The sequence below is a fragment of the Pan paniscus genome, chromosome 2, assembly GCF_029289425.2.
Source record: "Pan paniscus chromosome 2, NHGRI_mPanPan1-v2.0_pri, whole genome shotgun sequence".
In the NCBI taxonomy this organism is placed as follows: domain Eukaryota; kingdom Metazoa; phylum Chordata; class Mammalia; order Primates; family Hominidae; genus Pan; species Pan paniscus.
Genome location: NC_085926.1, coordinates 159,246,972 through 159,319,060, shown reverse-complemented (window position 1 = coordinate 159,319,060; position 72,089 = coordinate 159,246,972). Strand labels below are relative to the sequence as shown.

General features: G+C 38.0%; 1 protein-coding gene and 2 pseudogenes across 3 annotated transcripts; all 3 read left to right on the top strand.

Moving 5' to 3' along the window:
* The first annotated feature begins 18,293 nt into the window (after window positions 1-18,293).
* On the top strand, window positions 18,294-45,175 carry SPTSSB (serine palmitoyltransferase small subunit B). Of its 3 annotated transcripts, XM_034957682.3 has the most exons (4): window positions 18,294-18,902; window positions 30,131-30,223; window positions 39,725-39,764; window positions 43,618-45,175. In XM_034957682.3, exon 4 carries the CDS (start codon window positions 43,650-43,652, stop codon window positions 43,878-43,880), a length of 231 nt encoding a protein of 76 aa, XP_034813573.1. In that variant the 5' UTR covers window positions 18,294-18,902; window positions 30,131-30,223; window positions 39,725-39,764; window positions 43,618-43,649; the 3' UTR covers window positions 43,881-45,175. The 3 variants fall into 3 exon arrangements, with proteins under 3 accessions (XP_034813573.1, XP_008954300.1, XP_014199906.1); XM_008956052.4 differs by lacking the exon at window positions 39,725-39,764; XM_014344420.4 differs by lacking the exons at window positions 18,294-18,902; window positions 30,131-30,223 and adding an exon at window positions 40,470-40,526 and having other exon boundaries at window positions 39,733-39,764.
* Window positions 45,176-58,707: 13,532 nt separating this feature from the next.
* LOC100973623 (26S proteasome regulatory subunit 4-like) lies at window positions 58,708-64,508 on the top strand (annotated as a pseudogene).
* LOC100991036 (elongation factor 1-gamma-like) lies at window positions 63,424-64,729 on the top strand (annotated as a pseudogene).
* Window positions 64,730-72,089: the final 7,360 nt, after the last annotated feature.

Below are 72,089 nucleotides of genomic sequence, written 5' to 3'. Positions count from 1 at the left end.
CCTTAAGTCCAACCTTGATTGAACACAGAAAGGACAGGTTGTGTCAGGAACTTCCTTGCCAAGACTTGAGAGGGAAGCAGAAACAGACTCAGAGAAGTTAAGTTAACCAACCTCACACAACTAATGGGTAGTAGAGCTGGGATTTAAGAGAGGCTTATCTTATTCTATGTCCATCCTTTCCCCTTTGCCACTATGAAAGACAAAGCATCTCTTGTAGAATACTTTCAGACATTCTATAACCTAACCCAAGGTCATCCAGACCCTCTGCTTGTTCAACTTTTGAGCTAGCCTCAGAAGTCCAATCACTCCACATGAGAAACTAAGACTTAGGCAAGGGTTAGCCAGATTAGGGCTACATTCCTAAATTTTGATATTCTAGGTCTTTCTCCATCAAAGATAAGACAGGTCAGATCAAATCCTGGTGTCAGACAGGGCAGAACTCCTGATCAGGGCCCTAAGCAACCTGGACTCAGAAAATGGGAAGTAAAGGAAGCAGAGGATCTGGAACCAGAAAACCAGGTTCTCCTCTCAAGTTCCTCATTTACCAGCAGTGGGACCTTGAGTTGTCTCAATTCTCTGAGTCCCAGCTTCCTAATCTAGAGAATGAGATAGTAGAATCTTCTGACCATTCAACAGCATTACAATAATGATCAAAAGAAGTAATAGAAATGTTCCAGATGTCTCTCAATAAAAAAATGGATAAACAAACTGTGGTATATCCATACAATGGAATATTAGTCACCGACAACAATAAACAAATTACTGATACATACAACAATACAGCCAAATCTCAAAAGCATTATGGTAAGGAAAAAAGTACAGACAAAAGGCTGCGAGATTTCACTTACGTGAAGTTCTATAGCAAGAAAAGCTAACCAAAGGTAATAGTAATCAGAATAGTGGTTGCATGGGAGCAGAGAAAGAATTGACTGAGAAGAGACTTGAGGACACTTACTGGAGTGATGGAAATATTCTATATGTTAATAGAAATGTATGCATCTGTCAGGACAGAGGGAATGCACAATTTAGGTCTACACATTTCACCATATGTAAATTGTACCTCCATAAAAAAGATAATACAAATTTAAAACTTTCATAAGTAGAAGAGCTCTGTACAAACATTAAATGCCAGAGTTGCTCACTGAAATACTATTAGTCCTTTTTACATCACTGCTTGGTCAGACAACCTTATATGAGTGACTTGCAGTGACTCAAAAAAATGCACTTAATTGAAGTTGCTTTCTTTTATGATCCAAAGTTTATGGTTAGATCTGACTTAGGGATTCTGAGAAAAGCAAGGAACATACAAATAAAGCAATACTAAGTTTAGAAATAATGACTCATATTCTAATAGCAAAGTGGCATATGGGCCATTCTACAGCATATACTCACTTCCTCTAAATCAGACTCCCTAGATTTCCATAAAAAAGAGAAGTTGCTATTTAAAATTTAGTTCAAGAAAAGCAAGTTGCAACAAAAAGTATAATAGCCATTTGTATTGAGTATACCAGTCTCTTCCAAATGTTCTTGTTTCTGCTCACAACAGCCCTGCAATGCAGCATTATCTCCATTTCAAACATAAGAAAACCAAGACTCAGGAACAGCTAAGTTACCTGCCATATGACACATATCAAATTATCAAACCTGTATCTGTCTGTCTTCATAGCTTTATTCTATTCTGACAGATTTTTTATATAGTACACAATAAATATATGTTTTCCAGTCTTGATTATTGTTTTAATTAGTTATCTTCACAGTTGTAGGTAATTTTATCTCATTATACAACAGTCACTCATAGTAATAACCAACATTTATTGAGTCCTGATCAAGAGTCAGACACTTAACGTGCAATAACTCGCTACATGCTTAAAATAGTTAAGAAGTACTCATTATCGCTAGCCCGATTTTACAAATGAAGAAACTGACAAAGAGATGTAAAGGAATTTTCCCAAGGTCTTGCATGTGGCTTAGCAGAGCCAAGATCTGTGCCCAGGGAACCTGGATTCAAGACATGTGACCATGAAAACCATTCCACTTTGTTTTCTCAATGCCAGTGAATGGGTCGCTTACTTCAGATAAACCCAAACTGCAAAGCATTATACAATAAAACTAAAATTGTATTTCATATAAGAGTAAAAACATTTTCAAATTTCCTAGGAAAGGTCTGCAACCAGAGGCTATTCCTAGATTGTAAAAGAATGCAGTTTTCTTACTTCTAACTCATAAGGGATCACCAGTATACCTAGAGTAGATGCAAAGACAAGCAAAATGTAGAAATTTTTATTAACAAGTATCCTAAAAATGTCACAAGGTCAGGACATAATTCCATGATGATGGATCATCTCTAAAATGTCATTCATCTAGTCCAGTGGTGTATCCCAACACCCCCAAAGACTGTGTCAGAGTCCCAGAGTAATGGCTACTGTGCAATAATGGGAGTAGAAGGAAGAGCAGAGTGGGGGAAAGAGACTGTGAGTTTGGGAAAAGAAAAATCCCAGGTGTTGCTGAAACTCCACATCCTCTTCTTACCTCCTAGATAATTACTGATTTTAGGCTCATCTTTCTAGCACAGGGGTCTTAAACTTCAGCATGCATCAGAACTACCTGGAACAGGAGGAGTTCCATTGGGTTCCCAGGTGAGGTTAGTGCTGCTAGCCTGGAGCCCACATGTTGGGAACCACTCCTCCATAATATTAATCCTTACCAAGCCTCTGCTTAAATATCTCCAATCACAAGGGACACTGAAGTGAAATTAACACTATCCACTTAACAAAACAGGAAATTACCATTTCATTCACTGACGATGAAGAAGTGCTGCCAAATGTTAAGTAAACACACACACACACAAGCATGCGCACACTTTTTAATAATACATTCTAAACATGTTTACTTTTGAAATAAAAACAACAAAAGTGCTACAAGTATAAAAAAGTTAAAGGCAGACTCTTTCCATATAATTACCAGAAAGGCCAATTCAAAACCATACATGTACAATGTTTATGCCTCATCAGAAGAAAACGCCTGCAGACCCAGAAGCTAATGTACAGGTTCTCCACAAATGTTGACAGCCTGAGTCTCCGTTGAGCTCATTTAGCTTAACAAGTCTCTAGCTACAGTTCACAGTCAGAAGCAAAGAACAATAAAAGCTCCATAATGTTTTTCCATTAGTCTCCAGGCTTTCTTTGCACAAAATGATAAAGGATGAACAAGGGTCAATAGTGTGGTAGACATAACTCATGCCTGCCTGCTCATTAGAGTTCACTACAGTTACCAAGGCAGGCAGCACTTTTTAGGGGGTTTCTGTTTTTCTGAGGTTGTTTTAAGAGAGATTTTTTTCCTCCCTTGGTTTGTTACCAACTCCTTGATATGAAAGAGTCCTTTAAAACCTCTTGGCTTAACTTCCTGTCAGCATATTTTGCAAGAATCTTTCCTACAAAGTTCTTAGGAGATGTAAATATGGCAATCTTCCAGATAGAGATGAAGACAAACTTTCAAGACTTCTTTCTGTCAGAGTAACATTACCTGGCTCCCTGGCCTATTCCTCGTGTGACATGACCATTGTTTCAAATAAACCCTTTAAAATGAAGGGATCTAATGAAGGGAGCCAAGACTGCTCAACTAATTAATTTACCACCACAAAAATAAAAGCTCCATGAAGGGAGGAAGTCAGCCTGTGTTTGCCACCACTGTATGCCATAGCAAGCACAGCTGGACATAAGTGCTCAATAAATGCGCCTGGATAAATTAGTCAATGAGTGAGACTCAATTTGTAGCTATAATACCACTTTTGTAACTTTTCAGAATTACTCTAAATAATTTCTATTGCTGAGCATCCCATGAGGCTGCAAAGACACAAGTTTTGGCTTCAGATCATAAGCAACTGTGTGTTGTACCTAACATACATGACAGTGATACCAAGGGAACATTTCAAAATAGCAGGAGAAATTAAAAGTATGTTAAGCCATAGATGCAAATATGATACATTACTTATTGGTGTTGTGAAATTCTTTGAATTTTTACTTTTAGTTGAACCCTAACAAAGCTCTCTCTATATACAAACATGAAATTTACTCAGAAAGCAAATTGGAATTTTAGCTAACTCATTTAATCTTGGATTGTAATTTTACTACTTAAAATCTTTCAGTACCAACTTCACTGTTAAAGAAGAAAACTAATAACCACTGAGCACCTGTTACGTGCAAAGCAATTGAAAAGGCTCCTTTGCAAGCATCAATCTTATTCATCACATTTAACAGGTGCTATATCCAGGTAATCTAGATATCTAGTGAAATCAAGAGTAAGCCAATCTGGTAATTTGTGTAATAAATTTAAATTAAATAATGTAACAGCTATAAAGTTAAGAGTAAATCTCTAACACCTAACACAAGCCTTCATACGTGTGTTAAATGACTAAAATTGGAGAAAATAAACATTGACTTTAGTAGATAGGAGTGGGAAGGGTATTTCCGCGTCTAGTCAGGAATACTGTCTGATATAACTGAAGAATGACAATTCAAAGGACACTGAGTATTTCCTCATGGACAAAAGTCAACCAAAAGGACTGCAAGTGACTTTTTAGTAGGTTACAGGGAGGTTAAGGATGGTCATGCCACTCTTTGCAGAAGGTCAGGAAGTCTAAACCCTCCCCCAAAGCACAAAGAGGGCTCAAAGAAGAGTGTAATGTTTACCAGAATGGTTGAAAAGCAGAGCAGCACGTGAGCTCATCTGCCACTAAACACTCAGGCCCATCTCTTATTCTCTAGCCTGTCTCTCTCCCTCGCTAAGCAACTTCTTATTCTTCTTTTTATTCTGAAGGAGAAAGATCTGTTTTCATCTCTTCTGGTCTTTTGATGTCCCATATTCTTCTTTCTCCTTCCTTTTCCTTCCTCTTTCTCCCTCCTAGTGACCATAATGAAGAATTCAAGTCCTCACTTTCATATAGTTCTTGATTAAAAAATTTAATAGTTCTTTCTCAAGAATTCCTCAGCTTTTGTATATGCTTCAGTCTGATTTAAAACTTCCAAATGTTATAATAAATAAAATTGTCTTGAAATCTGCTATGTCCAGTAAATCTTTCTCTAGGCCTTCCTGAAAGATCACGGTAAGATAGACTCATGAAAAGCATGCTTTTCACACACCTGTGGAAGGAGCACACACTGCAAGAGGATTGTATCCAGGAATGCATGGCCACTTGTGAAGCCAATCACTGAATTTAAGAAAGACACTATAAAAGAAAAATCTCTAGAAAATTTGGTGCAAATAAAATATACTTCCATTGAGCTGTAACATGACTCTTTCCTCAGGCTGATATATTGTTTCAGCATAGAGAACAAAAACGTAAGGAAGAAAAAGCATTTTTAAATTTAAAAAAATTGTCTTAATATAGAACATTTTTCGAAAGTAAACAGAAATTTCATCGTGAGTGCTCATTTTGTTTCAGCTATTGATCCATCTGTTAATTGCTTCTTCTGTTGTTATTATTGATTTCAAAATCAGGAGGGCTTACCATTTCTTCGTTTGTTCATCCCTCAAATGCCTGTGGGGAAACAGAAAACCAAATATCACATGTTTTCATTTATAAGTGGGAGCTAAATCTTGGGTTCACATGGACATAAAGATGGGAACAACAGACACTGGAGACTCCAAAAGGAGAGAGGAAGGGGGACAAGGGCTGACAAACTACATATTGGGTACCATGTTCACTATGTGGGTGAACATGATACCCAGTAGAAGCCCAAATCTGAACACCATACAATATACCCTTATAGCAAATCTGAACATGTACCCCCTGAATCTAAAAAAAAGAAGAAATTAAAATAAATAAATAAAATGAGAATTCATTTTTTAAAATGCCTGTGGGGGATAGGGGCTGATGGGGGAGAAGGAAAGGAGGTATCTTCTTGTCTCTGCAGATTCTAAACTGAAAGACAGTCAAATGCCTCAAAAGAAAAGATTTAAATGTTGATGTACTGCTGACTGAAACTACTTGCCCTGCTTATAACCATCAAAGAACAGAAGCTGTGCTCCAAGGTTCCTTCCAGCTTCAGGGTCACTATCAGATCCTGCTATGGCTCCAAATTCACAATTTTGTTAATTGATTCTCAAAATTAAGTCCTTTATTGCTAAATCCCATAAGAACAACTCTGGCTCTGTTCTCCTGAAACTTTAAATAGTCTTAGTCCTCAGAAGGACTTAAATTCATGTTGTCATTCTTACAGCCTACAAAGACCTCTTGAAGATACTTCTCAGCATGCCCTCCACTAAATTGTATTGCATCCACACAGCCACCACAGAAAAATAGCTTTCACCTTGAAAATTAAAAGCCACACCTTGGAATTGATCACATATTATTTGCTAATGGTTTGAGGAAAATGCCTACATAACTTATTCTTCAAAATTGCATCTCAATTTTCTTAACAACAACAGTGATCTAATTCCTTTCAAGAAGCTATGTGCCTACTTGAAGCTAAGATTAAAAATTAAACCCTTCCAATTTTTATCTAATTTTCTCCTGAATTAAATTTGGATACTTACTATGGAAATGCAGCTTCATGACAAAAGCCTTGCTTTCTACTATCTGCCACCTCTCAGAAACTTTTAAAAAGACATGTGAAATCACTCTATTTCCTCCAAATAAACTGAATTATCAATGTTAATGGGAGACAGGGATAAGGTGAAATAAAGCTCAAGTAATTAAACTATTTTATTGTAAATATTCATATTACCTCCGAGCTAATTTTTACTAGAGGTGCTGGCAAATTCAAAACAAAATAAAAATTAGTTTCAGATTACTTCTTACTCACTAGCTAGGTGACTTCCTAACCAATCAACTTACTCATTCTCACATCAAATTCAGAATTCAAGCTTGTGTCTCAGCAAAATTACAAATTTAATGGACCTCTAGAATGCTTTAAATATAGTGGAACCACAAATGTTACATCCACATATGCCAAGAGTTTATTTTAAGGCCTTCATCACTTAATGATGAAGTCATTGGTTTGACTCTCAGACAACTGATAGGATAATAAATATGTAGTTAACATTAGTTCAACTCACACCTCATCTGAAAGATCTTTTGTTTCACTCCCATTTTAGAAGTCCTCTGCCCCTCTACCTATATTTCCCACAGGTTTTAACCTGGCTCCCATAAGGAACACTTCTGGGAGTATTCAGTTATTTCTTTTTTAACCATTTGTAATTGAAAATTTTATGGGTCTTGAGTCCAGGCAGCCATCATCATTCACCCAGTTCAGATCTAAAAGGTTTCAGTCAACCACAGCAGCTCCTGTGGGCACAATGTCTGAAACCCTTGATAATAAGCATCTCTCTTCTTGCACCTCCTGTTTTCATCATCAAGAAATTCTCAATAGGCCTCATTTCCCCCTGTGAATGAGAGTTGCATAATCAATAACATCTAGCCAGTATAGCACCCTCCTCTTTGTCCATTTGGTTGCCTCACTTTGACAATGCCATTCTGGTTTATAAGTGTTCTCAGTAAATGCTAGTTATCCATACCCTGCACTCCTTTCAATCATGGTAATTTAACACCAGTTTCATCCCCTCAGGAGTTTCTCTATTAAGCACCCTGCCAGATGTTTAACTGGATGCTCAATCTAAATCCTGCAGCACAGACCACATCCCAGGAAATGTTAACTCATTAAAGAGATCCCTACCTTTGAAGCACAAGTGGAAAAGGGAGTTTAGAAAATTTGCGACATCTTTAGCTTCATCTTTGGGAGTCTGACCTTAACTTTCACTAAGTTAAGATTCTGGAATATTCATGTCAATGCCATTGATATGTGGCATGGAGATAATTCTTAAGTCTCCTCTTCAAACACTTAGCTAATTTAGAAGTTCAAGAAAAAAGTACATTTCCTAACTGAAAGCCTTTTTTAGCCCTAAAAAAGGTGGATGATATGACAATATACATTTGTATATGATCCAATAAAAATCACTTAGTTCCACCCCCCTTTTTTCCCTTTATCTTTCTCATGTCTTTCTTGACTTAAAGGCTTTTAGAATTAATGTATCACTGGGGGAAATGCTGAGTTGTGCTCTAATTTTATATTTGACATTGACTGCATATCTTTGGCCATGTCAGTTAACCATCTTGGCTTTAATATATTATCCATAATTTACCATTCTTATTAAATGGCGTTAATATATGTTGTTTTCTTAATGGAATGCTGTAATAAAAAGGAGATGATACTGTCAACTTTCTATGGACATGAAAGATATTTTTTGAACTCACCTCGATAAGTACAAAGATTGCCAGCCACAATTCAAGACACTAACCCAGACACTAAGCTTGGTAGGAGGGATGCAGGGTTGACCAAGACATCGTTCCTGGACATCACTAAGCTTCATTTACATTTGGAGTTTTAAAAAACTTTTAACAAAAGAAATTCAAGACTTGTACACTGAAAACTACAAAATACTACTGAAAAAGATAATAAAGAAGATCTAAGTAAATGGAAAGCCCTCCCATGTTCATGGATCAGAACACCTAATATAGTTAAGGTGGCATAATCCTCAAATTAACCTATAAATTAAATCTGTATTACAGGATAGTAATACCTATCAAAATTCCTGCTACCTTTTTCACAGAAATTGACAAGATGATCTTAAAATTTATAAGAAAATGCAAAAAATAAATAATATCCAAAACAAGATTTAAAAAGAAGAACAAAATGGAGGATCAACACTTCCAAATTTCAAAACTTATTAGAATAAAGCTATAGTAATCAAAACAGCGTGGTACTGGAATAAGGCTAGATAGATAGATCAATGGAATAGAATTGAGTACCCAGAAATAATTCCCTACATTTATGGTCAATTGATTTTGGTAAGGGTACTAAGACAATTCAATGGAGAAAGAACACTGTTTTCAACAAACAGTGTTGGAACAATTTGATATCCACATGAAAAAGAATGAATTTGGATACCTACCTGACACCATGCACAAGACAACTGAAAATGGATCACACATCTAAATGTAAGAGCTAAAACTCTAAAATTCCTAGAAGGAAACTAGAGGAAAATCTCTATAATTTGGGGTTAGGTAATAGTGTCTTACATAAACACCAAATTCATAAGAGACCAAAGGAAAAAAAGAGATAAGTTAGACTTCACCAAAATTAACAACTTGTGTGTTTCAAAGGACACCATCAAGAAAGTGAAAAGACAGACCATAAGATGGGAGAAACTCTTTGCAAATCATATATCTGACAGGGGACTTGTACCCAGAATATATTTAAAAAACTCTTACAACTGTACATAAAAAGACAAATATCCCAGTTTAAAAATGGGTAAATAATCTGAATAGACATTTCTCCAAAGATGTGCAAATGACCTATAAACACATGGAAAGATGCTAAATATAATTATTAATTAGAAAAGCATAAATGAAAACCACAATGAGATACCACTTCACACCCATCAGAATGTCTAAAATCACAAACAATAACAAGCATTGGTCAGGATGTGAAGAAGTTGGAACCTCATACATTGTGCGTAGGAATGTAAAATGGTGCAAACACCTTGAAAAATAACTTGGCAGTACCTCAAAGTTAAACACAGAGTTATCATATGACCCGGCCATTCCACTATCATATCTCATATACCTAAGAGAAATGAAAACATATGTCCACACAAAATGTTCTTAGCCACATTACTCATAATCACCCCAAAGGGAAGACAACCCAAATGTCCATCAACTGATGAAATGGATAAACAAAATGTAGGACAGCCACACAATAGAATACTATTCAGCAAATAAAAAGGAATGAAGTACTAATACATATTACAACATGAATGACCAGAGTAGGGAATGGATCCACTCACCTCCCAACTCCAAGCATGAAGGTAGAAACTTTTCCATTTCTTATTCTTCATTCTGTAAATATTTTTTGAGCACCCACTATGTGCCAGTTGCCCTCCTCAACAGTGAGCAGAAAATATTATGCTAAGTAAAATAAAACAGTCACAAAAGGTGACATATTGTATGATTCCATTTATATAATATGTCCAGAATAGACAAATATGTAGAGACAGCAAGTAGATTAATGGCTGCCTAGGATTGGCAGTGGGGGTGGAAGAATGAGAAGTGACTGCTAACAAGTATGGGGCTTCTTTTTCAGGTCATGAAAATGTTGTAGACTTAGATAGTGATGATGGTTGCACAACCCTGTGAATGTACTTAAAACCACTGAGATGCTTCTCTAACCTCCCCGAATCCCCCCACCAAGTCATCAAATAAATTTAAAGTACAGATCACTAGATGAGATGAAGACTGGGACAGAACTATCCATGAAAGACCATGGTTTTACTTCCAGTTGTCACTCTGTTTCCATGGGCTTCTTTTCCTGTTGTTTAATCTTGACATCTGAATTGTCTTGTTGCCTTATTTTCTTACTTCTTACTTTCATTCTGGATTTGCTCTTTTCATCCCTAATAGCAGCCCTGACCTGAAAGTTTAATTTGACAGGAATTAAAATAATACCTTCACAACGAATGCCAAATTCTCCACAGCAAAATGTCACTACGCTAGAGTTGCTATGAATTTTCATAATACATAAGAGAGAAAGATGTTTTGCTGGAGGTGAGTGACAACTCACCCAGTGGAAATATAAAAGGATGGGGCGGCTTCTTCTCCATCTCATTATACAGCTATTCATCATACCTGAAGAGTCTTACTCCAAGTGATTCAAGATAAGAAAACTAGTTAGGGAAGATGGTTGCTAAATCAAAAGCCTTCAATGAAGCAATAAATCTCTCAGCAAGGACAGGCAAAGTAAGCTTGTTCTGAGCAGAGACACGGTCACATGTCAAAACGCAAAGTAAAATGGTTGGATCATCAAAATTGCGGCCACTTTCAACTCAATCTGTAGTTCAAATATAGAGAGTTCTGTCATTATCATTAATATCTCTCTTTCTCATAAATTGGGATTTTTTTCTTTTTAAACTAATCTCTACTTTCAAAACCTTAAGATTCTTTTTTATCAACCACTGTTTTAGTAAAAGTCTTTTAACGAGATGGGGGAAATGCAGTGTTCTGCCTCTGAATATGTGATGTTGAAGTAAATGTATTTTCTGTTGGTCTGGAACATTAGGGTAAATAAATGGATTTCACTGAAAAATAGTTCATAGAAAACACAATTGCAGGCTGGGCCCAGTGGCTCATGCCTGTAATCCCAGTACTTTGGGAGACAAGGCAGGTGGATCACGTGAGGTCAGGAGTTAGAGACAAGCCTGGCCAACATGATGAAACCCTGTCTCTACTAAAAATACAAAAATTAGGCGGGTGTGGTGGTGCAATCCTGTAATCCCAGCTACTTGGGAGGCTGAGGCACGAGAATCACTTGAACCCAGGAGACAGAGGTTGCAGTGAGCTGAGATTGTGCCACTGACTCCAGCCTGGGAGACAGAGCAAGACTCCATCTCAAAAATACACACACACACACACACACAAATTGAGTAAGTCATAGCCACTTGTCACAAAAGGGGAGGTAGGAAAGACAAAAGGGAGAGAGAAGGGGAGAAAGGGAGTGACAGAGGGAAGGGGAGAGGGAAGGAAGAAGATGCTGATTGTATTCCTGAAAAACTACTTTAAAACTATTATTATATAAATAAAACATATTTAAAAGTAAAATAGAAGCATTAAGCATTTTCTAGGGGCCAGATACTGCCCTAACTGCTTTACCTGTGTTATTATCTCAAACTCTCAAAACAATAGTAGTGAACGCTTACAGGGCATTTGCTCAATGCCAGCTACTCTTCTAAATGGCTTAGATATACTAACTAAAATAATTCAATACTGTTTTTATCCTTCATGGCAGATAAGGAAATTGAGGCTGAGGAGAGTTTAAGTAAGTTGCCCTCATTCATGCAGTTAAGTGATAAAGCTAGGATTTAAATCTGGTAGGTCTGGCTCCAACATCTATTCTTTTAACTAGCACAGCACAACCATCTTCTCTGAGAAAAATATCAGGAGAAGTGATATATGAGTAGTCATGGAGAAATAATTTAAAGTGAGTTAACAGAGTAAAGGGTAGAAAAAACAGCAAAAACAACAACAACAAAAAAGTCTTTGGTATCCAACTCGTAAAGTTGTGTCACTTTAGAAGGGTTCCAACCTCTCTGATTCTTGGTCTACAAAATGAGATACAAAGCTCCTACCCTCCAAACTTGCTGTAAGATTATTTGTGAAAATTTTGTGATAGTAGTTTAATAACTGATAGTCATTATCATCATTATTGTCTGTATCATTATTATTCATCTTCTTTTGAGCTTGACAGAGTTCAAACACTGAAGTCACTACCACTTTTCTGTTTTCTTTTTTTTTTTTTTTTTTTTTTTTTTTGAGATGGAGTTGCGCTCTTATTGCCCTGCCTGGAGTGCAATGGTGCGATCTCAGCTCACCGCAACCTCCGTCTCCCGGGTTCAAGCAATTCTTCTGCCTCAGCCTTCTGAGTAGCTGGGATTACAGGCATGCACCACCACACCTGGCTAATTTTGTATTTTTAGTAGAGACAAGATTTCTCCATCTTGGTCAGGCTGGTCTTGAACTCCCAACCTCAGGTGATCCGCCCACCTCGGCCTCCCAAAGTGCTGGGATTACAGGCGTAAGCCACTGCACCCTGTCTGTTTTGTTTCCTTTAATCTAAAGGACTAATTAATGAAGAAAATAAAATTCTATTTTGGTACAGGAAAACTAAAGCAAAAGAATTGATAGTAATGGGGGATATCACATGCATCTTTGTAACAATATAGCAGTGAAGGGAAAAATATTTTCCATTTTACAGAGAAAAAATTGCCTACTTATTCTGAGGGGAAAAAAAAGGATAACTGTAAGATTATTAATGGGGCTTTCCTTATACCAGCCAGAAGGAAAGTGAGATTCATTCCTTTATTGATAAATGTATTCCAGTAATTTATTCAAGATCTTAGGTTTAACCATGATATGGTCCAGTTATGTAGGTACCTGGAACAACCTCTAACTCCAGGTAACCAATTCATTTACTGATGCATCACTGAGCATAAGAGTGCAACATAATGCCCAGCAATAGATGAATGGACAAGCAAAATGTCGTATACATATAATGGAATATTGCCTTAAAAAGGAAGGAAATTCTGACATAGGCTGTAACAATGATCCCTAACCTTTTTGGCACAAGGAACCTGTTTCATGGAAGACAATGTTTCCACAGACAGGGAGGGGGGGAGGGGAGGAATGGTTTCAGGATGAAACTGTTCTACCTCGGACCATCAGGCATTAGTTAGAGTCTCATAAGGAGTATGCGTTCTAGATCCCTCACATGCACAGTTCACAATAGGGTTTGCACTCCGATGATAATCGAATGCTGATGATGATCTGATGATGGGAGGCAGAGCTCCAGTGATAATGCTGGCCCACCATTCACCTCCTGCTGTGCATCCCAGTTCCTAACAGGCCACAGATAGGTACTGGTCCAGGGCCAGGGATTGGGGACCCCTGTGCTACAACATGCATAAACTTTGAGAACAGTTTTCTAGTGAAATACCCAGCCACACAAATACTGTATGAGTACACTTATATGAAACAGTTAGAGTAGTTAAAATCATAGAGATAGAAAGTAGAATAGGTGGTTGCCAGGGGCTGCATGGAGGGAGGAATGGGGAGTTGTTGTTTAATGGGTACAGAATTTCAGTTTTATAAGATGAAAAGAATTATGGAGAGAGGTGGTGGTAATGGTTGCAGAATGTTATGAATGTATTTAATACCACTGCAATGGACATTTAAAAATGGTTAAGAAGTTAGCTAGTATACCAGAGGGGCATAGCTACTTGCTGTTAGAACATGTAAACTCCATTAACATATGACAATTCCCTCAAATACCCTTCAAATTCTACTGAATGTTAGGAAGAGTTCTACTCTGGGGGAGTAGTAGTATCTTTAGGGCATAAAAAATAAATAAATAGTGTTAATATAACAAGGTTTAAAAGAAATAAGCAAGGGTTAATCTGCACCTTAAGAAAGCAAACCAAAAAAAAGTAAATAAAATTTGCCTCAAATTTCTGTTTATACTTTCAAATATCCTCATGGATTACTCATTTTATTTCTTTTTTCCCCTCTGAAAATGAGATCAATAAAAGAGGATAAGAGTTGCTAAGCCAGGATATTACCTAATACAATTAAGTGGAGCCTCACTCTTTTCTCTTAACTCTGTTGACTTTCCATTGTCTTCTTTGTCTTGCCCAAATAGATATAGCTACACCAAAATGGATGTTGTATGTAATAATAATGTAATATAGAAATAATGTTTTTAAAAGACTGCTTTAGAATAAATGATGCAGAAAATCTTTTGTTAAACTGGTCTTATTGCTACTCCTCAGCTCTATAGTGGCAGATGGGGACAGGCTTTTTAAGGGAAAAACTTGTGCCTATTCTGATAAATCTCTTATTTTTGTTAGTGATTAATGGGGACATCAACATTAAGTCCCTTAATGGAATGCTGTTTTTCCAATTTTTAGAATAAACTACTGATTGTCATTACTGATCATTAATAATATGGTCTTTATTCTAACATTAAATTTTACAAGTGTTTCAAGATTAGGGTCTTTCCCCAGTGAAAGACTTCAGTCTAAGCGTATGCATACTTGTTAAACAAGAATCAGTGAGTTGGGGAATGTCGCTCATGCATAGTTTCATAGGAACTCAAAAAAAATGTGGTAAGTAAAAATAAAGGTGGGAGCAGTCAGGAAGGAAGGAAAGAAAGAAGAAGCAGGCCTCATTTTTGCCATTTACACCTTGTAAAAAAGGGGCTAAGTTATTTTTAGATTTAAGAGGATCTTTCCAAAGCAACCCAAGGGTACTCAGTAATGATACTTGGATTTCTCTGATTGCTGGTAAGTCATGGAGTAGGCGCATGGTTTACTGAAAGGAAGGGAAGAAGGGGTAACATCCCAGTGACAAAATGGAAGGAATGTGAATAGCCAGAAGAGAAGTTACTAAAAGATGGCAATAAAGAAAGGCAGAATGGGGTTCGGGGTTCTGCAGGAACCATATGATGAGTACTTTGTAAATGACATTTCATTTAATTTTCAAAAGAACCCTATGAAGTCAATATTATTCCTACTTTATAATTGGGAAAACCAAGTATACTGATACAGCTAATTGTCTCAGACTACAGAACTGATTAGTAGAAAGAGCTAGGACTTGAATCCAGAGCTGTTTTTCTTCAAAGTCCATATTCTTTTCACCATGGTCAGGTTTGGAAGCTTTAGAAAAACTCACATTTTATCCTTGAATTTTCATCTGCTAAAAGTAAGATTACTCTCAGCAAATGCATGAAAGATTGGGTAGCTGACTATGGGTCATTTTAAGTGGATTCTCCCATCAACTCCTTTCTTCTTCCTGATATTGTAGACTCCAGAGACATCCCAAAAAAACCTAAACACAGTTTTACAAAGTGGACCCATTCCTTTCCCAATAATATGTTTCCAAACATCTCAGGTTACCTAGGGGAATACACACTAGTGATGATTACTTTTGAAAGTTTTCTACTCCAGCAGTGTGTTTTTTAGTTATGCGATAGAAACTTTAGGATACTGATGATGAAAGGCCTGGTTCAAAATGATCAGTTGATACAATTATCATTACTTTATGTTCTTACACTATTATATTCTTAACAATTCTGCCTGGTTCTTCAAATTTCATTCACCTCTGCACAAGCTGTAGTGCTAACTAATTATTATCTCACAAGTTCCAGTAATCAGAACAAAAGAAGATGCCATCTCATGCGCAAAAAAAATCAATTGAGGTGCTTTTTAAATTTTTTAATATCTTCCTTATCTGTGGTTGTATGCCACCTTTCTTTCCTAATGTTATCTGTATCTTCTCTGCTTCTTGATCTTTTCTAGATTTATTTCTTGATCTTTCCAGAGAATATTTTTTTCTTTTCTTGATCAAGTCTCCTTTTTCATTTTTGTTTTTGTTTTTTACTTTCCTACTTTATTATTTTCTGCTGTTATCTTTATTAGTTAACATAATTCTTTCACAATTTTTTCTAAGTCTCCTTGTACATTGTTTTGCAATAAAGACACTTAGTGTGTAATTTCATAGATTGTTGGGCTTTTCTGTATTCTCTCAATTTTGTTATGTAGGGTTTTTGTTTTTCTTCTGTTCCTAAAGAGTTTGTAATTTTCCCATTTGTGCTTTTTAATACAGATTCAAAGCATCTTTAAATTTCCAATAGTATATCAATCAGGGTAAATGTTTGTTGTTAATTTTATCCTTATTGTATTTTGATGGATGATGTGGTCTGTATGACTTCTGCCTTTTAAAATGTGTTGACCTAAGCCTGGGCATCAAAATGAGACCCCTTCTCTAAGGAATTTAAAAAATAGCTGGGTGTACTGGCACGTGCCTGTAGTCTCACCTACACAGGAGGCTGAGGCGGGAGGATCACTTGAGCCCAGGAGGCTGAGACTGCAGTGAGCTGTGACTGTGCCTCTCCGCTCCAACCTGGGCGACAGAGTGAGACCCTGTCTCCAAAATAAAAATAAAAGTGTTGACCTATAGTTTGTGATCTAGTTAAGTTTCGAGAATGTTCTATAGTTGTATGGAAAACATGTTAATATGTATTCTCCGTTTGGAGGTGCTAAGATATTCATAAAGATGTTCCTGTGTGTGGTTATAATACGTGCATGTTATTTAAGATTATTTTTAATGGCCTGAATACATCTGCCAGCAGTGCCAGTTTCCCCCAACCTCCAGTTGGAGTAGTTGCAAGGTCTCATATCCATTTCACAAACCTTTGCCAAGAAGGTCTATTTCTATATTTCCACAAATGTGCAATCACAGTATGGAGGGTGGAGTGTCACAACTAAGTGGGGGAAATAGATAATGAAAAATAAGATTTACCAGTGTAAATAGAATTGGCCTCACCAAAATGGGCTTGGTAGCCCCCGCCAAGTCGTTTCTTAGGGTTTCTATTTCCTGATCTACATGCCCTGAGTGGTCATATCTACCCTGCCAATATTGCAAGGTGTGTCGGGAGAAGCCAAAAGATAAGGAATGTGACCAACATAAAGTGATAAAGAAATAAATAACACTAGCAGTGGTTGCTGCTATTTAGACACGGGAGCAGAAGGAAATGATAACTACGTAAAATGGCTAACACGGGCCCAAGCAGGTGCTCTGTTTCTATTGGTTCCCTTCCCTGCCCCCATCTACCTTTAGCTTCCTCTGGGGACATTCTCCCTCCTGCATGGAGACACCACCGCCCAATAACGTGAGCCTCCCTCTTCGTAATAGCCCTGGCAGTGTGGAACCCGCTGAAAGCGCGTTGTGAGGATGAGCAGAGACCTGCCAGCAGCTAAAATTCGCGCTTTAACACAATCAGCCCTGGCCGAGCATGTGCAGTGTCTCCTCCTTCGGCAGTGGGGGCTGATGGGCAGATACTGCCCAAATGCTCATTCATCAAAAGAGGCTTTCGCTCCCGGACTCCCCTGGGCCTCGAGCAGAAAGCGTCTCGGCCACGGAGATACAGAACCGGGAGCCTTCAAGGTCCTCCGCCACTCTCAGCAAGCCCTGCTCTCGATGGAGAGGAGATCGCTGGGTGATGGATGTGGGCTTCCAGGGAAGGTGCTCGCGCTGGTCCCGAGCCCTCCGGGGAAGATATTCGAGCGCGGAGCGTAAGCGCAGGGCACGCCAGCCCCGGGAGCCGCGGGAGCAGGCGCCGCGCGTCTCTGCACCATCGGGCCGCCTCCCAGCCTTCTTTCCCCAGTTTGCCCTCCTGCCGCAGTCCGGGCCGAGATTAATTCTCTGCACTTGTGAGTGGGCACACACAAGTTCTCTGGGCACGATCCTTTCATCTGTTTCCCTGGGGGAGTCCACCTTTTTAACGATTAACCTCCCAGCTACCGCGGGCAAGGTGGCAGGATGCGAGTGGGGCGGGGAGGGGCGTTTCACACGTTCAGAGGCACCAAAATTAGCTGCCAGTGCTAAAAGGCTTTGCTTTCTTCGGTTTTTGACAAATAAATGGGGTGGGATGCTTGCTTGGCCGCCCGCTGCCCCAGCCCGAGCCCTGGGCTCACTTAGCAGCCTGATGCCGAGTTTCAGACGCAGTCCTGCTGTGCTTACACCCGGGCTTCTTCGCCCCCTTGCCAAAGTCTGCAGCCCGATGGATGCTGGGCGCGGGCTTTCCCTGAGCGCTTTAACGCAGCTTAGGCTAAAGCCCCAGAGCTCCCACCTTCTACCTCCTGTTTATCCGCCCGCCCCTCTACCACCGCCAAAGGACGTGCCCCTTCAGTAGAGTCGGGGATCCCAGCCCCAGAGCGGGGGAGGGCGCCTCCCTATCCCCTCCTCCCCGTCCCCGCCTCGGCTCGGGGTTTTACTGCAGCAGCCGGAGGTGACAGCGACGCCTCAGCCGCCTCTGTTGCTCTCGGAGCCCCGGCTTCCCCTGCACCGGGAAAGCGCCCCCTCTCGAGAGGCTGGTCCCTGGAGAAGTGCGAACGAGCTGCAGAAAACCAGATTTTAAAATGTAGAAGTCGTTGGGCTGCATTCCTCCGAGGACCAGTCTGATCGCCCAGGACTAAGAGTGGCAGCGTATGAGAAGTTGGGACCATAGAGCAAGGGGGGGAGGGGAGTGTTGCAGCAGGCATTCTCTTCTGGAAGGAGTCGCTGGGAGCAGTGCGGTTGGACACAAGTTTGCGTAGGAGTGTTTTCCTTTTGTCAATAATTAATCACCGGAATTAGCCAGGTAGAATTTGAGTTTTAGCAAGAGTCCTGAGGGCGGGGCCGAACACCTAACTCCGGGAGGCTCCCAGGCGCCCGGCGCAGTGGGAAGCTCGCAGCAGCTGGGGAGGAGCCAAAGCCTCGGCGCTCACCTAAGCCGCAGGGAGATACACCCAACTGGGAGGTAAGCATCTTCCAAAATACCTACTTGAACTGTTAAGTAGCTTTAGTAGGATAGAATTCCTGTCTCTATAGGAGGAAAAAATTAATACTGAGCTTTAATGCAATTTATCAGTTTATTATTTAACTGCATTACAATTTTCAGAATTGATGGATTTTTCCATTTACCTTTCACTATGTGGGAAACTAAGATGTTTCACTCAGTAGAAGCCAAACTTTAACACTGAAACTTTCCAAACTAAAAGAAGAAAAAATTTCTTTGCTATTTTCACTATTTACCTTTGTGTAGTCCATTAACGACTCAGGAAAATATCATTGGGTTGTGCTTGGTTTCCTTCTTAAATATTCATCTTTACCTAGTTCCGTGCTCCTATACAATCCCTCTCTGCCCATAAGCTACTTAAACTACTGTACTTTAGGCAATAGTACACACAAGTCACCTGCCAAAAAGTGAAGAATTTCCAACAAGGAATACATTTTAACATTCTCTTGTAAGTATTAAGCAGTATGTATTTTCTCAAAGATACTTAAGTCATCCTTTATAAGTAACCAAACTTCTTCACCAAAAGACAGCCAGCTAGAGTTAGCTAAATAGTTAACTTTGCCATGGGGATGGAGAAGGTGGGGAAATGTTTAGAGTAGCATTTTAAATATGAGTTGGACTCCAGATTTGTTTCAACTAAAGTGACATTCAACTGGTTGGCAATTCACATATGAGCCCAGTCCACAATCACATAAGGAGTTTGAAGAATTGTTAAATGTAAGAACTAGCCCCAAAGTCCAAATAACTGCATCAGGGGAGTTGGGAAAGTTGTTTTTCAAAAAGACTTTGTGGTGCAGTACTTATTTTGAATTAGACAAAAATTAAGAAAGACATGGTCATTTTTGCTAGTGAAATTCTAAAATGTATACATAAAAGTGTTGAATTTTTAATAACTTGATTTCCACATCTGAATTATTCCTATGCTGTTTAAAACAGGTAATTTCGGTGACTTTCTCAATGGCTGTGAAGGCTTTGTACATAGATAACTAGACCAAAACCAACAAGCTGTAGTATGAAATGTACTGTCACTCTCATTATCCAGATATTTATTTACAACTATTTAATGACGATAAATTAAAAATTATTTGTCAAAACAAAGCATGGTCATTCTAGAATTCGACTAGATTTGAAGTTGAAAGTCGATTTGAAGTTGAAAATCAACCAGTCCTCAACTCTCATTGGTTTTCTTAATTCACTGTAAATTTGCAAATACTTTTATAAAAACTGCCCTTTATAATTGTACAGCAATTCCATCTCTACTATGCTAATTATAAAGAGAGTTTTACCACTATCTTACCACCAAGTATAAAAGAAACAAAATATTCATAAAAAATGATCCAAATGGGACTCACTTCCAGAATGGTGATGTGAAGAGCTTTTCAAATCCACTCCCTAAAAACAACAATAACTGGTGAAAATTATAGATAAATAACCATTTAAAGTTCCTGGAAATTGTCCTAAGGACATACAGCATGAAGACAATTTATTCATTTATTCAAGACAATCTCTTATATTTCAGTAAGAACTGCAAACAATTGTGACGCTTGAACCACAATATATTTCCCCACCCTCTCCAGTTGAGTGTGATGATGTCCCACTAAGGATGGGTGCAGCCAGTAACGCAGGGCACCCTCTCAACCTAGATCCTCGTCTACAGTATACCCTGAGAGAAGCAGGCCACCAGCATTACTCATCATCCCCAGCTTTGTGTTTCAGAGCTCTATTCTAGATGAGAGCAACTGAGAGTTCTGAGGCTCTCTTCCTCCAACCATCCTCCACTCTTAAGACAGAAAATGAAGAACTCAACAACAAAAACACAACCCATTTAAAAATGGACAAAAAAATTTGAATAGACATTTCTCCAAAGAGCAGGTAGAAACAGCCAATTTACACATGAGAAGGTGTTTACTAGCCATTAGTGGTTGGGGAAATGAAAATCAAATCAAAACCACAATACAATCCCACTTCACACCAACCGGAATGGCTATCACAAAAAAAAAAAAAAGGAAAGAAAGAGAGAGAGAGAAAGAAAGAGAAAGAAAGAAGGAAAGAAAGAAAGAAAGAAAGAAAGAAAGAAAGAAAGAAAGAAAGAAAGAAAGAAAGAAGGAAGGAAAGAAAAGAAAGAAAGAAGAAAAAGAAAGAGAAAGAAAGAAAGAAAGAGATAATAGCAAGTGTTAGAGAAGATGTAGAGAAAATTGAACTGTCATATATTGCTGGTATTGCTGGTGGGGATGGAAAATGGTGCAATCGCTATAGAAGAGAGTTTGATTGTTCCTCAAAAAGTTGAGAATAGAGTTACCACATAATCAAGCAATTCCACTCCTAGGCATATATTCAAGAGAATTGAAAACTTATGTCCGTTCAAGAACTGTACACAAATGTTCATAGTGGCATTACTCGTAACACCCAAAGAAGCTGATTGAAACAACCCAAGTTGTTTATTGAATGATGAATGGATAAATAAAATGTAGTATGGAATGAAATGATAAAATATTATTCAGCAATGAAAATCATGTGGCTGATACATACTACAACATGGATGAACATTGAAGAGATTACGTTAAGTGAAAGAAGACCACATATTATATGATTTATTTACATAACATATCCACAATAGGCAAATCTATAGAGAAAGTAGATTAGTTGTTTCCTGAGGCTGGAGTAGAAGGTAAGATTAGGGAGAAAACGGGAGTGACTAAAGGCTACAGTGTGTCTTCTTGGGGTGATGCAAATGGTCTAAAATTGACTGTCATGATGGTTGCAATACTGTAAATATACTAAAAACCACTGAATTGTGTACTTTAAGTAGGTAAATTGTATGGTGAGTTTTATCTCAATAAAGCTGGTTTAAAAAAATTTTCCAGAGTATTAAAAGAACAAATGGGTTTAAAACTTAGAGTTGCTGAATCCGCATGTGCCATTTGACCAATAGTTTATGTGAGGCTTTTCCCCAATGACCACATTAAAATATATGAAATATTTAAGAATTTCACAGGTGTCACACAGCTATGTGATTCACATATGTTTACATGCCTGCCCAAACTTTTCTCCACTTAGAATTAAGTCAGATGTCATTAGTATAGTCCTACAAAGAATTTGCTTGCAATGCTATATCTTTTTGGACTCATCAACTCATTATATTAATCCAGGACCTGTGAGGCCACTTGTTCCTCCTACTTCTAGATATGTCTAGTCCTTTATCAGTGATTCAGGCCAGCGGTTGAGTTTGTTCAGGCCCACATTGGGTGAGAGAGGAAGGTACCTGGATCTCAGCCAAAAGTGTACTTGCCTTCTACTCAGATTAACCCAGTTTTGCCTACACTAGACTGGCCCTAAAAGCCAGAGAGTCTTGGGAAGAGGAAAAGCTGGAGCAGCCACTGAAGTCTTCACAGCATACTAACATGTCATTGTCAGAAAGCATCTGCTGTGATTACGACAACCTCAAATGCAGGAGACTCTCCCAAATAATTAATATGTTCCTCTATTCATCTTTTATGTTTTGAGTTCCCACAAGCTGCCTGATCCTGTACTAAGAACCATGAAATCAAATGATAATGCTTCGTCCAGAAATGGAAATATAAAACTAGTGAGCCTCAGAGTGTCATGGGGGTGGCAAGCAGCCTCAGCCTTGCTGCCAGACAGTTATTAGTTCACTGAAACAAACCATACCCTTAGCTTTAGGGATTTAAGTCTACCGGCTTCAGGAAACCTCAGAATTTTCCATTCTCACCAGCACAGGCTTATTCTTTCATGTGTACGTTTTTGAGGAGCATATCATGCTGATTTGTGTGGGTTTTGACCATCAAAGCTTTTGTAGAAGTCCACTGTAATATTTTCTCTAATTAAAAGATTTATATAAAATAATTTTTAATGTCCAGCAATTTATTTATTTTATTTTTATTGATTTATTTATTTTGAGACAGAGTTTCACTCTTTTTGCCCAGGCTGGAGTGCAATGGCATGATCTCAGCTCACTGTGACCTCCGCCTCCCAGGTTCAAGTGATTGTCCTGCCTCAGCCTCCCCAGTAGCTGGGATTACAGGCGTCTGCCACCACGCCCAGCTAAATTTTCTTGTATTTTAGTAGAGATGGGGTTTCACTATGTTGGCCAGGCTGGTCTCAAACTCCTGACATCAGGTAATCCACCCACCTTGGCCTCCTAAAGTGCTGGGATTATAGGCGTGAACCACTGCACCTGGCCCAGCCATTTGTTTATAAAATCAATATATGTAGGAAAAAACTTGATTATAGTTACTTTTAAAATATTGCTTTCATCAGGATTAATGATTCATTTATTCAACAGATTAAAAAAAGATAAATGAATTATTGCACACCTACCCTGTACCAGGTCACTTCTAGGCCCTGGATAAGTAATAAACAAAACAGACAAAAATTCCCAAGATGTCAAACATTAATAATAATAAGTAAATTACATAATGAAGATAAGGGCTCTGAAGAAACATAAAACAGAGAAAAGAATGAGCTACAATTTTAAATAGTGAGATCAGACTAGGAATTAAGATCATGCAATTAGAAAAATGTAAAATCACATACAAACCTGGCCAGTGTAACTCACCAAAAGGACTACCAGCTCCCAGTTAATTTCTCTCTTCCCCTGGGAAGCTTTGGTTTCCCCTTGCCATTAGCTTCAACCACCAAGATTATTTTGCTGCCTATATTTGCTGTTGTTTCATCAGAAAAAAATAGTATATCAGCACAAAGGCCTTCCAAGTAAGCATAAGGAAGACATAACCCAACACCTGCTCTCGCGAATTACAACCTATGTAAATCACTGCATTATAATAACAAAAATTGCTCAAAGAAATCATCAGCCTGGGCTTTCAGTTTACTTTTGGCCTCTTCCTCTAGCTTTGTCCTGGATTCTTGTAGTCTTCCAGAGAATTAGTTTGCTTTTGGCCTCTTCCTCTAGCTTTGTCCTGGATTCTTACAGTCTTCCAGAGAATTGTGTGGTAAATAATTAAGAACTAGTTCCCCAAAGTTAATACCGTTTGAAGAGTGAAAGTGTTGGGGAGAAGTAAGGTAAGAGAAATTTCCAGGCCATCATGCCCAGGTAAAGGGAGAACAAGTCTTTCAGAACTATGGAAAGTGAGCAGAGCATCAAATCCTACAGACCAACTGAAAAAAAGAGGGAAAAAGCAACCAGTCTCCACTTTACCAGATTGTCCCAGAATTCCTACTCAGGGCACTTGGTTTAAAGGAGACCTGAGGAGGTCTCTTTCTAGTGAAATATAATGGGTGCAGCAGCTTTCTTGGACTAGAGCTTTTAGTAATTGCTTAAAAGGGAGCAGAGACCTGATTTTGTAAGTCAAAAGGATACATTTATTTCAGGCTTAGAGGAAAAGTGTTTAAGAATATTCAGAATAAAGATAAAGTTAGAAATAAGTCAAAAGACCCCCTGTCACAAGGGAGTTATTATGGAGCGTTAGAATTCTCATTCATTCATTCAACAAATTTTGATTGAGCAGCTACTATGTGGTAGGCACTTAGGTAACAAGACAGAAGAGGACCTTATTTCAAAGACCTTTCCTTCTGAGGATATGTTATATGCCTTTTGCAACAAAATGTCTGAGAACACAGGAATAAGGACAACAACTTTCTGATTTGCCGACCTGACACCTCCTCCAGACTGGATTAGAGTCTTCTTCTATGCCCCTGAGAACCTTACACTTCCCTATCATAGCATAAACCACACTGTGTGTGGATGCTTGCTTAATTGCTCCTCCTCTTCTCTAGAAAGCAGCCTAAGGACAGTGACCGTGTCTATCTTATTGACAGTTTATATCCCTCCTACATCCTTGCTAAATACTTGTCTGAGTGGCTAGCTGGCTGGAAGGATGGATAAATGATTTGTCAGGTATAGAAGTAGTGCATCTCTTATATTGTTGTTAAGTGAGCTGCATAAAGTAATTCATATAAAGTGCTTATCAAACTTCCAAAACATAAGTTGCTCAATAAATATCTGCTACTATTATCAGTATAAAATGGCAGCTTCCAGGTGACAATTTGCCATTTAAGTATTGCATCCCTGCTCTTTCAGCTCCATTATAAGATCAAAGGTTTTCAATTAGTAATTCCAAGCTAAAGTTATCACTTTGAGTTCAATATCTATAAAAATATTAAAAAGAGAATTTGGGAATAAATGTAAATAGCCTATTGAACAAGAAAGTTAAAATGATTCAAAAAAAGAAAGAAGGAAAAAAGCGCAAGATGTCATGCCCAAAGCAACTTTTCTGGGGCAATAATACCACACTTACATTCCCCATATATAGCCAAAATATCAGTTCATGTTTATGTTCTGGAACATTCTAATTGTGCCTCATAGAAATAAGCACCAATGAATGTTCACTGATGAAGAAGTAGAAAATAAAGCAAAAAAAATTTAAATAAATATATATTATATATATATGGATGCATCTTATTTGAAGTTTAGTCTTATCTAAATCTAAGGGTATTGTATTATCTTTTTGTTTCTTTTGAAAATCTAATGCTTTTTTCTGTGTGTGACCTTTAATCAAAATTAGCATAGTGCCTCCCCATATGGAGTTATCTATTACCAACTAAATGAGATGAAAAGCTAACCTGTGACCAACATATGGAAACCCAGTAACTTTGCTGCTTTCTTCTACTTCTATCTGAGAGAATATGCTTGGGCTCTTCCCCTACCAAAGGGATCCTCATAGGAAATTTTAAATCTCGCTCAAAAACATTTTTAATTACTCAGATAGGGACCTTTGATGACTGTGGGATCTCTGAATTGGGAGCCATCACACATGAAGGAAAGTATGTGATGCCTGGCACACATGCCCAGGCCCACTGAAAATAGAAGCCGTCCTGATCAACTATCCAGGCAGAACTCTCCTTTGGTCTCAAAATTTTTCTGGCGTTATTACTAGGCTATGACTGCTGTATATCTGTTTAGATAGAGAAATTTTAAAAAAAAGTAGTTTAAGTTTAATAGATTTAAACCTGCCACAGGATCTACACAAACATATATACATATTTTTTACTGCCTTGGCTAATAATCAGCAACTTAATGAAAAACTGAAGTATTTAACACTAGGATAGTAATAGCACTGAATTAGAGATTTTATGGATTTTTTTTTCATGTACCATCTATACATCCTGTGTCATCTTCCCATAGACTGCACAGGGGTAGAAGTTTTTGTAAAGTGCCTAAAACAATGCTAAGCTTATAGTAGTGACCAATAAATGTTTGTGGTACAAATGGAATAAATCTTGAGGTACCTTGAAATTTAGCCTAATGCAATCATTAGAAAGATGATTAGAAAACTGTGTAAAGATATTTAAAAATCCCTTTGAGCAAAATTAATTGAAAAAATCAGAATACAGAATTAAATACATACTTTGATTACAACCAAGTGTGAAAGTAAAACATGCATAGAAAAAAATCCAAAGTGTTAACAATATACAAAGTTTTTTAAAAATGGTAAAATTATGGTTGTCTATATTTTTCATAATATTTTATAATTTTTATTGTGATATTTCAGGGGATACTTTATTTCTATAAGAGCAGGTATGGTTTCAACAGTAGTTAAAACTATTAATAAACAAAGAAATTATTCTTTGTGATTAAAAACCAGTCTATTAGCATAGCAACAATATTTCTCTTAAAGTTGTCAGCAAAGTCTTCTGACTTAGCTACTATCTTTATCTGATCTACCTTCACTAATATTGAATTTAATATACAAAAGTCAGTACTTGTCACTCAAATAGTCAAGAAAATCTGATTAACTGTACTATTTCTAGAGACATTTTTTAAATGTATTATACTATTGATGGAGAAGCATTATTTGTCACATAACATAGAACCTTATCTCTCTAGTGAGGTTAAGAGTTAAAATAAAGAAATGTTTTTCCTAAAAAGTTTACATTTGGTCTTCTCTAAAATCTTTTAAGCTAAACATAATGGAACCAACATAATGGAAATGAAATTTTGAAATAAATAAATAACTTTCTAATCTAGTACTTAGCAATTGTAAACTCTTAAGAACATAATTGACACCTTATTTTAAAATGATAAATTAATTTGGTTACTTTTAAATTTACAAATGATATACATACATATTAGTGGATATAAATATATATATTTGTAAATAATACAAAGAAGCATACATTTGTACGTATTATTATTACTATCATATTTTATAAAGCTGCAACAGAAAAATTCAACAACTTCTTATAAGTGTTGTCTAAACTCTACATTTGTAATCAAACATAATATCACTACTACTCACTAAATTAGATACCGTAGAAAGCGCTTACTCAATTTTCATGGGCTTTATGAATAATATATGTTAAATAGCCCCAGTTCCTCTAACAACCCTTTAAATAAGTTATTTCACAGTCTGGTCATGCAGCTTTTTAATGTAATTACTTGTCATCATAAACAAGGCAACTGTTTAAGCAATAACAAGCTGTACCTTGATCATTCCCACTCTCACAGTTATCAATTTTGATTAGCTATAGATTCTAATTTGTTTCTTGTTTATAGAATCAAAAAAATAAATTCTTATATTTGGTGGGGAATGAGTCTAAAATAGTCAATGCTGTGGAGTACAAATTTGATTTTTAGAAGGAAAAGCAAAAAGTAGTTAAGAAACAAAGTGAACAACTTAAAAAATTTGATGTGAACTCTTTACCAAAGGTCTGTCATGGGGAGGTGCAGTCGCAGTACATTTGTCCCTTAGCTCAATGCATTTGAAGTGGAAGATTCTTACTTAATATTTGGCAGTATGCTTGAGAGAACAGGATCTCATGTGTTTGATCTTTTTCTAAGAAGAGTAAACTGCTTCTCCTTTATTAATTCACCCATTGAAGAGCAATTTTAAGTAAAATTGATTTAGGTTCACTTTATTGATAGAAAAATTAGGCATAGAAACATACATAACTGAGCCCAATAGTTCAGTTACTAACCCTTCTTACTCCTAGAGGCTGCAGATATCATGTCTACTCTGCGATGGAGAGCTTGGGCCTTAAAATGTTAGTAGGTTGTTTTATTGCCTAAAACTTTGAACAAAGAAAAAATAAATCAACCAGGTTGGCCTAGTTCTGGTTTTGATGGGCAGGAAAATCAGGTTATAATTTAGAACAACAACAAAGAAAAGCTGTTCCACAAGTTACCTCTATTTAGGAGGAAACAAGCATCAATGCAAATACAAAACAGTACCTCTGTGATCTGCTAACTTCCTTCGGGGTGAATTCTTCCTACGAGGCTCATGGGAGTTATCATTTCACCCACTTATATCATATGTCCCTGAAGGATTCAGTAGAATCACCTAAAAGGAATCTGTTAGATAAGAGGAAATAAAATGCATGTAGAAAATAGAAGGAACAAATAATAATTGGGACGAAAGTTACTATCTTTGAGCCCTTACTAAGACCAGTCATCACTAAGGACCTTTCACCAATGTTGCATTGTTTAATCTCCACAATAATGCAGAAATAATTGATAATCACCATGTTACTGATGACATAACTAATGTTCAAAGAGGTTAAACAATATCCAAATACCATGCAATAGCAAACTCCAGTTTGCCAATTTCAAACTCCACACTTTTTTTAATATGACAAAAACATTTTAACAAAGTAAATAATTCTCTGGTGGAATATTTAATTCTACTGTAGAAATACTATCTTAGAATCGGTGAGATTTTAGTAATATCTTCTTAAAACCTGCCTCCTGATGCATAGCAACCCTTAGAAGGTGTTGTCTAGCCTCTGCTTGGACAATTTTCCTAATGGAGCTCTCACTACCTCACCACATAACCCATTCCGCTTTAGACAGCTCTGATTTTTTAAAGTTTTTCCTAAGATTCACCTCTGAAAACAAAACAACAGTTCCAAATCTTCTCCTCCATGTCAGCCTATAACACCCTTTAATACCTTTTAGATCTTTTAAGACCTCCATGACACATTCCTCCCCCCAAATCTTCTCTCAGCATTTCCCAGAGGAAACCTTCCAGGACTTCTCCATCTAGCTTTCTATGGATATGCTTAGCTTGCTGGAGTGACCATTTTAACAGCTAGAGGAAGAATGCTAATCAAAGCCAGAAGCCATATCCCCTTTTTCTCATCTGAGACACCATATTTCTATAGATATGTAAGAATATTGGACCACTTATTTATTTATTTGGCAGTCATATCACAAAACTATTGGTTTAAAATGAACTTGAAGCCAATAAAAAATCCTTAGTATTTTTACTGGGACTCCTTATAAGCTAATTTTCTCCAATCTTATCTTTACCAATTGTCTTTTTGTATGGAAGAACAGGACCTTTTTATTTCCCCATTTTACCCTCAGAATCTGCAATCTGCTAAGTCTCTTATCCCCCTACACCATAACATGGGATCATCTGGAAATTTGATGATATGTACTTTTCTTAACTTAATTCATATGGACAAAAAAGCTACAAATGGTCAGGGCAAAGTGCAAAAATCTGGGGCTAACTACTGAAGACACACTAACCATCTTTATGATGCTTCACAAATTACAAGACATTTTCACAGATATTTTCTCATTTAATTCTCACACCTAATATATGCATAAGACAATATCACTGTTCTATATATAAGGAAAAAGACTGAGAAAGACTGTATGACATACCTGATGTTCCACATCAAATAAATGACACAATAAGATATAAGCCTTATTGCTTCTGACTATATCCAATGTGATTTTAAAGACAAATTTTTTATAGATAGTGACTAATCTAATCTCTTCCCCGTGCCCCCCATGGATATTAAGAGAGACTAATAAAGTCAAGAAATATTTTCTACAAACAAAATCTCACCCAAAAACTGAATTAGAGAGCAGATCAAAAGCAGTCTGCTCCAAAAGAAGTGAGGTGGGGTGTTCTTAGCCCCTCCCTTTGTCCCTCCTTGGGCCTCCCCTCAACCCTGGTACCTGTGGCACTTTATAGTCCTGATTGGGGAATCACTAGCCAATGGCATATCTTCAAACTGTGACCTTTTCTAAAAATAATTTTTCAAATAAGGCTGGCTTGATGTGCCTTGTGTTTATAACACATTCTAGACTTTTGTGAGAGATTATCCATCTAGATGGCTTAATGACCATTTACATGGGACAGAATGGTTTTAAAATTTGAAGACATCTTTTGGTTTATTTAATTCAAATCTTTATTTTGCAGATGAGGAAACAGCAACCCAGAGAGGAGAACTAACCCACACAGGATCATTTCGTGAAGGAGCAAGGCTGAAGACCCAGACCTGGACTTTCTTAGGCAAGTAAATTCTGATTATATCACGGAGGCTTGCTGTGAGAGATCTGCCCCTTTTCACTGTGAGATGGCGTCATTAACACATCTAGTTCTCTCCTAAGCAGCCAGCAAACATTTATTATACACTAGATATTATATTGGAATTTGAGATGATACAAAGGAATAAAATGGGGCAATTAGCTCTAGTAATTTGGAGGTCTCAACTTACGGATATTCCAAGTTCCTTTGAAACGTGTGCAGAAAAATGTTTATGCAAAATTTGCATACATTGCAAGGGGTCCATAGGACCCTCCCCCCAAGTCCTTGACCTCCAGGTTAAGAACTCCTAGCCTAGAAGAGGCCAATCCCAGCACAACTGCCAGTGTTAGAATTGCATAGCACTAGCTACTGTCTTATTTATGGGTCTACTGGTTAAAGGCTGCTTGTGTTTCGACATCCTTCATCTTTTATTTAACTGGAGCAGCATCTTATCCTTGAAGACCTTTGGTACAAGAGAGGAATATATGTTTAATAAGCATTTAATTACCCAGATCAGACAAATTAAGAGAAAAATATGGTAAAATGAAAACATTATTTTCCAAAAATATTAACAATTAAAATGAAGATGCCTAATGTTTATAACAGAACATTAATTTTTTTCTGGTTCCTTTATTTTTAATAAAGAAAGAAAAGGAAATAGAATTACAAAAAAAACACCTAGATACTACTAGCTGCCTGTCCACTTTTATTCAATCTATAGTGAGTGACCTATAGTAAAAGTGACCTATCAGCCAAGGGTAGGGGATGTGGACAAAAACAAATAGATTTATCTTATGAATGATTGCTTCCCAATCCTTCCCCTTTTGCTACAGTGTTTTTGGAGATTTGTAACTCTGAAATGGTTGGCAATAATTTCTTCATTTCAAAATATTTTTGAAAGCTCAATATTACCTTAACATTATTGATAACAAGCCTTGATTTTACTAATTCAAAAATACTTGTAGGATGCCTGGCATTTGCAGAACACTGTAAGGTATTCAGCAAAGAACAGGTGCCATTGAGGTTGCTGAAGCCTGTTTGTCTCCTTTATGACAGCCACACCAAAATTGAATAAACATTCTGAAAAATAACCTCTCTAAAACTGGTTTTGAATTTAGTAACCAATAAAAGTCATATGCCCTGCCTTAAAAATGATCCCATTCTCTTTCATTCTTTGCCTGGTAGTCATAATCTAGCAATACCATGTTAGAATAGTGTGGTAGTAATCATAATAGCTAACATTCACTTAGCTCTTCCTATGTGTTATTCTAAATATTTTATACTTTTTAATCATCCCAGCATCTGTGTGAATGAAGTTATCTTATTCCTGTTCTCCAGCTGGAGAAACTGAGGGTCAGAGTGATTGAGTAACTTGGCCAGGGTCACAAAATTAGTAAGAACAGAGCTGGGATTCAAACCCAGACAGGACCAGAGCCCAAGCTTGTAACCACTTCACCGTACGACCTGTCAGCAGGATTCTCACCCAGCTCCCCACATGGCCCTCATGACACATTGAGCCTCCGTTTCCTTATCTTTAAAACAGGGATAATTTAAGTTAGGCATCTAGCCATTGCCTACCACACTGGTACTGAAAACTGCTGTTTCTGCCGGGGGCAGTGGTGCACGCCTATATTCTCACCTACTTGGGAAGCTGAAGTGAGGAGGATCACTTGACTCCAGGAGTTCCAGACCAGCCTGGACAACATAGGAAAACTCCATCTCCAAAAAAAAACAAAAACAAAAGTTTCTATTCCCTGCAAAGAGATCACATTATGAGATTCTACCATTTCTAAGGAAGATATCTGTATTTGCTTCCTAGGGCTCTTGTAACAAATCACCACAGATTTAGCGGCTTAAAACAACAGAAGTTTGTTCTCTGATACTCCCAAAGGCTAGAAGTCTGCAATCAAAGTGTTGGCAGCGCTGTACTTCCTCCAAGGGCTCTAGGGAGAATTCTTCCTCACCTCTTCCAGCTCTGGTGGCTTCAGGCATTTTTTTTGGCTTGTGGCTTCCTAACTCTGATCTCGCCTGTCTTCACAGGGCCTTCTCTGTGTCTCTCTTTTAAAAACAGTTGTCCTTAGGTTTAAGGCTAATCTGAGTAATACAGGATGCTCTTTTTTCAAGATCCTTAACTTAATTGAACTACAAAGACTCTTCTTCCAAAAAGGTCATATTCACTGCTTCCAAGACATGGACATAGGTTTTGGGCGGCTAATATCCGACTTACTACAATATCCCAATATAAGTATTTTTATGTTTTGGAAGATTCCCTCTGGCCTTCGTCCTGACAACAAGCCAGCTTTATTCAGAGGGAGTAAATCGTTTTATCTCACCACTCCTTTTCTTTGCACTGGAAGCATGTAGGTAGCCATATGGCTGGGAGCAGGTGAAGGAGGATGAACCCAACAGTAATATATCCACACTATTCTCAGGAGAATCAGAAATCCACTTGGCTAAATTGTCAATGAGAGTTTTTTCTTTTAGTATATCATTGCAGTAATTCACTTCTAAGTATAAGATTATAAAATCTAAGCGATTTATGTGCCTAAAGCAACATGTTTTCACGGAATACTCATGAATTTGACTATAAACTTCTACTTTCCCTTCTCACCTCCCCTCTGTCTCTGAAACCATTTGACCTGGAATACAGCAGTATAACCAACCAAGCAGGGAAATGTCCCTTGATTCAGGGGTTGGCAGAGAGAGCACCTTATCAATGCTATGCGTGTCTCTATGGCCTGATCTGCCTAGTTCTCCACTCTTTTCTTTTCCTTTTTTATTTTTTTTATTTTTTTCTTTTTGAGACAGAGTCTTACTCTTTTGCCCAGGCTGAAGTGCAGTGGCATGACCACAGCTCAGTGCGGCCTCAACATCCTGGGCTCAAGCGATCCTCCCACCTCAGCCCCTCAAAGTGCGAGGATTACCACGCCCAGCCTCCACTCTTTTCTGTAAAAGCGCTAATAACTGAGATACAGAAGCAGGTCAACTGAGGGCAATGAAAGGGCAGCAGGCTAGATTACTACTGTCACAAAATCACATCTATGAAAGTTCAATGTTGTCAGTCACCAAAATAAGAAAAACACTGACCTCATCACCACAGCTTTCCAGATAATGTAATAAGAAATAAAGAATAAGCAGAAGTGGGAGAGACAGATAAATATGTTTTTTTTAAAAAGTTGTATAAACATATCTATTCAATATTACCCAAAAAAGTGAAAAGAAAACAGACAATTAGTATTAGAAAACACTATTGGAAAGGTCTTGGCTGACCAGCTCCTTATACAACCAGATTTGCTTTGGCAGAACTCTGAGAACAACGTACTCCTGACAGATCAATATTGCAGTAACTCACCATTTTCACCCTCAAATTATTCACTGGATAAAAGTCTTCAGTTGCTGAAGATTCATAAAATGTAATAACAATAGGTAGGGAAGAGAAAAAGGCTTGACTTTTCATGGTCAGGCTTCTAGCTCTTAAGAAAAACAAAGGCCTTAGAAAAAACATCAAGCAAGTCTTTCCTAAGGCAGTTAAGCATATCATAGAATTCACAGTTCCCACAAGTACTGTAGAAGATTAAGCTATTAGAATTTCACTGATGCCAGGAATAAACCTAAATATGTCAGCTCTCATCTCAAGAAGGTTCTTGGGGGTTTGGCTCTTCTGAGTTTTCCCCTTCTATTTTGACAACCAAGAAGGGAACCCCAATTGGGACATCACAATTATTATTTGAAGACCTTTGGGGTTATTTGTTTACTCAGCTTTGTATGGTACATCGATGTGATTTTGCTAGACTAGTAATGCCCCATTCCAACTTGAGACTCTTATTGACTTTTAATAACTTTTTAAAAATATTATTCAGACTGTTTTAAAGTTTATTTTAAAATTTCAGTCCTTCATAATTTTTAGGGTTATTCATTGATTTCTTAAAATGTTTAATTGTGGTAAACTACACATACAATTTAACATCTTAGCCATTTTTAAGACTACAGTTAAGTGGTGTTAAGTATATTTACATTGTTCTTCAACCAATCTCTAGAACTTTCTCATCTTGCAAAACTGAAACTCTATACCCATTAAACAATAACTCTGTATTTCTGCATCTCCCCAGTCCCTGACAACCATCATTTTTCTGTTTCTAGGGTTTGACTACTCTAGATACCTCATGTAAGTGAAATCATACAGTTTTTGTGACTGGCTTATTTCACTTCAACCACAAAGGCTCATCCATGTTGTAGCATGTGCCAGAATTTCCTTCTGTTCTAAAGCTGAATAATATTCCATTGTATGTATACACCACATCTTATTTTTTCCATCCATTTGTCCATGGACATTTGGATTGCTTCCACCTTTTGACTATTGTGAATAATGCTTCTGTGAATGTGGATACACATTTAATGACTTAGAAAACAACTTTTGATGGCTTTAATGCCATTGTTAATGTTGCAGTTTGTTCGCTTTTTGCTTCTAAAAACAACCTGGCAGCCCTTGGCAACAATATATTCAAAAGGAAAAAGCCACTCAGAAGCTATATATTTTCCCTTTTCCTTCTTTATATAACAACAAAGTTTCTTTTCTTTTTAAATAAAATAGTTATAAAGAAGCTCATCCTAAGAAAGGACATTGTAGCTAAACCTTGACCTAGAAGCCCTACTCTCCCTTCCAGTATTGCCAGAAATAAACAGGGATACTTACCCTGTTTCTATGTTAGGAAGTGAAAGGACAGCAGAAGCAAGACAAGATAGACCATTCCCTTGTTACAAATTTCTCTTCCTACTCCTAATATCTACTCGGCATCAATGTATGTGGCACTCTTTATTTTCTAAATGTTTCTTCTTTTTGATAGCCACACAATATTGAGATTAATCTAATCTGAATTTAGTATTTTCTATATTATCATGAGAATTTTTGTTAAAGTCGAATTCCAAATTTTCTTTCCCAGCTGGAAGTTTTTCATTCATAAATTCCTCTGTAGTCTATCAGAAGATGACCAAAAAATAGGACTGCCTTGAAATTGCAGTTACTCAACACATACCATGTTGCACAATGACTCCAATTGATAGTTGGACTAGAAATACATGTTTTTAAAATTGTTTTGCTTTTGTTAGTGTTAATACAAATGGAAGGTAATAAAATTGGTTCAGGCCAGGTGTGGTGGCTCACGCCTGTAATCCCATCACTATGGGAGGTCAAGGTGGAAGGATCACTTGAAGCCAGGAGTCTGAGACCAGCTTGAGCAACAAAGTACAACCTGGCCTCTACAAAACTGTTTTTTAAAAATTAGCTGGGCATGGTGGCATGTGCCAATAGTCCCAGCTACTTGGGAGGCTGAGGAAGGAGGATATCTTGAGCCCCGGAGTTCAAGGTTGCAATGACTGTGATCATGCCACTGCACTCCAGCCTAAGTGACAGAGCGAGACCTTGTCTCAATAAATAAATGCATAAATAAAATAAGGTGAGTTCAGGTAGCCATAAAACATTCTGTTATTGTATATAACACAAAACACTGTATCAACAACAACTTGACTAAACTGTTAGTGAGACTTTTTCCTTCTAGTATATTATTTCAGTAAACTTCCAAGTATAAGATTATAAAATTTAATTAGAGTAACTTTGCTGCCTAAAGCAATAATGTGCTTTGACTTACAATTGTTTGTTTCTTATCTCTAGAGGGTCTATAAAATTATCCAACTAATGAATGTGTAGAGAAAGTTCCTTAATTTCCCTATGATTGTGCGATTTTCTTCCCTACCTTTGATTCATCATAAACTTTTAAGTTGTTTTTTTCAGCTTCCCCTAAAAACTTGGACTCCAAATCTTCACCTCTGGTCTGACTTCTGGTATTCACTCTGCTGTCAACATGAGGAATTGGTTGCCAAAGGAAGGCTGGGGAGTATTCTAAGATGAAAAGAATTCTCCTCCAAAAGTTTAAACAAGGATGGAATTTTCTGTAGGGCACAGAAAACATTGGGGTCACCCACAGAGAATGTAGAGCAAGGTATCTGGAAACTGATCAGCCAATAAACTGAGGTTATGTCTAATTCTTACACAGAAGCAATATAAGGTTTTGCCCCATTAATCAGATAAACTTAAACCACATTCATGTCTCCGATACAATAAGAAATTGCATGTCTTTGTATCTCTGTGAATCTAATTGTGCTCACATGAAGATGCAGCTTGTGATTAGGCCCCCAAGACAAGAACAATCACATTGGTTGTGCAGTGCACAGCCCACACAACAGTATGTGGTGGCCCTGCCCAAGAAATATTTGGCCATTTGTTTACAGGTTCCAATACCTTTCAAGTAGTGAAGCCATGTAGCAATCATGGCTACAAACGTGTGTATTTATTTATTTATTTTAAGGTACTAGATGATTCAATTAGCAAACATAAATAAGGGGTAGTTTTTTCCCCATCAAATATACAAATCACTCCATTGTTGAAGTAACTGTTATATTCCACAAAGACTCTTTGAGTCTATAATTTAGTAAAATCTTGCAAGTGGCTTAAAGTTTTACAAATCTACAAGTAATGACAAGACACTACAGTTGCTGTGAATGTTACTATTATGTCTAAAGAGCTAAAACCCATTCCAACTCTCCTTACTACATCACTCAAACAGGCTCAGAGACAATTATCAATTATCTCAGTTTTACACATGGAGAAACTGTGACACAAGAAGATTTTGGAATTTACCCAAAGACACAAATAAAATAAATAAATAGAAAGAGAGGAAAAGAGCTGCAATAGAATTCAAGTCTTCAAGTGTCCAGGTGTTCCCATCCTGGAATTTTTCCCATTAGAACCACTTTTCTACCTATCAATCTTAAATTATTACTCACCTAGAGTAAGCACTTCTAAGAGCTATTTCAATAGGATTTAAAACTAATTCATAAGTCTTTCTTATTCCCCTGCAGAGTCCATGAACTTTTAACATTATAAGAAAGTAAAAAAGCATTTGTTATATATATTTTAAAAAATTTAGCACCAGCTCCCTTCCATGCTTCAAAAAAACAGATTGTACTGAATTTTCACAAAATAATCTGTCTAAAACTCATTGCCTGAAAGCAGACAATGAGAATTCAGAAGCACCTTTTATGATCCCCACATTGTGCTGTGGAAATATTAAGTACGTTCGAGTGTGCTTCCTGCCTTCAACCACCTTACAGCTGAATCGGTCAGTCAGCCAACAGGCCAGCTCACCAACCAGGCACTGGGGATAAAAAAATGAATGCTGCACATTCCCAGTACCCAAAGCCCTCATAGTCTTGTGGGGAAACAGACTGTGCATAACTAAAAATGTTGCTACAATGGTAACACATAAAAGAGAGTAATAATATTTTCCTTTGCAGGGGAGGGGTCTTCTGAGAATGTTTCATAGAAGAAAGGATATAGAAGATATGCCTTAAAATAGCTTCTTTAAGCAATAGCTTAAAATAGGAGTTTATCTGGCAGAGAAGGGGCACAAGAAAATTTCAAGAAAAGAAAAGAGCATGAATGAAAACATAGAAGCTTTAGAATGAATGGCATTTAGCAGGAGAGTTGAGAGATTTAACTGGAGAGGTGAAGAAATGAAACTGTGAAGGGCCTTAAACGAAGGTTTTATTTCATAGGAAATGGAGAGCCATTGAAGGCTTTCAAGAAGAGAAATGAATCTGTTAAGTTTGGACAGTTAATTCTAGCAGCAGTTTAGAAGACTGTAAGGTAAAAAAGAGACAAGCAGGTAGCTATTTCATTAGTGCAAGCAACAGATGGAGAGTCCACAGCACCATCCAACAAAATATTCTGCAATGTTGAAAATATTCTATATCTTTTCTCTCCAATATGGTAACCACTAGCCACATGTGGCTATTAAACACTAGACATTTAAATTGTCATGTGTGACTAGTGGCTGCCATATTGGACAGTACAGAGACATCTTAGAGAAGCTAACACTTAAGCCTTAAAGTTGGATTTTTCCAACTTCAGGTTGCAATTAGTAGGTTAAGAAATCAATGTAGTAAACACAATCATGATGTTTTTAATGAAAGAAGAGAATAACAAAATAAGGTAGAATTAACCAGAATAGATAAGAATAAATATAATGGAACAGAATAGAATAAAAAATATCAGCATGCTCTGCAAAGTATTCTTTTGAGAGACGTTTGTTTCAGTTATATGACTCTCTCTTTCTCTCTCTCTCTGTGTGTGTGTATGTGTGTGTGTATACACCATGGATCACAATGTAAGATGTATTTTTCCTCTTTATTGTGTTTAAGAAATTTTAAAAGCCAGTCTCTTATGCAAGGATATTACTCATCTATGTACATAGTTATTGGGAAAAATTTTCCAGAGAGGAAGTAAAGCTTCAGCAAAGTTCACTGGAGTTTAGAATAGGGATAACTCTGGACCTTTGAAGGCTTTCCTAATTAATCTTTTCTCTTTTGGATCGGCTTCATTGTTTAGGACAGTTGTAGATTTACAGAAAAATCAAGAAGACAATACAGGGAGTTCCCATATACCCTGAATCCAGTGTCCCCTTTAAAAACTTACATTAGTATAACATATTCATTACAATTAATGAACCAATATTGATATACTACTATTAACTAAAGTTCTTACTTTACTCATATGTCCTTAGTTATTACTTAATGTCCCTTTTCTGTTCCAGGATTCCATCTGGGATACCACATTACAATTAGTCATAATGCCTCCTTTAGCCTCCTTTGGCTATAACAATTTTTCACAGTTTGCTTGTTTTTGATGACCTTGGGGGTTTTGGGGAGTACTGGTCAGGTATCTTGTAGAATGTCCCTCTAATGGAATTTGTCTGATACCTTTCTCATGATTAGGCTGGATCTATGGGTTATTGGGAAGAAGATCACAGAGGTAAAGTGTCTTTTTTGACATCATATCATGAAGATTATTCATATCATGATTATTATCAACATGATTAATAATGATCAATGTTGGCCTTGACCACCTGGCTGAAGCAGGGCTTATCAGTTTTCTCCACTGTAAAGTTACTCATTTTTATCCCCCTTTCCATACTGTGTTCTTAGGAAGGAAATCGCTGTATTTCTAATTTTTTAAATAAATGAATTACTCAGTTAAAGGAGGGCTTGTACTTGAGTAAGTCATATTAAGCTGTTTCCAAAGAAAGCTACTGTGAGTACAGAAAGAGTCTCTTTTTAGATACAGCATCTCTCTCTGCAACTGGCAGGACACTTTTATCACTTCTCAGATTTTCAGGTTCCAAATATGAAGCACACAAAAAAAAATGAAGCTGAGTGATTGATGTAGAGTTCCAAAGTGAGTTGAGAAGGAGTTAACCCAAAAATCAACTTTAGGCCCTTCTAACTGTTCAGTCCCTGATTCTGATGTTCTAGAAGTAAATTTAAACCAAAATGTACTAAGTCTTCTTTTTTCCCCAGGAGAATAGCTACCTTTAGAATAGGAAATTCCTTAATGAGAAAATCCAGTAACTTGGGGTAATTCTTTTTTGGCAGGGGGAGGGCTACTGATCACGTCTTCTGCAATATTTCCAAGGTAAATGCCACTGTACCAAATCACCTGCTACGCCTCTTTCATTGCAGTTACCTAACTTCCTTCCAGTCCTGTTCCCCAAAACAGAAAACAACAACAAAGAGCTCCCTGAGCAAGCCCAGCCAATACTTTTCTTGCAAGCTCCCCTCAACTGTGTTCACATTCCATGACTCATACAGCAGTGTTCGTGTTACCACATGTGGTTTTTTTAAATTGTTACATTTATTCACTTTCTTCTCCATCCAAGCCAGAACAAAGTCCTGCCCCTGTGTAATGAGTCATAAGTCTCAAATCTTCTCCCTCTCTATCTGAGAGAGGAGATGTAACTTCATCTCCTTCTCCACCGCACACAAATCTAATGAGAGGGAAATCACCACCCATTGATAAAAGAGTAGTAACAATCAGAAATAAGAAATAATCATTTACTCTGCATTCCCAGTTATGAAATAACCTTTTAGTGGACTTCCAACACAGAAACATTCAGGCTACAGCAGGTATTATCACTGTCTCAGCATGTCAGAGTCAAACCGTATCCAGGCCACTGTACCCCTGCCTGAAGCCACATCACAGTCTGCTTAGGAGTGCCACCTTTGAATACACAATCTCATGAAAGATCTAAGAACATTTTTAAAGTCATGAAGTTTAGAGGAAACTTTTCTTTTTAAAAAAGAATAAACTACTCTCTCCTTCTTTTCCATATATCGAAAGTCATCTTTTCAAAAGCACCTAACTAAAAACAGGAGATGCATGGTGTGCCTGAATAAAGTAAGCATTTCAAGTTCTTGGTTTAGCTTTGCTGAGATATAGCACTAGGTCTCTAAGGAAGTGGATAGATTAATATCACATTTCACTGTGAAAATTTAGGACTTTAAAATGTTTGCTATCATCTAGTTCCAGGTTATCAGTGGATAATTAATTTCATATTTCTGTCATCTTATTTCCTCAAATGCAGGCTCTTTTTCTAGCCTTCTTCTTAGCATTTTTCCATGTCCTTTCCTCCCACTTAGTACTCATTCCTGGGCCCTCGATCACTGCATGTTTGTTATATGGTCCAGTTTGCTGCTTCCTGGAAGAGCATCTCCTGCCTGTAATGCCTTTGAGAATAAAGTCTTTCCGAAGCCATTAATATTCAGAAGGAGCCACATAGTAGTACTCAAAATGTATTCATTCAATGAATGAATGAATTCTCCTAACCACATTACTCATCAAATTGTCTAAAGTGGTTTTTTCCTTTTAATCTTGTATATAGTCCCACAGGAGACAAGAAAGTTGACTCACAGAAGGTAGAAATATATTACCTAAGCAAATCTAGAACCTAAAAATAGTGTGCATTCTAACAATAGATTGTAGCAGATGGTTCACCAATAATAACCAACTCTCCCTCTTCTCACCTTCTCATGATAAGAAATGACACACAAACTGTCTTTAAAATTGCTTATCATCAATAAGGGGAAAATGAATCAGAGAAAAAGAGACAATCAGTGTTTTCAAGAGACACTTTTCACATGTCAGTTCTGGCTACTTAGAGGGCTGAGATTGTGGTAACTGGCAAAAAAAATTTTTTTTAAATCTTAACTGCTTAAATGGTTAGCAGTGCAGAAGTATATTTAAAACAGCCAGATTTAAAGTCATTGCAGATTTGGGGTATTCGTGATCAAGATCTTACCATGTATCCACTGTTGGTGCTATACATGTTGGTGTGCTTTTTATCTGCTGTTTCTTTTATTCAATGATTGATTGTTTGACTTTTAGCAGTTTAAAACAATAGACATTAATTAGCTTGAAGTTTCTATGGCTCAGGAATCTGGATACAGATTAGCTGGATGCCTCTGGCTCAGGGTCTTTCTCAAGGCCATCATTAAGGTGTCGGCTAGGGCTGCCCAAGCAAGGAATTCTAATTTTAATAGAGAAAGCAATAGCCGGGAAATTAATCAATGCAATTTTTTTAAAATTTAGAGTGTTTTGTTTTGTTTTGCCAGGATCTCACTATGTTGCTCAGGCTGGACTTGAAGTCCTAGACCAAAGGGATCCTTCCCCCTGGCCTCAGCCTCTCTAGTACCTGAGACTATTGTCCCACCATGCCTTAGCATTTTTCCATGTCCTTTCCTCCCACTTAGTGCTCATTCCTGGGCCCTCGATCACTGCATGTTTGTTACATGGTCCAGTTTGCTGCTTCCTGGAAGAGCATCTCCTGACTGTAATGCCTTTGAGAATAAAGTCTTTCCGAAGCCATTAATATTCAGAAGGAGCCACATGGTAATACTTAAAATGTATTCATTCGATGAATGAATGAATTCTCCTAACCACATTACTCATCACTTAATTAGTGCAGTTTGTTTGTTTTTTGAGACAGAATTTTTGCCCAGGCTGGAGTGCAATGGCAAGATCTCGACTCACTGCAGCCTCTGCCTCCCAGGTCTCCCAGGTTCAAGTGATTCTCCTGCCTCAGCCTCCCCAGCGGCTGGGATTACAGGTGCCCACCACCATGCCCAGCTAATTTTTTGTATTTTTAGTACAGACAGGGTTTCACCATGTTGGCCAGGCGGGTCTCAAACTCCAGACCCCAGATGATCCGCCTGCCTTGGCCTCCCAAAGTTTTGGGATTACAGGCGTGAGCCACCGAGCCCAACAATTAGTGCATTTGTAAAAGCCACAACAAGTTCGGGTACAGTGGCTTATGCCTGTCATCCCAGCACTTTGAGAGGCTGAGGCGGGCAGATCACCTGTGGTCAGGAGTTCAAGACCAGCCTGGCCAACATGGTGAAACCCCATCTCTACTAAAAATGCAAAAAAAAATTAGCCGGGCATGGTGGTGCATGCCTGTAATCCCAACTACTCAGGAGACTGAGGCAGGAGAATCTCTTGAACCTGGGAGGTGGAAGTTGTAGTGAGCGAAGATTGTGCCACTATATTCTAGCCTAAGCAGCAGAGTGAGACTCTCTCAAAAACAAATAAATAAATAAATAGCCACAACATATAGAGAAAAGTTAATATTTCTAAATAAGCAATATTATCTCATTTGTAAAAATGAAGAGTATTTAAGAATATTTTAAACAGGTTCTCAGTACACTGTTGATTCTGAAATAGTAATGCCCTAGGGAAGAGTAGAGGTACAGATTTTCTGAAATACTTGGGCTCCAAAGTCATTTCAACTCGACTCCAGAATGCAGCATTACCACATGAACTTAAAGCCTCCTCCTCTCAAACCCACCACAGCATTGCCCTAACTCAGAGGTTGAAGATAAAACAGTTAACTTATCCAACTAGGCCCTACAGCTCCTGGCCTCACTGTGGCCATTCCCACCTCTTCAGTGTCATCACACTCCCTGCTCCCTTCTCCCTCCGTGGCCCCTCAAAACCAACCTACTTCTTCCCACCTCCAACCTTTGTACATATTGTTCCCTCTGTCTTGGCTGTTCTCCCCACTTCACTATCTATTCTATCCATTTGACTCATAATGATCCCTTGGACCTTATCTCAAAAGTCTCTTCCTCAGAGCTGTGCTTAGGTTCACTTTTATCTCTCTTTGTATACATGGCTCAGGAAAATGAGGCTAACCTCAATTTTTAGGTACCATTATCACTAAAGTTATTTCTAACAATTGTCATGTTTAGATAGATGTTACTGTTACTAATAGTATTATTGCTGCCAATTTTAGTAGTAATTATTAGTAGTGGTGACATTAATTTTTATAGTTAATATAGTATGTATTATTTTACAGAATATTCATATATTAATAATATATTCAATGATCTTTAACAAATCTTTGAAAGATTTTAACATGCTGAGATCATGAAATTTTAAAGAGATTCTATGTTTGGTTCCTCATCCTCTAATCTGTTACATTCTTTAACAGGACAAACTTACTGCAGCTTGAAGGAGCCAACCATGGATTTGAGGCGTGTGAAGGAATATTTCTCCTGGCTCTACTATCAATACCAAATCATTAGCTGCTGTGCTGTTTTAGAGCCCTGGGAGCGATCTATGTTTAACACCATCTTACTAACCATTATTGCTATGGTGGTATACACTGCCTATGTCTTTATTCCAATCCACATTCGCCTGGCTTGGGAATTTTTCTCAAAAATATGTGGATATCACAGTACAATTTCTAATTGATCCTGTTCACATTCAGTGAAATGGCATTGCATATTTATATGTTGCTTACAACTTATTGATTTAGGTAACTATTGTGTCTTCCTTCACTATCTGACCTGAAAAGCACTCTCTTCTCTATGCACTCTTATATTCTGCCTTTCTGCCTGGAGTTTGAAATACATGTCTCTTTAGTTTCTTTCGCACATGCTACATTGTGCTTTAGACCGGAGATAATACAGTGACTTTACCTCACAAATCATATTCTGTCAACACAAATCTATGAATTTAGTTTATTTAAAATCAGAACAATTTCCTACAAAATTTTTCTGGAAAATAGACTCCTAACAGACCTACCAGAATCATGCTTAAAGTGCTCGCTTGACACTTATTCTATACTGAAGGATAAATTTTAAAAAATCTTTATAGGCTACTGTCAGAAGTATCCTATCCTTGTTTACGATGTATAAAAAGATGTGAATAAATTATATGGACCCCCTAAGTCTTATTTTCTAGTAAACTGATGATACTGGAAATTCTTTTACTTCAAATGCAAAAGAATAAGCTGGAGGCAATTATTTCCTTTCATACAGAGTTCATGAATTGTTTTAAATGCTTCTTAAAGTCTGGCTTTATAACCGTTTAAAATCAACAATGTTGATTTTAGATAACCAAGTAAGTATTATAATACAAAATAATTTTAAGTGTAAGAAACTAAAGTATAATCAAAGTAAATTCAGATATTGTATTTGTGGTGTTGCCTTGCCTCGCATGATGCTGGGGGAAAAAGAGAAAAGAAATGGTTTTCTTTTTGTACTTTCATTCAGTGTAGAGGAAAAAAAGCATGTATTGGGCCACCGGAAGACAAGCTAATAAATAGGCTGGAAGTAATATTCTACCAGCAGGAATTCAACAGCTCCAGTTAAGTGCTTTGATATGGTGGCTCCTTTGCAGAGCCAAAACAAGATTTATTAAATTTCCTTCAAACTGTTTATCTTTAAAACAAATATAAGGTTTTAATTATACTGCTGAAGCAAATGTGAATGCCAAAGACTACGTTTTGCAGTTTTGCTTTCCTCCCAATAAATATTAATGTATGTAATCCTAGAGGGTAAAAATGTAAATAGGTTTGGACAATATTTGCACCCTTGTTTGTGTTATGAAAAAAATTTTTCCAAGGCGAGCTAGAGAGAAAGATGTTTGGCATGCCAAATTAACTTGCATGTTTGTTAAAAAAACAAACACATGTTTTGAAGAGAAACCAGATCTGAACATGTATTTGTTGAGTTTTGCAAAATAAAATTAATTTTGTAAGTAAATATCTACTTCCAGATTTACTTTTTATTCATATTGCACTAAATATCTAGATGTTACATTGCATATTTCTCCCCAGCTTATCATTTTTTAGTAATCCAATGTGGTAACTGGTTTTAAAATGGTAACAAAAACCTAACATTTATCAAGGGACTTCTCCATGCTGGACACATTTTCCATGTTGGAGTAGGTATAAAGGTCTCCTACTTACAGGTAAAGAGCCTGGAACTTGAAAAGGTTACATTTCTTGTTCAAGGTCGATCAGCTACTAGTAGCTGCTAGTAGCATAGCAAGGATGCAAATCCAGGTCAGGACCACACCGGGCCCTGCAAATATTTTGCACACGAAAGCCCAGGGGAGGACAAAATGAACAGATGAAAGTTGATGGGATGAGTGTCACCAACGTTTGAAAGTAGAACTCCATCAAATAAAAGGAAGAGCGTTAGGAGACAGCCAAGGTTGGAGGAATGATAAGCTGAGGTCCCAGCTGTCACCTTTGCTGCTGTACCTAGGATGCTGTGTTCACCCATTTCTATGCTTCCAAGGCCCACGTGACTATTTTGAAAGATTGCTTTCACTTCTAAATATTTAAAGAGAATTCTCAGTTAAGCATGAACTTGGATGCGTTCCCAGTTCATAATGATTCAACACCCTTATATACATGGACCCCTGCTAAGTACTCCTGGAATTCAATCACAAAGATACTGCATTGACCTTCTCAAAAAATCCTCCATCTAAAAATAAGAGAGTTAAAATAAACATGAACAGACACAGCAAAGCTTAATAAAAGATTATTGCAAAGCACCACCCCAGGATGTCACTTCGAAGGTGTTTCTTCTGAGCAGTCAAAATAATAAATACAGGGTCCAAAAAACCTAATCAAAAATAGTTTGGGAAAAAAAACCTATCAGCATGTAGTGGGAAAGAAGAGTAAGCATTACTTTCCCTGCCTGCTAAGTTTATTTTCTAGACATGGAGAGAGACATTCTTTACCTTGACCCCAGTTTGCCTAGATTAGAAACACTTTTTGTGTGTTTTTCCTTTGCTTCCATTACTTGGATATTTCAATGATGTGTACAGAACTTTAAAAACAAGAAAGGCCAAAGGTTCCATGGCTCCGGTGAGCTTGCATTTGTCACTCACCGAACGAGAAATTGTAAAATGTTCTTTCCCTGGTATTGGCCAAGTCAACAGTTACTTTTATCTGCTTGTGCAACAAAAAACACAAAATGTCAAGATATCAGGCAGTTTAAATATCAAGATAGGACTAACCAATCTTCATTAAGTTGTTTGTGGAAAAAAAACAGTCATCCACATTTTCTATTTTTTTCTTCTTCCATCACAAATATATTTAGATCCTCTTACTGGGGTGATTCTAGAAGGCAGATTTGTCCTTATTTCTGAATCCCCTGATACAGGGCTTAGCAAATTCCCACCCACGAGGACATTATATAGCTCCTTCTACCTTGTGACCACACAAAAACAAAGAAGCTCAGTGTCTGTATTGGGCCAACCAAAAGATGGACAGCTCCTGACTATGGACTAAAAGAGTAACACTTATTCATTCATTCAATAAATTTATTAAAAGTCAACCATGTATTGATGGATAGATACAAGGATGGAAAAATGAAAAAATATGTGATGAGGAAAATATAACAATAGAAACTAGATGCTAGGTATACAGGCATTAATTGTCAAATTCTGTTAACATTATGTTTGAAACTTTTAAAAAAAATACATAGGGAATAAAAGCCTACCATGTGCTAGTCTTTGGGCTTGGTACTAGAAAATGAAAATGAATGAGACAGAAGCAGAAACATCTCTGGATTTATTAATGATAGTATCTGGTAGGCAAGATAACGACAACAACAACAAAAATACAAGCAAGCAAAATATTTATGAATTGTGATAAAGTTTAAAAAGAAAACACTAGTGTGCTAGAGAGACAGCGACAGGTGGTTGGGGATGATGAAGTCCTTGGGGCAAAGGGAACATAGCTCTTCCAGCTGCAGTAGAGCAGGATTCAAACGTCTCTAATTGAGGGACACTAAGCAGGGGGGTGATGTGCAAGGAATGTGATGTCATTTATACTGTAAGATGATGGCACTGGCTATGGTGTAAGAGTGGATGGGACAGAGGCATGATTTACCACCATAACCTGTTTTGGGCCATGATCCAAGTCCTCCATTCTTTCTGTAAACTCAAGATGGCATATAAGCATCTGTACCCCCATTGGGGTGTTGGGGTAATCATTCTATGATTCTTCTCCATGCACATTAATAAATTTGTGTGCCATTTCTCCTATTAATCTCCCTTTTGTCAGTTGATTTTTCAGTGAACCTTCAGAGGGCAAAGCGGACATCTTCCCTTGGCTCTTACACTATCAAAATGTAACCCCCTGAAACCCTGCTTATCTCTCGCACCTTACCATGCAAATGCAATGCCTTCCTCCCAGTCCTGAGTTATATTTACCTGAGCCAGAGAAAGTACCTGGCTCCAAAGAGGGAAAAAGAGAAGTCCACCACCCACATGTGCATATTCTGTACCTTTCAGGTGTTGGTTGCCTCAGAATTATGCAGGTGTTCCTTCTGAAGAGCACAAAGAACACAGCACATTGTTTTTTGCACCATGTACTCTTATAAAAGCTCACTAAACGAATGGATTGATGAACAAATTAAGCCCTTTTACAACTCCAGAGTAGAGACATTGAGTCATATTCCAGACATGATTTGTCACTAGCATTTTTATGAAGTCACTCACCTAAGGTGAGTTTTTAAACATCTGGTGAAGGTTTTGAGAGACATTTGTCCCTCTCCTGTATTCTCTTTACCCATTATTCCTTCTCTCCTGCTCCTATATTCTCACAACAATCCCCATGTGAGCATTTTTTAAAAAGGGAGGACATTTTTTTTAAAAGTTCATTGATGCATCTGTAAAGATCTACAACTGTTTTCTCCTCAAGTACTAGACCATTGGTTCTCAGCTCTGGCTGTACATTAGAATGGTCTGGGAGCTTTAAAAACTACCAATGCCTGGCCCTGACTAAATTTTCAAACTAAATTGAAACCCCCAGAAGGGAGTGCCCAAATAGTAGTTTTTAAAATTCCCCAGATAATTCTAATATTTTGCCAAGATTGGGAACCACTTTAACAGGCTTTTAGTGAATGCTGATTAAATCACTAAAATCCAGCATCAAGCTGCATACTCCTCTTACTCCCTCCCACTTGCCAGGCTTGCCGAACATGTCTATATATGATTAAGGCACTGCTCTTTCTTTAGATACAGTCTTGATCATAACAAACAGCGCTTCCTTACTGTTTTTCAGTAAAAGTACTCAACACTCCCATAGAAGCTTGAAGTGCTTAATAGTTAGCATCACACTCCCCAATGCATTTTGTTCCACATAATGATGTCTTCAATCATTTCATCATGCATCATTTAAGAGCAGTAAAATATCACAAATTATGCTTACAGGCATGAAGCTCTAAAGGACACTCAGTCTGCTGCCGAGGAGCTTGGTGGAGCGCTTTCATTTGCAACCTGAGTATAAGATCATGTCACAATAATTTGGTTAAGCCAGATAGATAGTACCATCAGCACTACTGCAGAGCATGCAAAGCTTTATGCATTTCACAATAATATCACAATAGGGCACCTCATGGATCAATGAATGTACCTTGCTTCCTTTTGTTTTTAATTACTTGCAGGTATATGTATTTAATGTGATATATCTATACACACATACATAATTTAATATATACATACATATATACATACACATATATATTTATGTATATGTATATATGCTTCCACCATCTAAGCCTGTACCAATATAATTGGTGGCAGAACTTTTTTTTAACAAACTTATTTGGACCCAGACCTGGCTCCAGAACTGGTGTGGGTTTTTTTTGGTGCTGTTCGTTTGTTTGTTTAAGATTTAGGGGGTACATATGCAGGTTGGTTACACAGACATACGGATATAATGAATATATTGCATAATGTGCTTTTTGTGCTTGTATTGAACCAATCACCCAAACAGTGAACGTAGTACCCAAAAGGTAGTTTTACAACTCTTGCCCCCCTCCCTCCTTCTCTTCTTTTGAAGTCTCCTGTGTCTATTTTTTCTCTCTTTATGTCTGTGTATACCCCTTGTTTAGCTCCCACAGATAAGTGAGAACATGTAGTATTTGATTTTCTGTTCCTGCATTAATTCATTTAGGATAATGGCCTCCAGCTACATTCATGTTACTGCAAAGGACATAATTTCATTACTTTTTATGGCTTCGTAGTTTTCCATGGTGCATAGGTACCACATCTTCTTTATCCAGTCCACCATTGATGGGTATCTAGGTTGATTCTATAACTTTGCCATTGTGAATGGTGCTGCAATAAATACATGAGTGCATGTGTCTTTTTGGTAGAATGATTCATTTTCCTTTGGGTACATACCCAGTAATGGGATTGCTGGATCAAATGGCAGTTCTATTTTTAGGTCTTTGAGAATACTCCAATCTATTCCACAGAGACTGAACTCATTTACATTCCCACCAACAATGTGTAAACATTCTCTTTTCTCCTTATCCTGACCAACATCTGTCATTTTTTGAGTTTTTAATAATAGCCATTCCAATTGGTGTGAGATGGTATCTCACTGTGGTTTTAATCTGCATTTCTCTGATGATTAGTGATGATGAGCATTTTTTCATATTTTTGTTGGTCACTTGTAGGTCTTCTTTTGAGAAACGTCTGTTCGTGTCATTTGCCCCCTTGTTAATGGGTTTTTTTTTTCTTGTTGAGCTGTTTAAGTTCCTTAGAGATTCTACATATTAGACTTTTGTCAGATGAATAGTTTGCAAATATTTGTGGCAGAAAATTTTAGTTAGAAACTGAGATAAACAAGTGATATGGACGATGGAAAGATAATCACCCCTCAGAGGGTAGAGTGACCCCAGTTCTTCTTGCTCTGGCTGCCTGTGTGTGGCCTTGGACAAGTGACTTCACTTCTCTGGGATCCAGTTTCTCTGCTGTGAAAAGAATGACTCCTCTGGGAATAGTGTGTGTGTTTTTCTCTTATTGGCTCTTGTGATCACTGGCAGGGCCACCCTAGAAGGTCATGTTGTGAAGAACTTTGAAGCTATACCTGCTCGTTGGAAAGAATGCCATTATGAACATATCAGTGTCTATCATGAGATCAGTAGAAGGGAAGTGGACTCTAAGTTCTGCTGGGTCAAAAACTGTAGAATTACTTTCCTAACCCAGTGCAGTGGCTGGAAACCTGTAGACATAAAATGAAAACACCTACTTACAACACTGTAACTGCTAATCTTTACAGCCACATAGAAATGTGTACACACATACTGGCAGCTTGTCTCTATATACTCAGATACACTTATTCTTCAACTTCAGTTCAAATTCTACCTCTTCTATTAGGCCAACTACATGCCATAACAATAAATAGCTAATATTTATACGGCATGTATACTATGCATCAGGTGCTCTTCTAAGCATTTTGCATATGTAATTCATTTAACTCTCTCAACAATCCTGTTAAATAGATATCATTATCCTCATTCTACAGATGGGGAAAGCTGAGGCACAGATTGTTTAAGTGACTTGCTCAAGGTTACACAGTTAGTAAGGGAGCTGAGATTTGAACTGAGGCTGCAGAGGTGAAGTGTTTAACCATTGGAAGGAATGGCACCTTCTACATGTCCACATAAACCATCACTATACCACACCTTTTTCTGCATTCTATCATTCACTGATTCTGTGTGATTATAGGACATCAATCAATGTGGTAAGCACTTTGAGATTTAGACAGAGCATTATATAGGATGACCGTAGATCCTGGTTTGCCTACCTAGTGCTTTTGGGTGGGGATGAGGAAATTCAGAGAAGTCTTCCTACATGAAGCGATGCCTGAGTTACATCTTAGAGGATGAACAGCAATTAGCCACATTAAAATTAGCAATTAAAATCAGTTTATTCTCTAATATATTCTCCCTTGCCAATTGGTTATATTACTTGGACCTCTAAATATATCTTTCAGTAAACAGAGTTAACCATCCCTCCCCAAAACTCAAAGAAAACCTCACATTATATATAAAAATGCAGTTCAGTGCTATTATAATTAGACTAACTTGCTTTTCATATGAAAGTCTTAATATTATCACTTCTAGGTGATGTTCTTGAGTAGTTAGAAAAGTAAAGAAAAATTTGATAAAATTCTTGATTAGGGAAGGAGAAAATAATTCAGGGCAAAAGAGTAAGAGAAATAGTTCCTTCTTACAGACGAGAGCTTCAGACTTTCCAATAAATCAAAGGTAATGATCCACTAACTTCATGAGCGTGTGAAGAAATAGATGCCACATCTTGGTGAGTCCAGACAAATTAAAAATGGCTCTACTTACACACTCTGTGACCTAGTTTATGGGTGGTTAAACCAACAGGAAAGTACAGTGACCAGATAGAATAAAAAGGGACCATATTGGAATAGTATTTTTTTATAATCTTGCCTTTTATTTAATTTTACATTTTTCAAATTTGTTGTAATGATGAATAATTGTTTAAGTTAACCATTATGGTGACTTTGTATTATAGTCATGCAAAGATACTAGCCTTGTAAGACACATTTACCTGTAAGACCTGAAAACACTGAGGAGCTCAGAAAACAAATGTCAGGGAGGACATGACTGCTTCTCATTTCTGCAAAGGTGCACCAGAATGACTTTGAGTTAATTAATTCCTGTAATAAGATGCTCAAACCAAACTCAAAAATTATTCTGCTCTAAAGACAATCATATAGCCTGGAAATTTGAAGTTATCTGCCTCCCAAATGAGGGGCAGGGAAAAAAGTGATAAAACTTATCAGAATTATGAAAGCCTTACCCTTCCAAGAAACCAACTTAGAAAAAAGAAACATATCAGAGATTATTTCAATTTATCAGACTAAGTTAAAAACAGAGATCAGGGCCTGGGCAAAAAGGAAAATGATCAGGAGCTTCAGAGAACAGAAATAGGGTCTCAAGACCAAGTGAGAAACTCCAAAGTCTGCATTGAGAATGTTGCCTGGAAACTCCACGGTTTCCACCCCAGATAAGGAGAATCTGCAGATTCCAAATTCTTGTCTGCCCTTGGGGTTTAGGTTGGAGGAGGCATTTGGACAACCTAACCCTGTTTCCCAGGTTCAATGCTAAATACCAGCTCCACCACCCTCAGAGCACACTCCTGAAACCATTCTGGACTTTGAAAAGGTTCATTTGTGAGTTGAAAGACTCAAGAGAATAGCAGAACAAGTTTCTATCTGAAGTCACCTAAAGTCAGTGCCCACAATTAGAATGGCCCTAAGAGTTATAGCAAACCCACAGTTCCCATTTACACACTTCTCTGTAAATGGGAATGTTTTGCATAAAGATGTTATGACCTTTCCTCTATTAATTTGTTTAGCAAAGCTTTCTTTTTTGCAGGACAAAGGTGAACTTGAGCACAACCCTCTATGAATGATCACAAGTTCCATAATAGTATATTTTCTTCCTTTTGCAATTTTTCATGACGTGTGACATAATTTGCTTAATGTCAATAGTGACAAGACGTCAGGGATTGCCTATTTTTGTCCATTATTGTGTCCTCATCAACTGAAATACTCTCTGGTGCCAAGTAGACTCCCCAAAAAAAGTTTGCTAAAGAGATAATACCCACTCAAAAAGTTGTGAGAACTAACTGAGAAATATACATGAAATACCCATCACAGTGCCTGGCAACTGAAATCAGTATTTGTTGAATTGAGTGAATGAGTGGAGAAGATTCTACTTCACACACTCTTGGTGCCCCCTCCAGGAACCTTCCTACCTCTTGGCTTTCTTTCATTACTATACTTTTCAAATGAGTACTCCATGCTTTCATTTCCTCTCTAGTTTCTCTACAATTCTTGACCTTTTCACTCCACTGAACTGATCCCCTCAAAATCCAAACAACTGGCAAACTCCCACTTCCTTGAAACTCTCTTCCATGTCTGTGGTTCCATGACTACAGATTCTGTTGCAACTTTTCCAACACTTTCTTCCTTTCTGCGAGTGACTTTTGACTTTCTCCTATTCTCTCGGGGTGAGTCTCAGCAGGACTACCTCTTGAACTTTTGCCTTTCTTCTTCTATTAAATTTTAACTTAGCCATACAAGGCTTCCACTACCATTTTTGGCTAATGACTCCTAAGTTTTCGTATCTTCTGTATTTGCCTGACCTGTAGTCCCATATTCCCAACACTGGGAAAATTCTTAAAGCTTGTCATACTCCCTGTAATCCCAGCCTGTATGCAACCCTCCATACAGTGTCTGTCTCCTCCCCGGCTCATTTAGGGTAAGAGCCACATCATGGGATTTTTTATCTCCAGCACCTAGCACGAGTCCTAGCACAAAGTAGGGAATAAATGTCTGCTAAACAAATAAAGAAAGAGATGTCCTTAGAACTATTACTAAAATATTTTCATTTGAATCTCTTGCAATATCTCAAACTTCACACCTATATGATATCCTTTCCCCTCACCCCAGATTTTCTTGCCTCCCGAATTTCTTACTGTGAATGATACCACCATCCACCTGTCTGAGCTTAAAATCAAGTCCTCTTTGACTCTTCTTCATTTCCCTTATATTCATCAAATCTTGAACATTTCCTATAATATTTCATGTCATATTCATTCTCCTTCCTCACTGTCAACACACAGACTTAGCAAGGCCTCCGGTCCCATCCAGATGATCACAACAGCCTTCCCATTCTCAGATGTATAAAGACTCTCTCTTATCTGCTGCAGGCTTGTAGCCTAATATTCTTGACCAGGTTTTCAGGAATCCTCACAATCCAGTTTTCTCTCTTCCCACTACAAATCCAACCTCACATCAATATCCATGGCCCACTGTGTTCTTGCCATTGATCAATCAAGTGGTGATTTGTTCCTTCCCTATCTGGGAGCTTCCCTATCTGGAATTCCACCTATGGAATTCTGCCCACAATTCAAGGCTGAGATCAAATAATTTCTTACACAGGAAACTTATTATGACCATTCTAGTCCTAAGTGTTTCTTTTATTTATTTACATTTTTATTTTGAAATAATTTTACATTTGCCAAAAAGTTGAAAAAAAAGAGACTTTCCATATACCTTTCACCCAGCTTCTTCTAATATTTTTAATAACATGTTGTATAACCATAGTATATTATCAAAACCAGGAAATTAATATTGTTACAACACCATTGACTGAACTACAGCTCTTATTTGAATTTCTTCAGTTTTTCCCTGAATGTCCTTTTTCTATTCAAGAATCAATTCAGAATCCCACATCGCATTTGATTGTCTCCCTGGTCTGCTCCAATCTGTGACAGTTCTCAGTCTTTCCTTGTCTTTTGTGACCTTGACACTTTTAATGAGGGCTCGTCAGGTATTTTGTAGACTGGCCCTCAATTTGGGTTTATCTAATGTTTTCTCATGATTAAATAGAGGCTTTATGCCTTTTTGGAAAGATTATGGCAAAAATGATACTGTGTCTTTCCCAGTGCACACTATCAGCAGGTATGTAATGTTGATATGTCTCAATACCAGTGACATTAATCTTGACCACTTGATTACTGTGGTGTTGTTGGGTTTCTCCATTGCAAATGTATTATTCTTCCCTTTATAAGGGATAAGTGCTTTGGGAGAGATATTTTGAGACGATGCTGATATCCTACTTCTCCTCAAACTTTTGCCCACTAATTTTATCTGTCACTGGATCTTGTCTGCAACAGTTATTACTGTGGTATTTCCCCAGTGATGGCTTTTTATTCCTCCTCTTTAATTTTACATTTATTAATTGGAATTCTTCTGTAAGGCTGTGTTTCTTAATATATTGGGTTTTATTTTATTTTTATGGTACATAGTAAGTGTAAATATTTATGGGGTACATGAGGTATTTTGATACAGGCATACAATGCATAACAATCACATCAGGGCAAATGGGGTATCTATCACCTCAAGCATTTATTATTTCTTTGTGTTATAAACATTCCAATTATACTCTTATAGTTATTTTAAAATCTACAATAAATTATTGTTGACTTTGGTCACCCTGCTGTGCTATGGAATACTACATTTTATTCATTCTATCTAACTGTATTTTTGTACCCATTAACCGTCCCCACTTCTCTCCAGATCCCACCCCCTACCCCTGCCCTACTACTCTTCCCAGCCTCTGATAACTATCATTCTACTCTCAATATATTGTTGATTTATGTTTCTCAGCAGGTGTCTGGTGTGAGGAGTACAGTCCTGGGGGTCTGGGGATCCCTGTCCAGTCACAGCTCTGCTTAAAGGATACCTGACAGAAAAAAGGAGAGAGAGGAAGAAGAGGAACTAAAGAAGGGAAGGAAGGAGGGAAAAAAAAGAAAAAAGGAACTCTGTCTTTGTCTTAACTATCAGTTACTTTGGAAATGAAGTATCTTAAGGGAACACTTTCCTTTGAGTGGATACCCATGTTGAATCCCAAGGAAAGATCCAGAAACACACTTCTGGTACTTATGCCAATTAGAATAATAAATGTATTATGCACCAGGGTAATAGATTCATGAGGACATTACATGCCATAGAACCTCCATTATGGCTTTTTCTCTTCTCTTTCACAGTGAGTAAGTATATCTTAGGACAGGAAAGAGGGGCTTCAAGCCATAGTACAAACTAGGAGATGGGTAACATGGAAGGCTGACATCAATCCGGCAGAGTCTGGACATCCACAGAAATAATTTAGTCTAAGCCTGTCTGCAAAATGGAGAAATGTCTCCCTGGCCTGGGCACTGGGGAGATATAAAACTACACAGACCACAGCATCCCATTCTTAACTTGGCCAACTTCCTTGCCAGCAGCAGACAGAACCCTGTAAGAGTTTGAAGGTAAGTCTGTGTTCACTCCCTTCAGCAGCGTTGTCCTCCCACCCCCGAGCCTATGGCCTCTGTGCCCCACGCAGGGAAGTAGAACATAGTGCACAGCAATTCTCAAACTGGGAACTTCTCACTTATCCAGAGCTGTGGTTGGGGTGGGGGTGGGTGACTGTATCACAAATACCTTGAGATTATTTTAATTTTTTATTCTTATATGATTGATACTCTTTTAAAAAGATAGGCATATTCTGCATCAGTCTAAATGACCACTTAATACCCACAAAATGCAATCCCTGCATTTTGTACTGCTATTTTTAGTCAGGTTATAACCAAGTGATCCTATGAAGGAATAGTATTTCATTTCTATGTATTAACACGCGTAACTGAATGTATCTGAGCCTGCACAACCTAGTATCTAAATGACAACATTCTGTATCTGCTATTGTACTTGTAATTTATTTTAACCAATTATATGACAAAGCTTGAGATTTTCCCATTTACACACTTCTCTGTAAATGGGAATGTTTTGCATAAAGATGTTATGACCTTTCCTCTATTAATTGTTTAGCAAATCTTTCTTTTTTACAGGACAAAGGTGAACTTGAGCACAACTCTCTATGAATGATCACAAGTTCCATAATAGTATACTTTCTTCCTTTTGCAATTTTTCAGAAGGAAAAATTTTTTTTCCTGGGGATAGAATTACAAGACATCTTCATGGACTGAAACTTAAGTTTTTTAAGTTACTGAATAAACGGAGGTTTACATATGGTGTCATGAAAATGACAAGGGGCAGTAATATATACCAACTGGGGCAGCTAATGAGGAAGAAATTGAGGTGGACTCAGAATGGAAACAAGGCACCAACGTCCACTGGAGGCCAGATTGCCTCATTTTATACTATGCAAACAAAAGTTTACCAATAGTTCAAACAAGGAATAATTTGTGAGAGAACTGAGTCATCTTATACACAGTAATTCTGATACAGTGGTATGGTAGTTAGTACCATTTGGGAAATGTGGGAAATGTGGATTCTTTGTGTATATCTACCTCTGTACTGATCAGATTGCAAAAGTTCATCACCAGAACTTACAGTTGTAGAAATACATGAAAAATATTTTTGGTAAATAGTCCTTTAAAAATGTTTCAGTATTGTTTGGGCATGCACTATTACATTGCTTTATTGCCTTTTGACTGGCCATAGGATAAAATGAGAGTATGTATTTATTGTTTAAAAGCAAAAAAAGAAAAAAGATAAAAATGGACTATCATGCTCAAAATCAAAAGTCAACAAGTGAATAAAATGTCTTCCTATAACTAACCCAAACATTGGCAGTTTTATTTCAATTACATTAAATTGCATTGCATTAACATTGATGATTTAACTTTAATTTTTAAATTATGTTGTTTCTTAATTTTATTCAGGTTTTGTAGTTATGTATAACGATAAAGACACCAGGAAGTTTAATACCTAAATATATATTTAGATATTTATCTATAGATATGTAGATATATATCTGTATAATTTAAGCCACAGTATAAAGAAATAATTCAAATCACTCTGGGAGGGAAGGGTCCAAAGTAAAAGGAAAAAAAGCACAAAGTAATAAGAAGTTAAAGGAAATTATTAACAAAATGACCCTATTTACAGTGGATATCCAGCAGAAACAGACCATGGGCAAGTCACTTTAACTTCTTTAAGCTTCAGTTTACCTTTTCTGTAAAAATAGTCATATATGTGCTAAGTTTGTAAATGCACAGGGGAAAAAGTATCTGGAAGAAGCCACGTCCCACTGTCAATAATGATAACTTCTGAGAAAAAAAGTGGTTTGAGGGACAGAGGTCAGAAGAACTGAACTGAACTTTTTACTCCATAATTTTACTCTATAATTTCTGTAATGTTTGAATTTTATACAAGTATACTCACCTAATAGAGTAAAATATAAAGTTATTGCATAAATAAAAGGTCAGTAGATTACTCAAGTGGCGAAAAGAGCATGGACTTTAGCTTCAGAAAACCTAACACTAAAATTGATTCGGGTGATTCTTACGAGCTGTGAGACCTTGGGCAATTCACTTAACTTCTTAAAGCCTCAGTTTTCCTTATCTGAGAAGTATTAGTAATAATAGCTATGGAGATAATGTGAGGATTAAATAAGATTAAGCATGCAATTCAGACCTAAGATGATCAGGCTTCCCCAGGGTTGCTAGCTTCAGGGTTCTGCATCATTCCTTGTTGTTTTCCCTAGTCAGCAAGTGATCCTTTTCTTAAATGTTTCAAAGTGCCCAGTTGGAATGTAGCATCTGTTTCTTCCTAAACTCCCACATATTCACTGTTCCATAGTGTGGCTTCAGTGAGATGACCCAGCTCTACAGAGACAACTTCACTGCAGGAAACTTCCATTGGAAATTTCTGCAAATTTCAATAAATCAACCTCATGCTTAGGCAACATAGGGAGAAACTTATGTTGTGCCATTTCAGTGGGATGGAAAAAGTCCCTCTCCTGCTGGTCTGAAATTCCACCACTGTGGTAACTACAGTTCATTCACTGGTGGATATAAAAGATGAAAGTTCTCTAATTAGAGGTTGCAATTCCAAACTGCCCACCCACTCAGAATTTGTCTGCAAAGGTAAAGGATAAAATTTTTGAAAATGTAATTTTCTCAATCCCTATTGTCAAGTTATTTTCTGCTTGTGAGTTGCTCATAAGTATGTCTTATACAGGCAACAGAGGTCAGTGAGAATCAGCCTTCATAACAGTAGCTGTAGCCTGGACCACTGCCCCTGCCTTTATTACAGCCTCTCATTCTGCTCCAAAAAATGCCACTTCCCTGTTCAAAAACCTGTGATGGATACCCATTTTATTTAATAATCACTGCCGCAGAACTTACCTTGTGCTGGGTACTGGTCTAAGCAATTTATAAATATGAATTCATTTAATCTTCACAATCCTCCTATGAAATCCATTTTTTTTCAGGTAAGGAAACTGAGACACAGATATGTTAGGTAAGTAACCCCAAGGTTACACAGCTAGTAAGTGGTAGGACCGGCAGTGGAACCCACATAGATAGTCTGGCTCCTAGTCTGTGCTTTTGATCACTCCACTCTGAAGCTTCATTGTCTAACAAATTAGTGCAAACTTCTCACCAGACTTTGCATTTCTCCGCAGTATGGCCCCAACTAACCTTTTCCAGGATTATCTCACATCACCATGACATTACACCATCTACTCAGTATCCATTCATCCAAAAAAAAAAAAAAAAACCTAACGAACACCTTGTGAAGCCACAGCCTAATGAAAAGACAGACATTAAGAAAGAATTGGCAGCTCAATTGGCCAAGGCAAGATGGGTGAAAGTCTGAGTGGGGGTTATGGTCCTGGAGTTTGCAAGAAGAATGACAGGACAAGAAAAATAAATATGAACCTCCTGTACCAACTAGAGTGGAGAAGAAGAAAACAAAGGGACCAGATGCTGCCAGCAAACTGCCACTGGTGACATCTCACACTCAGTGCTGATGAAAATTACTGAAGTTAGAGAGAATTGAAGACTGTCTTCTCATGGAGGAAGAATTCATTAGAAATCAGAAATAAATGAAACCATTAGAAGAAAAGCAACAGAAAAGATTAAAAGTGGATGATCTGAGGGGGGACCCCAATAGCAGTAGGAACCTTGGAAGAGATCACAATCATGCCATTATTCTACATCTGTGGGCTCAGAACACTACATCAGCATTCTTTCATTTGTAGACAAGGATCTGCTCGGTTCTGCTCAGCCACAAGGTGCATGCAGTGATAGGGGTGCTGATGGATGACACGGATCCCCTAGTCACAGTGATGAAGGTGGAAAAGACTCCCCAGGAGACCTATGCTGATACTGGGAGAAAAGTTGGACAACCAAATTCAGGAAATTAAGGAATCTGTGGAGCCTCCTCTCACCCAACCTGAATATTATGAAGAGACGGGTGTAAAGCTTCCTACGGGGTGGGGGGTCATTCTCTATGGTCCACCTGGCACAGGTAGAACCTTGTAGCCAAAGCGGTAGCAAACCAAACCTCAGCCACTTTCTTGAGAGTGGTTGGCTCTGAACTTATTCAGAAGTACCTGGGTGATGGGCTCAAACTCATACTGGAATTGTTTCAAGTTGCTGAAGAACACGCACCATCCACTGTGTTTATTGATGATATTAATGTCACTGGAACAAAAAGATATGACTCAAATTCTGGTGGTGAGATAGCAATTCAGCGAACAATGTTGGAACTGTGGAACCAGTTGGATGGATTTGATTCTAGGGGAGATGTGAAAGTTATCATGGCCGCAAACCAAACAGAAATTTGGATCCAGCACTTAGCAGACCAGGCCGCACTGACAGGAAGATCGGGATTCCCCTCCCTAATGAAAATACTAAGAAGAGCATCTTTCAGATGCATACAAGCATGATGACACTGGCCGATGATGTAAACCTGGACGACTTGATAATGACTAAAGATGACCTCTTTGGTGCTGACATCAAGGCAATCTGCACAGAAGCTTGCCTGATGGCCTTAAGAGAGCCACAGAACGAAGGTAACAAATGAAGACTTCAAAAAATATAAAGAAAATGTTCTTTGCAAAAAACAGGAAGGCACTCCCAAGGGGCTCTATCTCTAGTGAACCACAGCTGCCATCAGGAAAATGGTTGGGAGATTTTCCAATCCCTGAAAAGGATGAGGCTGGGGAGTTGCCCAAAGGAACTCCTGTTCCAGTTTATTTTTGTTGGTAAGACGTTTTGTGTGTCTTTTGGAGTAAAATGTGTAAATGCTCATTGGGCGGCCTTCATCTCTTGGTCACTGTGCAGCACTCTGCTTTCCAATAAAGCATGCTCTTTCACCAAAAAAAAATAAAGGAAAAAGAAAAATCCCTTAACAGTAATATTGATGAATTGTGGCAGGTTTGCATAATGGAACGATATACAGCAGTGAAAATTAACAAACCACAACCACAGGAAACAGCATGGCCAAGCCAGCTAAAACTGAGGCTGCAAATGCTGGGCTGGGAGCAGCAATGTCTGCTATTAGCAAGGGCACTGAGGCAACGCGCTAGAGAACATGGCCTGCAAAGGGAAAAGGGAAAGTGCTGCCTTGCTGATCCTAAGCACTTTCAGCCTCTGGAGCACAATGTCACTATGGCTTTCCTTGTTGCCCTTCCTTGGTTGTTGCCTTTCCAAGCAGCCAGTTGCAGTACTTGCTGCCTTAAATGCTTGTCTATTCCTCCTGAAGAGAAAAAACAACAGGATAACTTGGTCCATCTTAGAACTTAAAAAAAGAGAAAAGTCTAAAGTAGTGAATGAAATAAACATTTAAATTTTGTGTCTTACAGCCCATGACAGATGTTGGCATTCTAAGACCTGTGCTGTCTGCAGAATACAAGGTCCTGCATTATGGTTTATATAATAAACTGAATGATTGATGGGCAATAATGAGGGTCCACCACTACTGAAAAATAGAAGTGTAGTAACAGTGATGAGTTAGGATCAAATGCCTTTGTGTGCTGCGTTATCTTATTACAATATCTTTCCATTTTTCATGTATCCAAAAATTCCTTTAAAAGGTGATCCAAATGATTGCTACTGGTTAAATAATTATTTATGTCTATTGTTTCTTGGTCTATTTCTATTTACATTTGATATTTTGTATAATCAAATAATTGTTTATGTAGAAACTGTCTGTTAAGATAACCAAAGCTTCTTCTAACAATAAGATCAATACTTCTGATTTTAATCAGGTAAAATCTAAGTGTTTAGAATCCAAACTATTTTTGAATATAAATATTTTCAATACAATCTACACATTAAAATTTTTTTCTACTATCCAAAACAATCTGCAGATTCCATACAATCCCTATCAAAATACCCATGCCATTTTTCTCAGAAATAGGAAGAGCAGTCCTAAAATTCTTGTGGAACAATGAAAGAGCCTGAATAGTCAAAGCAACCCTGAGCAAAAAGAACAAAGCTAAAGGCACCACACTATCTGACTTCAAAATATATTACAAGGGTAGAGTAACCCAAATAGCTTAGTATTGGTATAAAAATAGGTACATAGACTAATGGAACAGAATAGACAACCCAGAAATAAATCTACGTATTCAAAGCCAACTGATCTTTGACAAAGCCATTAATAACATACACTGGGGAAAGTACAATCTCTTCAATAAGTGGTGCTAGGAAAACTAGATAACCATATGCAGAAGAATGAAACTGGGCCCCTGTCTCTCACCATGTACAAAAAAATTGGATTAAACACTTAAATATAAGACCCCAAACTATAAACTTACTGGAAAAAAACAAAGGGAAACTGTTCAGGGCACTGGCCTAGGCAAAGACTTGACAGCTAAGACTCCAAAAGCACAGACAATGAAAACAAAAATAGACAAATTGAACTATATTAAATTAGAAAGCTCCTGCATAGCAAAGGAAACAGTAAATGGAGTGATGAGACAACCTATAGAATGGGAGAAAATATTTGCAAACCATCATCTGACAGGAGACTGATATGCAAAATACACAAGTGTGATAAAAATGGACCAAGATGCCACATGATTCCAGAACAATTGGAAAAGTCATATTTCTTGTGAAGAGTATCTTAGAAATAATTATGCAGAGAAGATATAGATGTACACAAGTCACTTGCCTGTTTTAGTCATTTATCCCCTTGTGGACTTTGGGTTTAAGATCCCCAGCTTAGTTTTTGTATCTATAATTTCATCCATGGGTACAGATCACCCCTGAGGCTTAAATAAAATATTTCCTACCTCAAGAGATAGTCTTATTTTCTTTCTTTCTATTTTTTTTTTCAGTGAAACTCTGAGCTTTTTATGGTGGCAATGTGCCTAGAACCAGGTCCATGCCAAAATTTTTACTCACATTTTCTTATTTCTCAGTTTCCTTTGTTTCTAGCCATGTAACCCAGTTCTGACCAATAAGATGTAGGCAGAACATGCTGCTGACTTGAGGAATTTTAAATTTCTCTGTAGAAGGGACATACAATTGGTTTGGCCCTTGATCATTCCCCCTTCTTCCTGCTTTGAAGTGGACAAATTATCTGGAGATGCAAACGCCATTTTGTACTTGTGAGGAGATAGCCACAAAGACAAAAGCCAGCTTGTGAAGGATGCTTAGCAGAAAGTAAAGCAAGAGTCTAGACCCTTGGGTGCAGTTGTGTAGCTAAACCAATTGCCAGTAATTGCATAGGTTTGGTAATATAAGAAAAATAAACCCTTCATGTTTAAGTCATGTTGGTCAGCTTTTCTGTTACTTGCAGCCAAATGCATTCTTGATTTGTTTTTCTTCCCTTCCCTTTCTCTGAAGAATCACCATGATGGCTTAGATCCTGTACACATATGCTGAAAACTGGAGGGCCTTCAAAGCCCTCATCACTGCTCAATACAGCAGGGCTCAGGTCTGCATGCTCTCTGCACCATCCCCACTTCCACTTTGGCCAAACCAACCACAACCCTAAATTTCTTTTCAAATTTCCTGCTGGCAAGATTCCAGCATTTGATGGTGACAGTGGAGCCTGTGTGTTTAAGAGTAATGTCATTACCTACTATGTGAGCAATGAGGAGCTGCAGGAAAGTACTCCAGAAGCAGAAGCCCAGGTGGTGCAGTGGGTAGGCTTTGCTGATAACAACATAGTGCCCTTAGCCAGTACTTGGTTTTTCCCTACCTTGGGCATCGTGCACCACAACAAATAGGCCACTAAGAATGCAAAAGAGGACATGAGATGAATTCTGGAGCTGCTGGATGCTCACTTGAAGATGAGGACTTTTCTGGTGGGTGAATGAGTAACTGGCTGACATCACAGTTGTCTGCACCTTGTTATGGCTCTATAAGCAGGGGCTGGAGCCTTCTTTCCACCAAGCCTTTCTCAGTATCAACCCTTGGCTCCTCATCTGCATTAACCAGACCCAGTTGCGGGCTGTCTTGGAATAAGTGAAACTGTGTGAGAAGATGGCCCAGTTTGATGCTAAAAATTCTACAGAGAGCCCGACTAAAAACGACACCCATGGAAAGAGAAAGGTTCATTAAAAGAGAAGCAGACGCCTCAGGCTGAACAGAAAGAGGAAAAAGTGTGGCTTCCCTTGCTTCTGAGGAGGAGATGGATGAATGTGAGCAGGCACCGGCTGCTGAGCCCAAGGCCAAGGGCCTCTTTGCTCAGCTGCCCAAGGGTACCTTTGTGTTGGGTGAATTTACACCCAAGTGCTCCAGTTAGGACACACTGTGTCACTGCCATATTTTTGGAAGCACTCTGTTAAGGATGGCTGGTCCCTATGGTTCTCTGAGTATCACTTCCCTGAAGAGCTCACCCAGACCTTCATGAGCTGCAACCTCATCACTGAAATGTTCCAATGACTAGACAAGCTGAGGAAGAACACCTTTGCCGTGTCATCCTCTTTGGAACCAACAATAGTAGCTCCATTTCTGGAATCTGGGTCTTCAGAGGCCAGGAGCTTGCCTTTCCCCTGAGTCCAGATTGGCAGGTGGACTACGAGTCATACACGTAGCAGAAACTGGATCCTGGCAGTGATGAGACCCAGATACAGGTTCAAGAGTACTTTTCCTGGGATAGAGCCTTCCAGCATGTGGGCAAAGCCTTCAATCAGGGCAAAATCGTCAAGTGAACATCTCTTGCCATCACCCAGCTACCTGAAACTTTGTTTCAGGGAGATGAGGGTCATTAAAGAAAACTGAACATTGAGAAAAAAGAAATGCTTCAATATTTTATTAATTCTATAATAAAGCAAACAGCTGTGCAATCATTTTGATAGATGGCAACTCAGCCTCCATGTCTGGCAAAAATAGTGGGGTTAGGGAAGGGACAATCATGACCTGGCTCTGTCCCAAATGAGCAGCTTCTATTCAGTTCCTATTGATAGTTGCTATGCTGGAATGTTATCTGATTTTTTAAAAGAAATCAGAAATGTGGATTTTTATGTGAAATCTCACAATTCAATATTAATAATGAATTTGGAAGTTTCAGACTCCCCAAATGGCCTCAGGAAGGCTAAAAGTTTTTTGACCTCTGAGAGCAGGTATCAAGGACAAGAACCCTTACCACAGGCCAAGCCCAGCAACTGCCTCTAAGTTTCCTTTCCTAGTGCAGATGCCAGCCTTCTCTGTGGGCATATTCCTTTTCCACTTCACAATGTCTAGATAGTCTCATCAACCTTGACAAACAAATAAGTGTTAAGTTAGGGCACTTTTCATTCTAAAACTGGAGTCCATTTCTAAGAGCAAACTTCACTGTAGGAATTTCCAATTTTTTACTAAAGGCTAAATAATCTTTGTCATTAAAATTTATACCATTAAGATTAAAAAACAAACCCAGATATTTCTGGTTACCATAAAAAGCAAATATTGACTCACTTGATGGTGAAATGACTGCTTCTTTGTTCATTCTTTCAGTAGTTTGTTTTCATCTAGAAAGTGCTATTTACTTTGTAAGTAATGGTATGTTTACAGTTCAGGAAAATGATCAACTCCTTTACTTTCTCAAATTTTCCAAAGTATAACTTTAATAAATAAAGCTCTGCCTTGTCATCATGCCTTCTGATTTTCCTTTTCCCTCCTGTTGTTTTCTGTCTTCCCATTTCACTCTAGCCTTCAGCCTTTTGGTAAGCCTGTAGCAAAACCAAGAGTAATTTCACAACGAATATGCTCCTTACTTCACAAAATAATATTCCTATGGATTTATGTCACTGTAACTATCCAAAGCAACTGATAATTTCCTTGGATCATTGAGATTCTCCAATCTCAAATCTAATACTCTTTTTCTCTCATAGTGATAGAAGTGTACCTTTTGGATTCTGTTGCCTGACCTTGGTACCTGCATCTGACCTCTGCTTTTCTCATAACTGGGCCACTACGCAGCTGTCTCACCAGGTTTATAATCTCCTTCTCCTCTGAGGATCCTTTTGTCTTTCTTCTAAGTAGCAAAACAACCAATACATAACTAACAGTAAAACGAATGTTTTCAACACATGAGTCTCCTCACTGCATAATATCATCTCAGCAACTCTAGCCATGTAAATGTGTCTGTTTACAGTTTATAAATCTCCAGTCTACTCTTTGAGTAATCTCTATTTGCCTTTTCTATTCATAAGCATAACACATAATACCTTTGCCTGTTTATCTAACAGTTATTACTGCTTGATGTTTCTTAATGTTTCATCGTGGTGAGAGGCATTGATTGGATCTTCCTTCAACATAGAGATGAGCCAAAATTTGCTAAGTGTATTTATTTATAATTTATATTCCTTATAGTTCCAAAATGCATTTAAGATCATTTAGATGAAAACATGTAGTTAGCTTAATTAAAATAAAAACAAAAGTTAAAAATATCTTTTAGAGTTAGGATAAGATAGCTATTGTCACAGAGCATAAAATTTGGCTTGAACTTTTTTGGCAAGCCAGGGAAAACAGAAAGTAGTACAAAGCTCTCATTATGTGATCAAATAAACTACATGAGTTCTTTCCTCAACAAATGAATGTCTGTAACAAATATTTGTGAAGGACTTACAACACCTCAGACACTACACTTACTGTGTGGATACAAAGACAGAAGATACTAAAATGACATGAAAAGGCCAATATCCGGTTTGGTAAACAGACATATAGATAATGACAATAACATGAATTAAATTTAGTGCTTGAAATCTGCACAGGGTGTTATTGAAACACTTACTTGGAGTCAGAAGTAGTTACATCTCCTGAAGAGAAGCATGTGCCATGTGCTGAGGAAAAGAATGTGTATTCTGTAGCCACTGGATAAAATGTCCTATAAATATCAATTATGTCTATAGTACAGATTAAGTCCAATGTTTCTTTGTTGATTTTCTGTATGCAGATCAGTCCAGTGCTGAAAGTGGGGTATTGAAGTCTCAAGTTATTATTGTATTAGGGTCTATCTCTCTCTTTAGCTCTAATAAAATTTACTTTATATACCTGGGTGATCCAGTGTTGGGTGCATATATAATTGTTATATCTTCTTGCTGAATTAACCCCTTTATCATAATATAGTAACCTTCTTTGCCTCTTATAGTTTTTCTCTTTAAATCTATTTTGTCTGATATAAGTATAGCTACTTCTGCTGTTTTTTGGTTTCCACTGGCATGGAATATCTCTTTCCATCCCTTTGTTTTCAGTCTGTGTGTCTTTATAGGTGATGTGTATTTCTTGAAGGCAACAGGTAATTGGGTCTTATTTTTTGGTGGTTGTTGTTTGTTGTTGTTGTTGCTGTTGATGTTTTTTATCCATTCGGCCACTCCATGTCTTTTGATTGGAGAGTTTAGTCCATTTGCATTCAATATTGTTATTGATAAGTAAGGACTTATCCTGCCATTTTGTTGTTTATATTCTCATTGTTTTGTGATCTTCTCTTCCTTCTTTCTCTTTCTGTTTTCCCTTTAGCGAAGGTGATTTTCTCTGGCTACATAATTTAGTTTCTTTTGCTTTTTTATTTTTTTGTGTATTCTTTGTGTGTTTTCTGGCTTGAGTTTACCTTGAGGCTTGCAAATACTGTCTTATAACCCATTTTTTAAACCTGATAACACACTGTTTGCATAAACAAGCAAGCAAAAAGAAAGCTAATAAAAGCTATATGCTATAACTTTATTCCCCCACTTTTTAACTTTTTGTTGTTTCTATTTGTATCTTATTGTACTATCTATGTTCTGAAAAGTTATTTTAGTTATTATTTTTGATTGATTAGCTGTTTAGCCTTTCTACTTAAGATAAGGGTAGTTTATACCACAGTTACAGTGTTATAATATTCTGTGTTTTTCTTTGTACTTACTATTACCAGTGAGTTTTGTACCTTCCGGTGATTTCTTATTGCTCATTAACATCCTTTTCTTTGATTCCAGTGCTCCCTTTAGCATTTCTTGTTAGACAGATTTGGTATTGATGAAATCCCACAGCTTTTGTTTGTCTGGGAAAATCTGTATTTCTTCATGTTTGAAGGATATTTTTACTGGATATAGTATTCTACAGAAAAACTTTTTATACCTTCAGCACTTTAAATATGTCATATCACTCTCTCCTATCCTATAAGGTTTCCACTAAAAAGTCTGTTGCCAGACGTATTGGAGCTCCTTGTATGTTATTTGTTTCTTTTCTCTTGCTGCTTCCTTTCTTTATCCTTGACCTTTTGGGAGTTTGATTATTAAAAGCCTTGAGGTAGTCTTCTCTGGGTTAAATCTACTTGGTGTTCTATAACCTTCTTGTACTTGGATATTGGTATCTTTATCTAGGTTTGGGAAGTTATCTGTTATTATCCCTTTGAAGAAAATTGCTACCCTTATCTCTTTCTCTACCTCCTCTTTAAGGAGATAATTCTTAGATTTTGTTTTAAGGCCATTTTCTAGATCTTGTAGGTGTGCTTTATTGTTTGTTAATCTTTTTTCTTTTGCCTCCTCAGTCTGTGTATTTTTATTTAGCATGTCTTCAAGCTCACAAATTCTTTCTTCTGCTTGACAAATTATGTTATTAAAGGATTCTGATGCATTCTTCAGTATGCACAATGCATTTTTCAACTCCAGAATTTCTGCCTGATTCTTTTTAATTATTTCAATATTTTTGTTAAATTTATCTAATAAAATTCTAAATTCCTTCTTTATGTTATCTTGAATTTCTTTGAGTTTTCTCAACGCAGCTATTTTGAATTCTCTATCTGAAGGGTCATATATCTGTTTCTCCAGGACTGGTTCCCTGATGCTTTATTTAGTTCATTTGGTGAGGCCATGTTTTCCTGGATGGTTTTGATACTTGTAGATGTCCATCTGTGGCTGGGTATTGAAGAATTAGGTGTTTATTGTAGTCTTCACAGCCTGGGCTTGTTTGTACCCATCCTTCTTGGGAAGGCTTTCCAGATATTTGAAAGGACTTGGGTGTTGTGAACTAAGCTGTATCTGTTTTAGGGGGCACCCCAAGCCCAGTAAGGCTGTGGTTCTTGCATATTTGTCGAGGTACCAACTTGCTGGTCTTAGAAAAGATCCAGAATAATTTTCTGGATCATCAGGCGGAGACTCTTGCTCTTTTCTCTTACTTTCTCCCAAAGACACTGGGTCTCTCTCTGTTCTGATCCACTTGGAACTGGAGGTGACATGACACAGGCACCCTTGTGGCCACCACCATTAATACTGTGCCTCATCAGACTTTAAGCAGCACAGCATTGTGTTTCACTCAAGGCCTACTCTAGCCACTCCCTGGTTACTGTCTATGTTCACTCAAGGCCCTTGGGCTCTACAGTCCATAATGGCAAAGGCTGCCAAGCCTGTATCCTTCCCTTCAGGGCAGTAAGTTCTCATAGTCCCTGGGAAGGTCCAGATGTGCCATCCAGGAGCCAGGGACCACAGTCAAAAACCTTAGAAATATAACTGGTGTTCTATTGTACTGCAGCTAAGCTGGCACTCAAACCACAAGACACAGTTCTTCCCACTTTTCCTTCTCCTTTGCAAAGGCAGAGGAGACTTACCTCATAGCTACTACCACCACAGGCCCACAGAGAGTACAGCCAGATTGCCACTGATGTTTCCTTAAGGCCCAAGGGCTCTTCAGTCAGCTTGTGGTGAATGCTGCCTGGCATCAGACTCACCCTTCAGGGTAGCAGGCTCCCCTCTGCCCAGGGCAGGTCCAGAAATGCCATCCAATAGGCAAATCCTAGAATCAGGGACCTCAAGACCCTTCTGGGTACTCTACCCTGCTGTGGCCAAACTGGTATTCAAAGTGCAAGGCAAAGTCCCCTTTACATTTCCTTCTATTTTCTCAAGCAGAAGGAGTCTCACCCAATAGGCACCACAGTTGGGAATGTGCTGAGTATCACCTGAAGTCAGCAAGTCTCAGAGGCTCACTCAAGGCCCTGGATGTATTAATATTACCTGAGCATTGCTGCTGGTTATTCAGGGCCCATAGGCTCTTCGGTTAGCAGGTGGTGAATCCTGCCATGGCTGAGTCCTTCCCTTCAAGGCAGTGGATTCCCTTCTGGCCCAGGGTGTGTCTAGAAATGTCATTAGGCAGCTAGGGCCTGGAAAGGGGACCTCACACCTCTAACTGGTGCCCTATCCTGCTGTGGCTGAGCTGGTATCCAAGATGCAAGACAAAGTCTTCCTCACTCTTCCCACTCCTCTCCTCAAGTGGAAGAAAGGTGTTTATTTTGGAGCTGCAAGTTGTGCAGCGTGGGTTTAGGGGAAAGGTGATGCCAGCACTCTTTTGGCTGTTCCAGCTGGTATCTCAGTATGTCACATGCCCCCCCCACCCCACTTCCCCCGCCCAGTCCACTGAGCTGGGCTCAGTTCAGTCCTAGGACTTCCACAGGTGTTGCAGTCCTTGTGTCCTAGACTGCCTTTCAAGCTTATGCAGAGCCACAGAACACTTTAGCCCACAGTGGTGGGGCTTGTGGAACTCAAGTTCTAGCCACTGGGATCAGTGATTCCCCTCTGGCTATGGCTGATTTAAATGCTTCCTCCATGGGCAGGCATCAGCTGAGTTTGGTACAGTTTTTCTTTCTGCTATAACAGAGCAAGACTGAGTTTAGTGCCTCACAATTTCTGTGTTCCCCTTTCCCTAGCTCACAGAAAGGCTCTCAGTACCATGCCACCACTGCTAGGGGATGGGGCAGGCCAGGTGTTGGCAATTCAAGGCTGTTTTTTCTACCTCTTCAGTGCCTCTTTCAGAGACATGAGGTTAAAACTAGGTACTGCAAGTGCTCATCTAATTTTTGGTTCTCATTAAAGTGATTTTTCCATGCAGATAGTTGTTAATTAGGTATCCTTGCAGGGGGAGCAATTAGTGGAGCTTTCTAGTCCACCATCTTGGTCCACATCCACAGAGTGTACATGTATTTTTTAGTGACATGTTGACAGTTACATAGTCTGCCACAGTCATGTAAATTCAAACTAATTTCTCTGTAAAAAGGAGTTAATAGTCTTATTTGATTAAGCTTTCATCTTTAGCAACATTGAAATCCTAGATCCTCCTTTAACAATGCCATAATACTAGAGGGAGAAATGTGAGATTGAGATTGGGACTATCCACACATAGCTCTCTAATCCCATGCTTCCCGGAGGATCTTAATCAGCAAACTCAGAGTTGAAAAAAGAAATTATTCTGTTTTATCTTTTTTTTTTTTTTTAAGAGACGTGGGGTCTCACACTATGTTGCCCTGGCTGGACTCAAACTTCTGGGCTCAAGTGTTCCTCCTGCCTCTGCCTCCTGAGGAGCTGGAACTACAGGTATGTGTCACTGTGCCCCGCAATTTCATCTTACTTTAACAATTCTTTCTATTTTATTATCTCTATTATTTTAACACAGTCTAATTTCTATTTTGAGTGCACATCCTGCTAAGCAGGGAGGAAACACAACCTCAGACCTCAGGGCTCTTCCCCTCTGGTCAAGCTGCTGTCTCAGACTCAGGCAGTGGAAGACATTCAGGGAAAGGTAGGCTGCCTCTGAGACATTTATCATCCACAGTGGAGGACCCTGGAATTTCAGGGTCTTTCCACTCCTACCCTGACCTATCTGGGGCGTGAAGTTCTCTGTAAAACTGCTGCAAGCAGCCTTCGCAACTCTAGTGTCTTGCCACCCTCCCAAAACCCTGCCTAAAAGTTTAGCAAGAGTACCATAGCAGTTAAAATAAATGAAGCCGGTTTATCTGGGTTCTAATTCCAGCCCTGCTACTTACTAGCTGTGAGATCAGCAAATTATATCTTCTTTCTCTGTCTCACTTTCTTCATTTGTAAGCTGGGAATATAGTATCTAACTCAAGGGGTTGTTGTGAGAAGAAAACATACCAAGCATTTAGAATAATGTCTGACATAAGAATCTCATACGTTTTGATATTCACTAAAATGTAAGCTTCATGAGGGCATTTGTTCTAATTTTATCTATTTGTTCACTGCTCTTGAAACAGTGCCTGGTGTAAAAAAAGTTGAATGAATGAATGTTGAAAGATTCAGAATGTCAACCTAAATAACAAATTAAGAG

Bases quoted from the DNA above. Each gene is read 5' to 3' on its own strand.
- SPTSSB (XM_008956052.4), top strand. From the start codon at position 43,650: ATGGATTTGAGGCGTGTGAAGGAATATTTCTCCTGGCTCTACTATCAA.